Source organism: Myodes glareolus, chromosome 2, assembly GCF_982192425.1.
Source record: "Myodes glareolus chromosome 2, mMyoGla1.1, whole genome shotgun sequence".
Classification (NCBI taxonomy): Eukaryota; Metazoa; Chordata; class Mammalia; order Rodentia; family Cricetidae; genus Myodes; species Myodes glareolus.
In genome coordinates, this window is record NC_142027.1 from 103,927,278 (window position 1) to 103,988,225 (window position 60,948).

The 60,948-nt window shown below is 46.9% G+C and overlaps 1 long non-coding RNA gene across 1 annotated transcript; it reads right to left on the bottom strand.

Annotated features, from left to right (window-relative positions):
- Positions 1 to 16,794: 16,794 nt before the first annotated feature.
- Positions 16,795 to 60,745, bottom strand: LOC125402238 (uncharacterized). The gene is made up of 3 exons (XR_007232575.3): positions 60,590 to 60,745; positions 22,942 to 23,153; positions 16,795 to 18,455 (listed from the first exon to the last, which is right to left on the bottom strand). It is a non-coding gene; the product is annotated as an uncharacterized LOC125402238 (long non-coding RNA).
- Between the last annotated feature and the right edge of the window lie 203 nt (positions 60,746 to 60,948).

Here is a 60,948-nt window from a genome sequence, read left to right on the forward strand (position 1 = left end):
CCAGGTACCTATATGTAACATCACATACACACACATAGACACACACACACATAGACACGTACACACACATAGATACACACACACACACACACACACACACACACATACACACACACAATTCCAGAAAATAAAAGCCCACTATATTCTTCTTTCTTTCTTTCTTTCTTTCTTTCTTTCTTTCTTTCTTTCTTTCTTTCTTTCCTTCCTTCCTTCCTTCCTTCCTTCCTTCCTTCCTTCCTTCTTTCTTTCTTTCTTTCTTTCTTTCTAAACCTTTATTGATTCTTTGTGGATATGATACCAACCATGCATCCAGATCCCACCTATCTCCCCATCCCCTCGCTTCCACCCTCTACCCATGCAACCTCCCCCCACAAACAAAACAGAATTTAAAAGAAAACCCAAAAACTAAACAGAAGGAGGAGGAGGAGGAAGCTCACCATGGAAACTGTGGTGTAGTGTGGCCCATGAGTCACACAGCTTACCCTGTAGCCCACTCATCTTTACCAGCTAATGCACATTGCTACGAGGCATTGCTCTGGTTCTCGGCCATCAATAAGTGGGTTCTCACTGGGGCTCCTCCTGGATATTCTGTTGCTGTCCTGTCATGGAGATCCTGCAGCTTTGGATCTATTGGTTCATCCCCTTCTCCTGTTCTAACAGTTCATAGATGAGGTGGATGTTGGGGTGGACCAACTCGTAGCCCTGGTTCTGGGCCTGGGTGGTAGCTGGGTTGGTCAGTCCACCAGCTCTCTCTCATCACCACCACCCTGGTGAGCTCTCCAGCATTATCTCAGCCAGCTCACCAATGCAGCCTGCAGCAAGGAGCAAGGAGCAAGGCCAGGTCTCCTGTTCTCAGGGCCTCATGTCCAGGTCCCCCACACTCACAACCCCAGGTCCAACTCTACTGTTTTGCCCAGGCAAGGGGCAGGGCCCTCTCTCCCAAATGCTCTAGAGGGCAGATGAAGGGTGGGGTCATCTCTTCTGTTCTCATGCCTTCAGGGTTGGTTCACCTGTACCCTAGACAATGGTCAGCTTTAGTGTGCTGTCCAGGTGGGGCATAGGGCCCCCTCTCCTGTGCACTGCAGCTGGTGAGGAGCAAGGTTAGCTAGCTCTCTCTCCTGCCACACATAGCAAGGGGTGGAGAGGGGAGAGCATCTTTCCCTCATCCATGCAACCACATGGCAGGCAAGGGGGATGGGCAGGGTCTGGTCGCTTGCCCTCAGATCTGCTCACTGGCATCCTTGACAACAGGGTCTGCTTGCTATGCTTCCCAGGTGAGTTGTACGCCCGTGATGAGGAGTGGGGCCATCTTTCCTGAGTGTAGGGGCCAGTTCTCCGCTGAGGAACAGGGTCAGCTCTCCTGCTGTAGTAGCCAATGAAGGGCAGGGCCAGCTATTCCAGAGCCAGTGAAGAGCAGAGCGGGCTCAGGACAGCCCTCGGATTTCCACACATGTGTTTCTGATGACCGCCTATGCTAACACTGACCGTGGACATCATTACAGACACCAGTTGCAACAGGACCATGAACCCAGACGTATGTCTCTAAGCCTTTGACATTGCTTCTCCCCTCCCTGTTGTGTTAATTACTTCACATGTTGCTGTGTCAAATGTACAAGAAAAATAACTTAAGGAAGGAGGGATTTATTTTGGCTCACAGTTTGAGAGTACACAGTTCATCACGGTGGGGAAGGTGAGGTAGCAGGAACATGAGGCAGCTGCTCACGTGGCATCCACAGTCAGAAAGCAGAGAGTTGGTCACTGGTGCTCAGCTCACTTTTTTCTTTTTATTCAATTCAAGGCCCCAGCTGAAGGGACGGTGCTGTCCCCAGTTAAGGTGTGTCTTCCCCCCATCAATAGCCCAATCTATATACTTCCTTATAGGCTCAGTGACTACTCTACTTGAGATAGTCCCTCACAGATATACCCTAAGATCTGTCTCCTAGAGGATTCTAGGCCCTTCAAGTTGATGATGTCAGCCATCACACCTCTGCACATACCCTCTTCTGGTCAGCATCACCTCTATTCATATTTCCACCCATACAGGAAAAGAAATGTCCATTCATTTGCAATCCTGAGCCACCACCCTTTCTATTGGGGAGTAGAAACATGGATACCCAAGCCCTTTGGGGTCTGTGCTTTCAAATGTTACACAAGGCTCTGCCCCGTGCTGGTTCCTCCCTCTTCAGGGACAAAGGAAAGACTGAAGATGCTTGGGTGGCACTGTGAAACCACTAAAAGCAAATACATGGGAGAGAATATCTCCCAGGTTCCAGCGTACCACAGTCGAGGGAAGTATTGTCAAGACAAAGTCCTGCTGGCGACAGACACAGATCTCTCGCCACACATGTCCCAGCTCTCACTGGCAGTTTTTGACTGGCCCCCCATCTGCTTTGAGCCTGTAAAGGAGAGGAGAGGTAAGCTGCCTGGCCTTGGATCTGTTCATCTTCCCAGCCCCAGGCTGGAGCCTACTCACCGCAACCAGTCCTTGCCCCCCTTTGCCTTCGAGTCCCTGCCTTGTTAACACCGGATTCTGCATTTTCTGGCGACACAGAGGTTATGTCTACAGAAATGGGGACTTAGATATCATAGCAATATCACGCTCAATATATATTGATCTCGGATTGTGGTTCATCCTCCTTTTTATAGCTCTCTCTCTCTTCCTCCATCCCTCCCTCTCTCTCCCTCTCCCACTCTGTGTATATGTGTGTATTTATGTAGTTATTAAAATTGGGTGTCACAACCTGTGCCCCAAGTCAAGTGTAGCCGTCTGTCCTCAGTAGGTCAACTTAATAGCAAAAAGTGGAGAATGGAGACTTTTTCCCAATTTGAGAAGAGGGAAAAAGAGAACAGTGAATCTCCCAGATCAGTCTACAGGGCCCTGTAGTTTAAACAGATGTGCACATCTCTTAGACGCCCTGGTGTGGTCCCTCCCACTGCTGACCCACCACTTTCTGGGTCTCAGTCTTATCTCCAGCTGTGAGAAAGGTGTGAGATCTCTTTCCAGAAGACAAGTTTCCCCTCCAGCTGGTGAATTTTTCTTCCTCCCCAGCAGAAGATGAAATTCACAATTTTTAGGGTCCATTGTATCAGAACTCTGGTTATCAGATAAAGAGATACAAGTGTCCTTTCAAAATATCTTCATTTTTGTGAGGCCAGTGTACAAATGCAGGTTTGTGCACCATAGGAGCGCATGTGTGGCAGTCAGAGAACAACCTGGCCAGTTACACTGTGTGTAAATGCAGGTATGTGCACCGTAAAGATACATGTGTGGAGTCACAGAACAACCTAGCCAGTTGCACTATGTGTAAATGCAGGTGTGTGCACAATAGGGTCACATGTGTGGAGTCAAAGGACAACCTTGTGTGTGGCCTCTGCCCTCCAACTTGTTTAAGGTGGGGACCTCCTATTGTTCACCTCTCTGTGTGCCATACTAGCTGGTCCAAGGTTCTGGAGGTTCTTCTGTCTCTACTTCCCATTTTGTCACAGGATTACAGACATGTGCCACCACATCCAACTTCATGTGGGTTCTAGGGATTTGAACCCAGATCCTCACACTTGCTTAGCAAATGCTTTACCTACAGAGCCATCTCTCCAGCCCTAGTGGTTCATTCTTAATTCAGGTGGAAGACGGAGGAGGAATGGAGAGAAGATGTTGAGACAAGTAAGGAGTTAGGGAATCGGCAGATGAGTAGATTCTCAGGGAGCAAGCGTCAAACGTCCAAATGCCAGCCTTTCACAGAGGAATCTTCAAACTGTTTAATTTAAAATGAAACACAAGGGGCTGGTGAGGTGGATTAAGCCTTAAGGGGTGAAATGCTTGGCGTGCAGGCATGAGGACATAAGTTCACATGCTCAGTGCATAAAACCCAAGTGTGGCAGGAAGCATCTACAGCTCCGGTGCTGCTGGGGGCGGGTGGGGGCTTGATCAGTGGCAGAAGATCTTGGGGGCTCTCTGGCCAGCACCTTATCTGAAACAGTGATATATATGTATATGCATATATGTATAATATCATACAAATCACACACACACATATCACTATCAGGAGATATATGAGAGAGACCCTGTCTCACAATATAAGGTGGGGGCATTGGAGAGATGGCCCAGTGTGTAAAGTGCTTGCTGCACCAGCATGGAGGTCTGACTTAAATACTCAGCACCCACACTAAAAAGTCGAGGCTGGCTTTGTATGCTTGAGATCTCTGTGTTCTGGAGGGCAGACGGGAGAAGACTGGCTACCAGCCTGGTTCCATGGTCAGTGAGACACCCTGTTCAAAGGTAAAGAGATAGAAGATGATAGACAGAATGCCTGAATCCTCTTTTGATGTCTGTGTTTGCACAAGGGCATGCATCCCTGCACTCATGTGTTCACATATGCCACACACACAGAAAAGGAGAAAGAGAGAAACGGGGGAGGGGGGGCGGACCATAAGCCAGGCTCACACCAGCAATTCCAGGACATGGAGACAGGCAGATCAAGAATTCAAGGCCATCCTCAACTACATAATGAGTCTGATAACAATCAAAAATAGTACCTACTTTCCAGTCTTAGGTCACCTCTGGCAGATATCACCAGTCAATCAGCATCCTTTGCATTGGGAGCAGAGTGAACCCCAGAGACCGTCTTGACATGGCCCTTCAGAAAACCCCCATCCAGGGGTCCAGAGTGCTGTGCACACAGGGAGGACAGTATCTGGCTTTGGCTGGCATTAGTTGTCTTAGAAGTTTCTCCATATTTGTACCATAGCCACAAAGCTCTTGCATTTGACAGCTGTGTGGCTTTACATGGTGTGTCTACATCATGATTTATTTAACCAAGTGCTTCTTGGAAGCAATTTGGACTGTGTCCAGCTTTTTCTGCAATTACTGTTGCTCTAGATTAATGTTTTCTTCTCCTTACTCCTTTGTATGGACGTGCAGGTGTTTCTGCAAAATACAGCAAACTGGCCTCAGCAGGCTCACGCAACGTGTGCTTTTGTGTTTTTGTAGACGCTGTCCAGTTACAATGCTGCATAGCAAACATGGCTCCAGCTGTGGCTGGGATCCCCACGGCCCAACCTCGCAAGAACAGCAAGATAGCCACCTTTTTACCTTCGTAGTTCTATCAGTCGGTTTTCTGTTACTGTAACAAACACCTGAGAGGATCAGCTCATAAAAAAACAAGGTTTACTTGGTCTTAAGGCTTTCGAGGTTCCGGGCCATGATTGGTTAGCTCTGCTGCTTTCAGCCCATGATTGGGTGAAACTATTCACCGGGAAGTGAAAAAAGAGCAGTTGGAGACCCACTGTCCCCTATAGATCCTTCCTCAATGACCTAAAGTCCTCCCTCTGGGCTCCGTCTCCCTGAGTCTCTGCTCTCCCAATCACCCACGCTGTGGGCGACAGCTATTGACCAGGAGCTTTTGAGAGAAACTCCAGATCTAAAACAGTGCCAGTGTAAGGGCCGTGTCACTGTCACTGTGACTTCCATGCCCAGGCCAGCTCCCTAGGCCTCGTTAGCCAATCATGGCTAACCTGTAAAAGTGCTTCTTCATATTAATTAGGACAATTTGGGAAGAATCAACAACAAAAGAAATGCCTCCACTTTCAGCAATAAAGAATTTCTCTTGTGTGTGTGTTTAGTGTATGTGTGAGGTGTGGGTTTGTATGTATGCACAAATAATTCAGGGGAGTGTGTGTGTGTGTGTGTGTGTGTGTGTGTGTGTGTGTGTTTCTATATAAATGTGAAGGTCAGAGGTCACATCAGGTTCTGGGATTACTAATCCTTGCGTCCTCTTAGATGTGGTTAATTTTCCCTTCCGTGTGAAGTTTTCCTTTCCAAGTTCTCTGTAGAGCAGGGATTGCGCTCTGTAGTTATCTGTGATTACCCACAGGAAGCCTGAACAAGATTGAGTCCGTTAACTACCCTCCATAGAGGCATGAGGGCCTCATCAGGCCCCCCTCCTCCTCAAGGTTTAATAGACAGTCAGCAATTAGCATGAGCCATCCTGTGACCCCAATGATATCTAAACAGTTAACTGCTAAGAAAAACAGAAAGGTGTTTTCCTCAGTGTTGTAGCTGCCCATACACATCTATGCTCTTGTAAATAAACCACGATTAAAATCATTGTTTGACCAAGTAAGACTTGAGTGGCATCGTTTGTTTGATCTGTCCCTGGTGCCCTACCTGGGGTGAATAGATGCTTGTTTATCGACCTAGGGAAGTTCATGTACTACAATCACATAGGGGGATCCTACTTGTGAGAGCACCACTCCCTCATTAGGTCTCAAGTACCACAGAGATCATTTCAGTTTGGAGCTCCAGTGGTTTCCAGGATGTTTAAGGATCAGGTCCTTAAACAGTGATGCTGATGCTCAGGTTTGTGGTCGGAGGTAGAAACATCTCTCAGAGTGCGGGGCACTTGGGAGCCATGTAGGCATGGTGAGTAGGGAGGGTGACTTTGTATGGAACATAGTGTTTGATGTGGCAGAAGAAGCAGCCCAGTGCATCCTGGAGGTCTGGATCCTCAAATGACAGGCGATGCAGAGTGAAGAGGCTACCTTAAACTCTCACTGCCCTTCCGCAACGACTGCACAGCTGAGGTGACCAAGAGAAGTACCACCAGACAGAGTCCTGCATGCACCCTCAGGCTCCTTCTGTCTGTGCCCTGATGAGTCTGAATAAGGGGACCTTCCCCTCTGGCAGTGTGGAGTAGAGTAGGTGGTTCAAGCCTACCTATCACTCACCTAGGAGTGAGCAAGGAGATTGTAGGTTCAAGACCAGTCTGGGCTATTGGTCTAGTTCAAGGCTGTCCTAGATAACTTAGTGAGACTCTGTCTCAGGGGTTGGCATGGTGAAAAGAGAGTTGGGAGTGTAGCTCTGTAGTAGAGCATTTGCCTAGTATCCCTCAGTGAGGGGTTGGGTGTGGCTCAGTGGTAGAGCTCCTGCCTAGAATCCCCCAGTGAGGGGCTGGGGTGTGACTCAGTGGTAGAGCACCTGCCTAGAATCCCCCAGTGAGGGGCTGGGGTGAGGCTCAGTGGTAGAGCCCCTGCCTAGAATTCCCAGTGAGGGACTGGGGTGTGGCTCAGTGGTAGAGCACCTGCCTAGAGTCCCCCAGTGAGGGACTGGGGTGTGGCTCAGTGGTAGAGCACCTGCCTAGAGTCCCCCAGTGAGGGGCTGGGGTGAGGCTCAGTGGTAGAGCACCTGCCTAGAATCCCCCAGTGAGGGACTGGGATGTGACTCAGTGGTAGAGCACCTGCCTAGAATCCCCCAGTGAGGGGCTGGGGTGTGACTCAGTGGTAGAGCACCTGCCTAGAGTCCCCCAGTGAGGGGCTGGAGTGAGGCTCAGTGGTAGAGCCCCTGCCAAGAATCCTCCAGTGAGGAGCTGGGGCATGGCTCAGAGGCAGAGCACCTGCCAATGATTCTGCAGTGAGGGATTCGGACCTCTACTCCAGCCATGTTGCCACCTCCTTACTGGGAGGCTCTTAACTCTTCTGCCGAGCTACATTTTCAATCCACTTTTTACTTTCTATTTTGGGGCAAGGTCTCACCAAATTTCCTAGACTGACCTTCAACTCCCGTAATAGCCCAGGCAGGCTTTGAGCTTCAATCCTCCTGCCTCTTCTTCCCGAGTGCTGGGATGTCGCTCTATATGTCTTCTTTGTCTATAAAATGTCATCCTTAAATTAAGACTCAGCGATCACCTTTTAGGGGCCACAGACGCCCCTCTTCCAGCATCGGGAGATTGTTTATAGCTACTCAGCTTTAGTTTAGATCTTAGCCACTGTTTTCCGATTGCCTTTCCCAGAGCTGGGACTGCTTTGTTGAGTATTTGACGCTATAAAACGAAGCTAAGAGCAACATACCTGGGCATCCACAGAGCCTGCTGGAGAAAATGCAGAGTGCAGGCACTATTTATACAGTGAGGGGGTGTTTTGGCGAGAAGCTTACAACTGGCGTTTAGAATTAATTTAGCGCCTTGTCTGCTCTGAGGACATATGCCATGTGTCTAGAATTCTGACACTGTCAACACCATCTGTGCCTGCTGGATGTGGCGGAGAAGGACCGAGAAGGCCCTGATACAAGGACAGGCAGTTCCGGGTGGCGGCGACAATCACACCTCCTTCCGCGTGTGAACGTCACCGATGGGTATAGGATCCCAGACCTCCAATCAGCAAGCAGATGGTGCATGTCTCAGTCTGTGAAAAAGTGCTAGGAACAGACAATAAATGGTAGGGGTGCAACCTGGGTTCAGACGGAATGTGACCTGCACTGTCTGTTATGCGGATTTGCTGGGAGCAGAAGTCCGGGCGTGGGAGTGACAAGTGTGAGCAGGTCATGTCCTCCAGGGCTGACTGGGGATTAAAACAGTCATTAGTGAGGACACTGAGTCTAGACCCAGGAATCAGAACCACCTGTGGAGTAAATGACCACTCTGGGTGGCTTTTACCTCAGAAGCACTTAAGCTGTCGTTGGTCACAGGTGGTGACACGGAGCTTTGAAGTCCCTCTTAAATACAAACTCCAAGTCTGAGAGCTCAGAGGCAAAACCTTAAATCAGGTCACAACCATGGGCCATGCCCACTAACACTGTTCAGGAAAGGCAGCAGGATATCACCAGCCTTTGGCAATTCATTGTCCCCATAATTGTCCCCATAGTACAAATATTCTAAAAAAAAAATAATATTCCCCGATGGGTTTTCTGTGATGTCAGACCCAGATTCACTGTGCATCTACAAATCTCTCCTCCCACTCTGCATTCTTCTCCTTCTTCTTCCTTTTCCCTCTCCTCCCTCTGCCCACTCTTCCTCTCCCTCCTCTTTCTTCTGTGTTTATTTGGAAAGGGGATGGGGGAATGGGGCTAGAACTTAGGGTGTACATAATAGTCCAGCACTTTACTTCTGAGCCACACCCCAGCCCCTCACTGGGGTATTCTAGGCAGGAGCTCTACCACTGAGCCACACCCCAGCCCCTCACTGGGGGATTCTAGGCAGGTGCTCTACCACTGAGTCACACCCCAACTCCTCACTGGGGGATTCTAGGCAGGGGCTCTACCACTGAGCCACACCCCAGCCCTCACTGGGGGATTCTAGGCAGATGCTCTGCCACTGAGCCATGCACTCTAGCCCTCTTGCTACTTTTTAATCTTCAGACAGAGTCTTATTAAGCTCCCTAGGACGGCCTTGAAATTGCAATTCCTCTGCCTCAGCCCCCAGAGTAGCTGAATGATAGACCTGAGGGTTACTAGGAGCAGCATCCTAGAAATCTTTCTGAGCATTAATGATAGCTTTAGCTACATACACACACACACACACACACACACACACACACACACACACACACACACACACATACACACACAGAGAGAGAGAGAGAGAGAGAGAGAGAGAGAGAGGCAGAAGACAAGAAGACATCCCCACCTCCCCCACCTGCCTATATGGAGTGACTTTTCCCCTTGGAATCACAGCAGGAGACCAGCCAAATGACCAGCTTATCAGTCATGAAGAAAAGTGCTACAGGGAAGGATGAGTGCTCTAAGTTGGATTTGCATGCTAATTTATTTGTGTGTGTGTGTGTGTGTGTTTGTGTATGCCTTTGTGTGCATGTAAAAGTCAGAGGGTATCTTTCAGCTGTCTCCTTCCCTGTTGAAGCCAGGAATTGAACTCAGGTTGTCAGCCTTGACAGCAAGCACCTGTACCATTTGAGCCATCGTACCAGTCCCTAGATTTGCTGAATTAATGTATAGCTGGGAAGGACCTATTGAGAGGTGACCTCTGAGACGGGCAAATCACAAGTTACAGGAAATGCAGAGATCCAGGGTGGGTGTTCAGCGAATCAAGGAGGAGGTTTAAGAGAGCCAGTAAGGGGCTTCGGGGAGCCAGAAGGCAGAGACATGTTGAGGGATCAAGGACATCAGCTACCTGGAGAGGGAGACGGGAGAGACCAAAGGTTCAGAGATGGCCCGTGAGGTCAGGTCCATGTGGCAACAGGAAACATGAACTCAGAGTGCGTGAGAATTTGGGGTTTGACTTGGTGTGCAGTGAGGGACAGTCGAGGAGCCACAAGCAGAGCAGAGGGATCTGAGCCTAATTGAGAAGAACCTCCTAGTCCTCCATGAAGGAGACACTATGTTAGAGCACAGGTTAAAACATTAAAAACGGGCCCAGCGTAGTGACAAACATCTGTAATCCCAGCACTTGGGGTTACAGCTGAGGCAGGAGGATCAAGAACCCAAGGCGGCTTAGGCTCGACAGTGAGTCCTCACCAAAACAAACCTTTGAAGAAAAGGACAGGGATAGCATGTGTGAGGCCCTGGGTGCAGAAGTACTGTACAAAGGAAAAAGTCCAACTCTGAGCAGACAGGGGGAGCACACCTGTCACCCCAGCGTTTAGGAGGCTGTGGAAGAAAGGTCCAGAATTTGAGACATAATCAATTTTGAGGTCATCCTGGGGTGTAGGAGAAAATGACAACAACATGATAAGAAGAAGAAATAAAGAAACAACTTGGTGATTTATTATTACTATATATGATATAATATAAATATAGTGTGATAGAATATAACATAATATAATAATATATAAACATAGCTTAGCAATAAAGAGCTTCCCCTACTGTGCTAAAGGCCCCAGGTTTGAACCCGAGCACTCTAAATTAACAACAACAAAACTAACAACATTTAATAGTCCACCTAAGTGAGTTCTCTACTCTGATTCCCAGCTCCATTTAGGGTTGTGTAGAGGAAGTGATGCTGGCTTGCAAGGAGCTTGTTAGGAGCCAAGTCTTGGTAGCAGTGCCTTCTGCCGGTCAGGATGACCTGTTGTGTTTAAGTATCCTTGAAGCTGTGGTGAGGTTGTCCCGGGTACATCAGAAGATGAGGTACCAGAACTGAGGAAGGGTCAGTACACTCAAGAGACTTGATGTCAGGATAACATCACTTGCATTGTGGTTTTCACACACACACACACACACACACACACACACACACACACACACACACATTTTTATGGGGATCTTGGGAAGAAATGTCATAGAAAGAAGACCCAGAAAAGGTCATTTTTTCCTTGAAATACACCATCTGTGTCAAAAAATGTTTGGTCAAGTTTCTCTGATATCCACAGTGTAGACCCTACTGGCTTGCTCCCAACCTTCGATAGCCCACTCCAAAGAAACACAAAGACACAGCGAAAAATCTGGCAGGAAAGGGTAGGGCTTGCTCACTCTAACACCAAAAGCTCACGTCCCCTGACAAACTATTGAAAGTATTTGCCTAATTTTCTCCATCCATCAGGGAAGACAGTCATGAACTCCCCGTCTCAATGGATTGAAATGAGATTGCAGAAACACGAGCATTACCAATGCATATGCTTAGTTTCTCCAAAAAGAGTTTTGGGGGTGAAGCCAACACTTCCCAGCCTGTGTCCATCACTCAAGCTGGGGGCAAGGTGTGGCATGTGTGCTTGCAGCCAGCAGCAAGCATCTGCCCACTCAAAATAAATGCCTACTGCTTCATTGCTGGTGTCAGGGCACCCCACATCACCCAACACGAGGCAATTTACAGGAACCCATGTGAAGCCTTTGTTGACCCCCTGAAAAGAGTAAGCTGGCTTCTGTTCTCATCACAGAACGCTCCCCTTGAAAGAAACCAGCCTAAATGCCCCCACTCCCTGCAGCTAGCAATTTGCAAGAAATTGCTTTTCTCTTTTTCATTTAATAATCACCAAATCCATCCTCCGGTTGTACAAACTGAAAATCAGCTCATGAGCTGAGAATAACCTTGCCACCCATGGAACAAAAGAAAATGTTTAATTGGGCTTGCATGGAGTAAACTTTTAAATATCACAAGAGGGGGCATATATGGCAAGAGAAAGTTACCACCCTCTCCTGACCTCTGACCTCCTCCTCAGATACCTAGAGACTGTTGACAATACTTGTGCATCCTCCTAAGAGTGATTTCTATACCTGTACTGCTGTTATACACATGATGCATACGTGTGTGTGTGTGTGTGTGTGTGCGTGCATGGTATTAATATTAGATATCTCCTTCCATCTCTCTCTGCCTTATTTTTTATGGTAGATATGACAATTCGTCTTCATTACCAACTTGTCATCATCTGGGATCACCAGAGTGAAGAAGGCTCGAGATGAGGGATTGTCTAGATCAAGTTGGCCTGTGGGTATGTCTGTAAGGGGCTGCCTTAACTGATGTGGGACACGCAGCCCGCTGTGCATGATGCCATTCCCTTGGTTTGGCTTCTAAACTGTATGAGTATAGAGAGGGGTGGAGCACAAGCAAACATGCGTGCAATTAATTCCTCATCTGCTGCTCCTAACTGTGGATGTAATGTGACTTAGCTGCTTCAAGTTCCAGACTGATTTCCACCACCGAAGAACTGTGAGCTGAGCAAGCCCTCTCCCCTCTAAGACCTTATTGTCGCCTTTATCACAGCAACAGAGAAGAAATACGGACACAGGGTATTGTGGTTTGAAGGTGCTATGTCCCCCATAACCTTATGGGTTTGAACACTTGGTCCTCAGATGGTGGGACTGTTTGGGAAGGTTGTAGAACTATTTGAAAATGGAGCTTCACTAGAGGAAGGGGTCACAGGGAAGTGGGGTCTCTATGTTTCCTCACTACATATGCATTATATCCAATCACCTCCTGCCACCATGGTCAGTGTAGTGGTTTGGATGAGCAATGTCCCCACAGGTATGTGAACACCTGATACCCAATTGGTGGTGCTGTTTGGGAGTTTGTGGACCCTTTAGGAGGTGGAATTAGGGCAATGGGGATAACTCTGAGAATTTACAGCCTTTCCCCACTTTCGGTTCACTCTGCTTTCTGTTTGCAGTTGAATATGTGATCTTTTTTGGGTTTGTTTTTTGTTTTTGTTTTTATTTTTCAAGACAGGGTTTCTCTGTAGCTTTGGCACCTTTCATGGAACTAGCTCTTGTCAACCAGACTGGCCTTGAACTCACAGAGATCCACGTGCCTCTGCCTCCTGAGTGCTGGGATTAAAGGCGTGTGACTCAACTGCCTGGCTGAATATGTGATCTTTCAAGCTTCCTGCTCCAACCATCTGCTGCCACGCCTCCTCCCCGTCACCATGGACTCCCTCTGGAATGATAAGCCAAATCAACTCTTCCTCCTATAAATTGCCCTGGTCATGGTGCTTTAGCACAGGAACAGAAGAATAACCAACATGGTCTATAGCTGCCTAGAACTGTGGGCCACAGTCTGCCCTTCCTTTCTTTCTTTCTTTTTTTTTTTTAAATCTTAGTTCTTTTTTTTAATATTTATTTATTTATTATGTATACATAATTCTGTCTGTGTATATTCCTGAAGGCCAGAAGAGGGCACCAGACCTCATTACAGATGGTTGTGAGCCACCATGTGGTTGCTGGGAATTGAACTCAGGACCTCTGGAAGAGCAGGCAATGCTCTTAACCACTGAGCCATCTCTCCAGCCCCCTTCCTTTCTTAAAATGCTTCCTCTCAGATATTTTTTTATCACAGCAATGAGAAGTTAAACTAGCACCAGGGGCCTCTCACTGAACCTGGTTTTCATTGAGTTAGTTAGCCTGGCCGGTCAGCAAGCACCTAGGTCCTCCAGTCACGACCTGCCCGGCGCTAGGTTTAGGGGTGACCACAGTCACACCTGGCCTTTTACATGGGTGCTGGGGATCTGAACTCAGTCCCTCATGCTTGTATTGCAAGCACTTTACCAACTGAGCCATCTCCCCCAGCCCTTGTCTTTGGTATTGTTGAGACCGAGTCTCACTAGTAGCCCACGTTATAATACCAGGGTACTTGCGGTGGCCATCAGTAGTCGGAATCACAGATGTACGTTTCCTTGAAGCTTAGATTCCAAAGTCCTGCAAAGTCAAAAATTCTCAGAGAGTCAATATTATGCTTGAGAAGGACCTTTCGAAGCTTAAAGCCAACCATCGATTTTTCTCATCTGTCTTTGCTTTTGGACCAAGATTTCCCAGCAGTGGTGGCACGTGGGGTTTTGATGCCACCTCTTTCCCGCCCGTGGGTATGTGTTAGGATGTGAGCCTGCTACTTCTGCACTTAGGAGAGATGCTCCAATCAGGAAAAGTTCACGGGCACCTGAGTTCTACTTCATCCCGGCTGCTCCTCAAGCAGGAACTTACACGAGAGGTGCGCTCACACAGTGTGACTACAGAAACTCAGAAGAGGTGCGCTCACACAGTGTGACTACAGAAACTCAGAAGAGGAAAAGCAAGCCAAATCAGCACACGGTCAGAACTCCGCCTCTAACCGCACAGGTCTGGCTTCCTCTCTCCCACTTGAGCATTATTTTTCTTCCTTGCCATGGAGCTCACAAGAGAACAAATATGAAATTGTCAATTGCTCCGGGTGTCAGGCTCAGCCTACAGTGTCCCTTGCTGTGGTTTGCGAGCAAGATAAATGGCCCCTTCCTAGGTGACAGTGACCCCAGGGGCATTACAGGATGGCCCTGACCCTCCCCACAGCCTCTCCAGTCCCTTTTGCTTTGTCTGTCAATGTGGACAGGAAGTCCTCCTGTAGACCATTTGCCCCCTTGATGAAGCATGTGTGGGTCCTGAACCCTGATAGCCAGGGGCAACCGAGAGCACTGAGCTGCTGGACCCTTCCTGGTGTCCGTCCTCACGTCATCTAGACAGATGATGACTGTGAATTGGGCAAGTATTAACGCAGGAAACACCAGCCCCTTCTTGGGGGGAGGGTGCTGACAGAGATGTAGAACAACCCTGGGTCCCACTGATGAAATGCATAATGGACGGGATCGGAGGAAGGATGTGTGTTCTAGGAGTTTCCGCATCTACTCCAACCTATTATCCCATCCCATCATGAGGCACCTCAGTGTTTTGCCCCTTTTAAATGCTATTTAAAGACCAGCCTTGGTAGAGGAGAGGGTGGGGCAAGGTGGGAGCGGGGAGGGCTGGGTAAAATGTCAGTTTAAGCGGAGCAAAGAAAACAGGTTGTTCCCAATTCCTAATTTACGGACTGCGGTCTCCCAGCCAGTTTCCCACCGGGAGCAGCAGGAGGCTGAGAAGCAGCAGCGAAACAGATGGGAAGCTTAGCGAAAATCTTCCAGAGGACACCCCTGAAAGTTGAGTGTCAGTCTGTGAATACATGGCTCCCTCCCTGATTAAAAAATCCCTGAGCAAAATTTACAGCTGGGTGTTCACTGTTAATCCGAACCCCGCGACTCTATCAGGGCTCATAGGCAGCTTGTGATGGATGTTCTGAGGTGAAGAATTCTGTTTGTTGGTCACAAGTTTCCAATTAGGATTTCAAAGGGGCAACCTGAGAAAGGTCCAGGAGTCAGAATGACAAGCAAAAGACCTTCCCAGGACTCCCAGGGAGGACGGAAGAGAGGAGCATGGAGCACAGAGTGAGTCCTCCTCCAGTCTGGCCTAGGAGGAGAATATGAATGTATACTCAGGGGAGTCTGGGGGCAAAAGTTGAGATGCAAGGTAAGAAAATAGGAGACTTGGGGCTCTGTGCCAATGTCAGGACCTGAGTTCAAGTCCAAAAACCAAAGTAAAAGGCTAAACGCAGTGACAAGTACTTGTAATCCTAGGGATGGCAAGATGACAGGCGGACAGTGGGTCCCTGGCGTTTGCTGGCCAGTGGCCTAGCCTGCTTGGTGAAGTTTAGGGCCCATGAAAGACCCAAAACAAGGTCAATAAGGAAGGCACCTAAGGAATGACACTCAAGGTTGTCCTCTGAAAGCAAGCATGTGCATACATGCACACATATATACACAATCACACATGTGCACACACACATACACACAAGCAAACACATCCATACACAGACACACATATGCATACATGCATACACACATAAGCACATGCACATGATTGCACAAGCATAAGCACACACGTGCATGTATGCAAACACATACACATGCACACATCTATACAGGCAAACGTGCACACACAGATGCACATATGCATGCATGTATACACACATAAACACATATACATGCTTGCACACACAGACATGTGCATGTACGTGCACATACACACAGGCATGTGTGTGGAGGCATGCAAGCACACACACAGTCATAGATAAACAAAACAAGAGATACCCTTTCATAGTAGATAGTGCAGTTTTATTTTTTTGAGTGCTGTCAGGGGTTGGGGAGATGGCTCCATGGGTAGGGTTGCTTACTCTGTAGCATGAGGATGAGCGTTTAATCTCCAGCACCCTCATCAAAAGCCAGACATGGTTGTGTGTGCCTGTAACCCCATCACTGAAAGACGGATACAGACAGATCTGAACAGCTCATTGGCTGGCCAGCCTAGCTGAAATGGTAGCGTCCGGTTCAGTGAAAAACTCTGAATTGGGCTATGAAGAGCAGAAATAAACCTGAGATCCTGCTCGAGCATTTATTTGCATGTGTGTGTTCATGTGTGGACAGTAGTCTTATGTGTAACCAGATGTGTGTACATGTGTGTACAGGCCAGAGGCCCCTATCTCTTCTCCTTCTTCAGAATACTACCTACCGTGATTGTTGAGACAGTGGCTTAGAACTCACCAAGTAGGCTACAGGCTGGCCGGTGAGGCCCAGGTCTCCTCCAGTCTCTGCCTTCCACCACGTGTGGCTTTTTAACATGGGTGCCGGGGACTGAACTCATGTCCCCACATATGTAACACGAGCCGTGTATCCAGTGAGCTGTCTCCTCACGGCGCTTTCCTCTTCTAAGCTATTTTCTCAGGTATTTCTGTCACAGTGATGAAAACCTGACACACAATTTCATCTTCTTCAGTGTTTTAAGGGTAACAAAACCCAGCACTGAAATAACTTGCCATAAGTATGGTTTAATGGATTATTTGTGACAGCGTGCCTGTGTAGGGATGGGGCACCGTGAGGGATGTGTTGTGGGGATACCCTAGGATTCTGCACAGGTGGGCTGTGCCCAGCAATGCTCCTGGGCAGAGAACAAGTTTCATTGTGACCTCTTGGGTCTGGACCTGGAAGTTCAAGGTCAAGGGGTCACTGAGTTCTTCTTGCCAAGTTGTAAGTTCATTATAGAGAGAACACAAACACAGAAACTTTAGTCTTGGGGAAAGCGGCCATCGGGTGCAGATGTGTTTTGAGTCTTAGAGCTTGATGAGTTGTATAAATAAAGGGAGCTTTTAAGAGTTTTAAGCTTTTAAGAGTTGCAGAGTTGGTAAAGCACTTGCCTTGTAAGCATGAGGAGCCAGATTTGATCCTCGGAACCCATATTAAACAAGAAAAGGGCTGGATATGGTAGCACAGGCTTATAGCGGAAGCAGACACTAGAGGATCTCGGAGGGCTCACTGACCAATCAGATCAGCCCAATCAGTGAGTTCTAGGCAAGTGAGAGGCTCTGTCTCAAAAACTCCAAGGTTATCAGCATCTAAGGAATGACAACTGAGGTTGTCCTTGGCCTCCACACACGTGCACACAGATCCATGGATGTTCATGTATCCACATGCACAGGCACACACAAGCATAGACACAAAACCTCTTCTTAAAATATCTATGGCCAAGGACGTATCTCAGTTGGCAGGATGCTCATCTAGTATGCACAAAAACCTGGGTTCCATCCCTAGCAGTGCATAACCCAGAGTGTGGTGGCACACGCTTGTAACCCCAGCCCTTGGGAGAAGGAGGCAGGAGCATCAGAAGTTCAAGGTTATCCTTAGTTACATAGTGAGTTCAAGACTAGCATCAGAAGTTCAAGGTTATCCTTAGTTACATAGTGAGTTCAAGACTAGCCTGGACTGCACAAGATCCCATTGGAACATGAGGAAAGGTTTGCATTTGGAACTACATTGATTTTTCTCCACCTGATCCCCACAGTGTGTGTTTTGTTTTGTTCTGTTTTGCTTTGTTTTATTTTAATTAGAGATCTTTTCCGAGACTAGCAGCCCACTATCAGATTTGTTCAAGCCCTCTGCTCACATCTAAAGGAACGTAAAAGTTTTGCCTCCTTACATCCCATTCCTTAGCCATTTAAATGTACAGGATGCTAAATTCCGGGATGACACAGAGACCTCCAAAAGGAATAGCCCAATGTCTCCTCTTTCCACAGCATCTCACAACAAAGGCGGCTCATAGAAAGCATCGGGATCACCAAACAGCTGGTCTCTTGGGGAGGCAGGACTGGTCACAGCGAGAAAGCCATAGAGCTCTGCTCTGGAAGAATTTGTAATCCAGTGGTGACCTCACAAGGTGGAAAGGTAATCCCAGGCACTCAGCTGAGACGAGACAGGAGGACCGTGAGTTCAAGGTCAGCTCAGTTCCTATATTTACACTCACGTGTCAGTTTGTCAGGATAGAGTGCCCCGTTGTGGATCTCCCAGGTCCCCTGAGCCCTTGCTCTGTGGTTTGAAAGGGATCCTTGCCCTCTGCCTCAGGCATGTGTTTGAACACTTGGTCTCCAGATGGTGGCGCTGTCTGAGGAGGCTGCAGACTCTTTCGGCTGCAGGGCCTGGCAGGTTTGAAAAAAAAAAGGTTAAAATACTTAAAAGAAAAAAGAAAGAAAGAGAGTAGTTGGGTGTGGTGGTATACACCTTTAATCCTAACACTTGGGAGACAGAGGTAGACTGACCTCTGTGACTTCAAGGTGTGGTAGCACATGCCTTTAATCCCAGCACTGGCGAGGCAGAGACAGGCAGATCTCTGTGAGTTCAAGGACAGCCTGGTTTACAGAGGGAGTTCCAGGACAAAGATACACAGAGAACCTGTCTCAAAAAGCCAAAAGTTAAAAGTAAAAATAAAAGAAATAGAAGTTAAAATAAAGTCATGTAAAGATGAAAAATACACAGAGAATCTTGATACTGTATGTTATTAAGTTCTCTTTAAATTGTTTGAACGCTGAGGAAGGAGCAACAGCTGCTAAAAGATATTTGCTTATAAATGCTGCTAAATTAATCCAAAATACGTATTTTGAAAATACCTTGACTTCAAAATTGAAGTCAAAAGGTATGTTACTTTGGAGAAGAAATTTTACTTTTGTTTCCATAGGAAATGAGAGGCTGTGGATTCATTCTGAGTTAAGAAAAATCAGGTTTGATCAAGGAAGACTTGCTGAGAAATTTCTGGTAGAAACAGATGGCCCGAGTGTCTGAGTTCTACATCCAGAACGGATTCAACACTGCTGCCTGAGATGATCAAGACTCACAGGATACTCCAGTCAGGACTTGATCATAATTCTAAATTTTCTTTAGGTCCCCATAAGATTATCAGCGCCCCCAACCAGCAGAAAGTAGCCTGAAAAACTATGCCCACATTCCATAAAAAAAAAAAATGGACTATGGATATTTTTCTTTGTTTTTAAAAAAACACTTCGACTCTCTTTTCAGGCTGTTCTGGGTTGTGTTAAGTAGACAAAGCGAGCTATCACATTCATCTAGTGTTTCCCAAACTGCGTGATGAACGACTGTTCACAGCGTCTGAGCTTTGGGGTCATTTGTTGAGCGGCGATTCCTTCAGCAGCAGGTACCTGCTACGCTTCTTCCCACCGATGTACAGGGTTCCCGCTCCACATACTTGGCTCGCTCGCACCTCTCAGCACACCCGCCTTGGTAGCTTCTCTGCATGCCGTCCCAGTATTGGCTTCCTAAGCCCCTGCAGCACCGCCATTGATTTCCCAGTCCATCAATTTCCCTTCTATTGACATTTCCATCTCCCTTGAGCCTTTCTCCAGCTTGTAGCACCTCTCATGTCTGGCTCTGGCCATCCAGCCCTCACCCCATCTCACCCCTGCATTTGGCTTTCCTCTCTCTCTCTTCCTCCTCTCCCCGCCTCTCCCCTCCTCGTAGCGTGAACTGGCGCTTGCTCCTCCGACTGTGTCCCAACTCTCTCTGGCAGGAAGGAATTCAGCATCACTCTGAGAAAACATTATTCACACATGAGACACTGTCACCGTTGACGGGGTAGGTGGGTCCCACAGCGGGACTCGGTGACCTCCAATGCCAAGACCTCCTGGCAGAGGAAGCCAGGCTTGTGTACGACAGACTCAACCTTGTCTGGCAGCAGGCAGTCTCTGCCAGCGGCGGAGTCTGTGGACTGCGACTGCTATTTGACAGCATTTGTTAACATATTAATGACAAGAAAAGGCGTCTTGGCATAAATATCTCGTCCTTCAGTCTTCCACTCTGAAACAAAGGACTGGGTCCGTGAGGGAAGGTAAAAACAGGCCCAGGAGAGCCAATTCCTCCTGAAGAGGACCCCTAATTTCAATATTACTTTCAAGTGTGGGCTTTGAGGGGTCCTTGCTTCCTGTGCCTCAAGCCCCAGGTCACATGTCTGATTGCAAAGGGCAGTAACCTGCAGATCTAATGAAAGGGGCACCTCTGTCAGGACACACCAGGAAAGACGGCGTGCTAAGCTCAAGATAATTGAAGGTGGGCTGGAAAAGGGAAGCTGCTTAGAAAGAAAGAGAAGGGGCTAAAGATGTAGTTCATTTGGTAGAGTGCTTACTTCATACACATGAAGCCCTGGGTTTAATAACCAGCACTGCATAAACCACGTGTGGTGTCTCACACCTGTCATGTTCTATGTCATTCCACATAGAACGTGGAATCAGACATTCTCCTTGGCCACACGGAGAGTTCAGTGCCAATCTGGGCTATGTGAGACCCTGCTGCAAATTTCTATGTCAGACAAGAAGGCTGCCAGGAATCCACATTAGGAATACAACAGACCGTGGCTGGTGCAGCAGGACCGCCTCCAAAGAAAGACCCAATTCTGAAAGGAGGATGTCCCACAGATACGGCTACTTTGAGATGCTCTTAGGTGCTTTGGAGGGACACAACTGTCCCCGCAGGACCGTACAAGGAAGGAGGTAGGGAAACTCACACCCTTGTTGTCTATCTTTCTGGACTGGACCCTGTCTAGAGGTTCTTGACCCACACAAGCAGCAGAAAACAGGGTAGTTCATTCCTGAGATATGAAAAGTGCATCTGGGTATTAACGTGTCAAAAATACACCCAAGCAGCTGTCCAGGGCTGAGCATTGCATTCTTCTGGATGCCTTTGCGCCATCTCCACCTCAACAGCACTCAGTACCCCTTATCCCTGATGTATCAAGTAAACGAACTGGGGAGATGCTCAGCCAATAGAGTACTTGCCTTGCAAGTGTAAGGACCTGAGTTTAATCCCTACAACCCACATAAAAAGGCCTAGCATGGTGGCCTGTGCTGGTCATTCTAGTGCTGGGGAGGTAGAGACAGGAAGATCCCTGATGTACACTGACCATCTAGCCAACTTGATAAGCTCCAGAGCGATGAGAGACCCTGTCTCAAAGGAGGTGAACAGCCTCTGATGAATGACACCCAAAGTTGTTCTCTGACCTCCTCAGGAGCATACACACACACACGCACACACACACACACACACACACACACACACACACGCCATAGTTGTATTGTATGTCATAGAAACGATCAACTGATCAACATGTCCTGGATAAGAGACCGTAGACAAATGTATACATATCACACCTCTCCTTACTAACCTCAAGGCTCGTTGCAGAAGAGGGAGCAGAAAGATTGTCAGAACTAGAGGCAGCAGATACCATCACGGGGACAGTGTTTTCTGAACACAACAGGACAATGGCACAAATGAACTCCCAGGAATTGCAACAGCAATGCCTAGGAATGGTGCGAGCTCAATTCAGACAAAATTCCAGCATGACGGGGAGGTAGGTACTGAACCCCACCTCTAGCTGAGGAGCTATTGGCGTTTGAGAGCTGCTGAGAGAGAAAGAATCGGTTTTCTTTAATTGTGTGACCCCTCGTAGACTGACCCCACAGGCCAGGGTGCCCTACACAAACTAGACTCAATAGGGTGGGGAATAAAACTTAAAACTGGATGAGGAGGAATGTAATGGTGGATAGGGTGGAGGTGGGAGGAGTTGGAGGGGGTTGAACATGATCAAAGTGCATCATATGAGATCCTCTAAAAATTAGTAAGAATACTTTCAAATAGTGTCAAGTAAGTCCCGTATCTATGCTTGAATTAAAAAAAAAAATCTAATTGAACCACCTTAAATCTTGCAACCAAATTCCAGGATAGAAGAAAATGCTTGTGAGCCTTCAGGTTGCTTGGACAACCACCCCTAGGGCATACATCCCTCCATGGGTATCTTAGAATGACATAGGTTTGTTTGGTCACTCATTGTCTTTGTGTGAATTTCTGTGGAACAAACATTGAAGACACAATGTGAATGCAGGGTCTTCCTTGGGTGGCGACTCTGGGAAGCTTGGATAGAGGGTGAGACACTGAGGCCAGAGAGGGAACTCAGTAAAGACAACAGTTAGTAACTGTGGAAACTGAGCCTCAACTGCACAGCACAATAAGCCTCCAAGCTGAGCTGTTTCAGACTGGCTGGCGCTGAGTACAATGTTTATAGTTATGCTTATATTGTATTTTGTAATATGTATTTATATTAAATATAGTATGCTGAATATATCAAATAAGCATGTGTCTATATATGCCAGTCATTGACTGAGAGCTACTGAATGCATAGGCTCATTACTTCTCAGATGTTTGGGAGCTGGTGAGAGGGCTCAGTGGGTAACAGCAGCTTACTGCTAAGCCTGGTTGACCTGAGTTTGGTGCCCAGAACCTACGTGAGGGATGGAGCATACTGACTTCCGCCAGTTGTCCTCTGACGTCCACATGCTGTGGCACGCACATATACAAGCACATGTGCACACACACAAAAAAAAACACATGTGTTTATATGTCTATACAAACCGTGAGCAATGCACTTTAGATGCTTTTGGCTCCAGGCCAGCGCATCCTTAGGCAGTGCTCAGTATTGTCTCTCTTGCTCAGGACTTGTTTAATCAGGTGTAGTAAGACACGGGGATAGACACAACTGACAAGAAGAAAAGAATCCAGGCATGGTAGTACATACCGGTCACCCCAGTCCCCAGGAAACAGAATTGAGAGGAACAAAAGGCTAACCTGGACCACGTGGAGACCCCTGTCTGTTGTAGAACTCCATCCTTCAATGATAACAGCCATTACCATCTCCATGACAGCATCCGTGACACTCAACGTCAGGGTTATTGACAGTTCTTCATAGAAGGAGGTCATGGGACGGGTCATGAGATCCTCATCTGAGAGTCGGCCCTCTCCCAAGTGTATGTAGTTCTGCCCCAGCGGTTCTGTGTTCTCTGATGGGATAGAGTATACAAAGTGGAGAGAGTCAACCGAAGGGTGGCAGACTCGTCTATGCAGCTGTGGGTAAGTCATTTTCACCTATACAGGAAGTGAGAATTTTCAGTGATCTAGCTGTTTAGGGGTTACACATACTTCTATAAATAAACCCCACCCGTACTCTGTAACCCCTGACCCATGCTCTGTAAGTAATCCCCCACTCATGCTCTGTAACCCTCCACCTGTGCTCTGTAAGAAACCCCCCCCCACACCCAGTCAGTCAAGTTGGACTCTGACAGAATTGTTGGTGCCCAATCCTGGGTAAGTAGATGTTTTATTATGATGCCTTCCCAGAAAAATATCGTATTTTTTAATTTGTGTACGTTTGAACATATGTGTGTGCATGTGCACTGAGGAGTTGACCAATACCCCTCACTGGGGGATTCTAGGCAGGGGCGCTACCACTGAGTCACACCCCAGCCCCTCACTGGGGGATTCTAGGCAGGGGTGCTACCACTGAGTCACACCCCAGCCCCTCACTGGGGGATTCTAGGCAGGTGCTCTACCACTGAGTCACATCCAAGTCTCTCACTGGGGGATTATAGGCAGGTGCCCTACCACTGAGTCACACCCCAGCCCCTCACTGGGGGTTCTAGGCAGGTGCTCTACCACTGAGTCACACCCCAGCCCCTCACTGGGGATTCTAGGCAGGTGTTCTATCACTGAGCCCCACCCCAGCCCCTCACTGGGGGATTCTAGGCAGGTGCTCTACCACTGAGCCACACCCAGCCCCTCACTGGGGATTCTAGGCAGGTGCTCTACCACTGAGTCACATCCAAGTCTCTCACTGGGGGCTGGGGGATTATAGGCAGGTGCTCTACCACTGACATGTATTTCCCTGGGCAAAGGCAGGAGAATTACAGTATGTACTGGGTCCGTGTCCTCACCACCTGTGGGACATGGTCAGAGGCTTTGGCTAGGGCAGGTACAGTGGGCATCTCCAAATAAGCAGCAGCATGTATTCCAGGAAGACCAGGAAAGTATTCCTCGTTGAGTCTGGTTGTTGCCAGGCGTGGGCACCAGGGACTCCCCTCTTGTAGCCAATTCTCCAAGCAGCTGGGCACACGCTGTCTTTCCCAGTGCCAGGGCTGGCCTGGAAGATGCTACCCACTGGCTTTTCAGGACGTGCTGTCTTCTGCCAAATAAAAGCCACATGTTCTGCTTTCTCTGAAGCCATTTGGGGAACTTGTGGGTCTCCAGGTAGGGGTAAATAGAAAGGGGTGTGTAAAGGACCCCAATGGTGAAGAGTGGGGTGAGCAGCACAGGGTAGGGACTTGGGAGCAAGCACAGTCATCTAGATGGGGGTGCTCTCATATCAGCAGCAGCTTCCTCCTCACCCCTCCTTCTCCCCACCACCCCACCTCTTCTTTCCCCACCCTGCTCCTCTTCCTCCCCTCCTCCCCTTCTTCCTCCTCCCTCCTTCCTTTTTTCCTCCTTCCCTCCTCTGTTGTCTCTTCCTCCTCCTCCACCTCCTTCTCCCCCTTTTCCTCCTTCTCCCCTGTCCCTTCTCGCTTTCCTCCTCTCCCTCCTTCATCTTTTTATTTACAGTGCTGCTGATGGAAGCCAGAGCCTTGCACACGGCAGGCCAACACACTACCACCGAACTATGCCGATACCCCTGCTGGCTGCCCTATCGGCTTCTACACACCCCCTCTCTCTCACACACGTGCACACATAATCCATTCTGAAAGATGGGTTCCTATAGAGGTTTCCAACACAAAAATTCTTCAAACAAGACAATTAATTTTTTTTTCCTCCCAAATCCCATCTTCCCAAAGCCACAAGTTTTCTATTGCTAAACTCTGACCGTGGATGTAGCTGGAAATGCTCAACCACAGTAAACAGGAGAAAGCGCCTCCCAGAAGGGAGAGCTCGCAACTTCTGGGGGGAGGCGTGGGAAAGGGGTCTGTTTCTAGAATGCCAAATAACGTGGAATTATTGCAGAGCTTTATTTATTTACTTGTTTAGCTTCCGTATGTGCGTGGCGGTGTGCCTCATGTAGGAATGGTCACACATGTATATGCACATGTACGGGGAAGCCAGAGGTTCAAGTCAGGTGTCTTCCTCCATTGCTCTACACTCTATTTGCTGAGGCAGGGTCTCTCACAGAACGGGAAGCTTGCTAATTCAGGGAGTCTAGTGAACTACCTTGCCCCAGGGATCCTTTGTCTCCATCCCATAAGCATTGAGATTACAGGTGGGCCACAGTGACCAGCTGGCTCTTGTGGGGGTGCTGGGGTTCTGAACTCCAGTTCCCACACTTGCAGAGCAAGCTCTTTCCCGGTGAGCCATCACCCCAGCCTGATTAGCAGGCTGATTGGTTGGTTGGTTTATTGATTGACAGAGTCTGCTTATAAAGCCCAGCTGGTGGGTGGGTTGATTTTCTTATTTTTTTTTTCAGTACTGAGAACTGAACCCACCACTTTATCCAGGCTGATCTTGAACATGCCATGTAGCCCAGGCTAGCCTGAACTTTCCAATCCTCCTTCCCCAGCCTGCTGAGTGCCAAGATCACAGATCTACACCACACCCTGTCTCAGGAGCATCTCTGAAAGACCCTTTGTCACTTCCTCATCCCTGGATGGATCCCTTTCTGGGACCCTGCTCCCATAACTTCTAGAAATGAGACCCAGCCAGGCTCCTAAGTTCTCACTTCCTGAGTAACCAGTCAGGTCTCTGTTTCGAGAGAGCTGGCAAAGAAGATTTTTGGCTCTGCCACCCCCGCCTCCAGCGCAGCATTGCGCAGAAATGCATAAAGCCCAGGACAGTTGCAAATGCCTCTCTTCATTATGATTTTTTTCCTAGAGCTTGCTAATTAAATCATTAAAATTTTATCTTCACTTAACCATGGATAAAGAGCATTTGAAACATTTAATTAGTATGCTGCAAGAGAGCCGCGGAGAAGCTAGGATTCCTTGCAAGTTGGACCCTTTTGGAAAGGGAAGTGGATGAGGTGGGGGAGGGAGAGAAGCGGGGGGGGGCAGGATGGTGTCTTTGCAAAGGAATCTATAACTGCTTTCTTGTTTTTTTATAAGAGCTGGGAATCAGATCCGAAGGTGTGTGTGTGCGCGCACGTGAGCGCAAGTGTGAAAGAGACAGGTGTTTTTGTGAGAGAGAGATAGACAGAATGACAGGGAGACAGAGAGAGAGAGAGGCAGGGAGGGAATGCAGAGAGCAAAGAGCAGAGTGCTTTGGAGTTTCAGTGCTCTTGGCTCAGCTTTTAAATAGCATTTCCGATTCTGCATAAAATTACATGTACCTCTCTGCATTCTCTGGCTCTCTCCCAGGCATGACCGGCAAAATAAAATAGCGTAGAATAAAGCTGAAGTGGTTCAATACCAAGGCTGGGATAGTAGTCAACAGGTCAGGGGAAGAAACCCCAGCAGCCCCCTTGCTCTGCCCCCATGCCTAAAATCTCCCTAAGCCAGCCTTCCTTCCTTCCTTCCTTCCTTCCTTCCTTCCTTCCTTCCTTCCTTCCTTCCTTTCTTCCTTTCTCTCTCTCTGTCTCTTTCTTTTTCTTTCTTCTTTTTTTCTTTTTTTTTCTAACAAGACAGTTTGCAAACTTAACTAGTTTGAACTCACAGTCTTTCTGTCTCAGCCTCTCTGCAGCCCAGGCTAGCCTCAAACTGACAAGTCTACCTTCATCTCTGGGTGCTAAGATTACAGGTATGAGCTGCCACACCCAGCTCTCACTAAACATTTTCAATGACCCCACACAAGCTCATGACGACCTCACAGGTAGCCATCAGCGTTTCTCTGTCAAGGAGCGGTCTTTGATACTATTAGTCTTCCAAGACTGCAGTTACACAGTGGAGCATTCAGAGGCTTAGGACCCTAGACATTTGTTTCCTTGAAGTTCCAGAGGCCAGGACTGTGATCCAGCAGCATCCTCCCACAGGCCCGTGCTGGCTTCTTCTAGTTCCCAGCAGTCCCTGGCTTTCTGGTTTGTGTCTGAATCATTCCAGTGCCCCTCATATACACTGTCTTCTTCGCTTCTGTCTCTGTGTCCACCTCCACACAAATGCAGTCATACTGAACCAAAACTGGCCATCCTCCTGACCCTACCTCAAGTTAACTGCCTCTGCAAAGCCCCATTTCTTCCAATACAATTGAATCCCCAGGTGCTGGAGGGCCATCTCCAATACACCTCCTCAGGGGATATCAGTCACCTAGAACAACAGCCCTGCGAGATTCGGAAGGTTGTCCGAGGTCACACAGCTGGTGTTATGAGTCATACTTCTTGTTGCTACACTCTAGGAGGCCAGTTAGGGAGAGAGAGGAGGCTGGGAAAGGGTAGAGGCTGGGGTGGCTAGCCGGAGCCAGGCACCCAGCTTTGCTCCTTAGCATTTGGTTAAGCATCTGGCAGCCTTGGTACAGAGGCATGGGCTTCTGATGGCCATTGTGTGTGTGCTTGGTAGAAATATAGGAATCAGATGGCCCAGGGGATACAGGCCGGCGAAGGGGAGGTGGCAAGCTGAGATGCTCAAGTGGAGAGATGAGACGCTCCAAGCTAGGATGGGCCACATACAGAGAGTTCAAGGTCAACCTTGGAAACTCAGTGGGACCCTGTTTCAAACTGTAAAAGGAGGGGCTGGGCAGATGGCTCAGAAGTTAAGGGAACTTGCAGCTCTTTCAGAGGACCCAAGTTTAGTTCCCAGTTCCCACATCTGGTAGCTCCAGGGAACTAATGACATTGTTTTCTGGGCTCCATGAGCACCTGCACACATGTAGTACACACACACACACACACACACACACACACACACACACTCACGAACAAATAAATAAATAAATTACTCTTTATTGATGTAAAAAGAGGCTAGGGTATGGTTCAGTGGTAGAGCACCTGCCTAGAATCCTCCAGTGAGGGGCTGGGGTGTGGCTCAGTGGTAGAGCACCTGCCTAGAATCCCCCATTGAGGGGCTGGGGTGTGGCTCGGTGGAAGAGCACCTGCCTAGAATCCCCCAGTATGGAGGTGGTGTGTGGCTCAACAATCAAATGCCCACCCACGATTTGCAAAGGCCTTTGGGTTCCACCCTCAGTACTGAAAAGTTAAAGAACAAATGAGTTTGCAGCCCCATGGTGAGAGTCGGACACCCTTGGGCACTCTGGAACATTCACCAACTTTTCTGCAGGAAGAGATTAGACAAGGGAAGGATTCCCCCATTAAACACAGTAATTATTCAAATCCTTTGAGGCAACCTGCAGGAACGAGTGTGTAAAACATTAAAGGAAAACTTCTGGTAGGAGCCACTATTATGCTGTCAAGTTGTGGCAAACACGTGGATGTCAGCACTCAGAGCACCATGATAGGAGACTGCACGGAAAGCAGTGGTGACAGCTATTAACCCCATCTGTTTGTTAGGAGATAATGAGAGCGTGCAGTTCTTTGATTCCCGCTAACTGCTTTGGGAGCTTAACTCTTTCCTGGGAACCACCAGGGCATGCTGGAAGGTGCCATCTGATGACGCACCTCCCCACAAGCTCCCCTGTGTGAACCGAGTAGGAATTTGGATGCTTTGAGAATGGCAGACTCAAATCTAATAGTAGCAGGGTTTGAATGGGTGGCTTACTAGGTGTTTTCAGGAGCATGAGCTGAAAGGGGAAGGAGGTGTTCGGCTGCTGCAAGTAATAGGGAGCAAGCCCCACCCCTCCATCACCACCACAAGTGTGCCATGTGGTCCTATTTGATGGAGGGGGATGCGGGAAAAGGCTTTTCCACCCTCTCAGGGCCAAGGAAAGCTTGAGGAGTCACAGAGGTGATTGTGCCCAACTGCCCTGAGCTCCACATCTTTGCATACACCATGCAGGGTGGTCCATGCTAGCAACCCCAGCACTTCAGAGGTGGTGGCAGAAGGATCGGGAGTTCAAAAGTCATCCCTGGCTACCTATTGATTTTAATGCCTGCCTAAGCTACAGGAGACCCTGTATGAAAACAGGGGACTGGTGAGATGGCTCAGTATGCAAAGGCATTTGCTACTAAGCTCGACAACCATTCCCTCAGATATTTTTGTGTGCCCGTGTGCACATTTACGTGTTCACTATGGCATATATTTGTTTGTGTGTGTGTGTATGTGCATAGCGTATATGAATGCATGTGCATGTGCACATGGAGGCTAGAGATCAGCCTGAGAGTCTCCCCCAATCACTGTCCATCTTACTTTTTGAGACAGGGTGCCACACTGACCCAGGAACTCTCTGATCTATCTAGACTGGATGGCCAGTGAGTATCAGGGATTCTCCTTTCTTTACCTCCCCAGTGCCGGAGTTACAGGCATACACACAGCGCCTGTCTTATGTGTGTACTTGGGATTCAAACTCATGTCCTCATGCTTGCAAACTGGACACTTTACCAACTGAACCATCTAGGCTGCCCCCTGATAAGGTGTCTATTAATAAGCTCTACTAGATCAACTTCCAGATCTCTTTGGAAAGAAAGAATCCAGGGATAGCAAAGTGAACTCGGGGGAGACACCAAATCATTATTATCTTGGGGAGTCTTGCTTATCAACCCATCTTGTAGATGCATACACCCAGGACTGTCTTAACCCCACAGTATCTCAATCACTGTGCTATACTGCCCCCTAGCATTAGGTGGTAGCAATGACCTTCTAGAGATAGATTTCTATGTGAGAAATCAAGCAGAAGTATTGGAAATAATAGGAAGAGTCCTGAACTCCACCAACATAACTCTCATCTAGCTTTAAAAATATTTCTAACTCATAGTCAGTATTTTGTTTTGTGTTTCCTCTATCTATGCTAGAGAAGCCTTGGAGAAGCAAATATTGGGCATTCCATCACTTGATCTGAAGGCATCTTTCCCAAACTAAGCACAATCCACCATTAAAGTTAAAACTAGTCACAGCTCCTGACTGTCATCAAAGATAGTTGTCCTATGTGATACTGGGGATGGAGCCCAGGGTCTTGACATGCTAGGTCCCTCACTGGAGGATTCTAGGCAGGTGCTCTACCTCTGAGCCACACCCAACCCTTCACTGGGGGATTTTAGGTAGGTGCTCTACAGCTGAGATGCATCTCCAACCTTCTCCATCTTTAAGGATGCTGAGTTGTTTTGTATGAACTAACTCTGCAAACATTAGAATCATCAGTAGGTTCCGCTTACCAAACTTCAGGCTGTGAGACAGACTCCTCTTTTCCTACCTGGTCATCCAACATGTTCAGATGTTGATGCAGGATGCACAGGTAAGTCACAGATAGAAAGGTTCTAGAACTCAGTCAGGTGAGAAATGGCTGGAACCTCTCCCAGTTCAAGACTTAGATCTCAGACTCAGTTTCCTGTGGTGGAAACATCCCTGATTTGGTGATGATTGATTCAGGTGCTGTTTCAAAGCCTTAAAATGCACACACATAACACCCATGCACACAATCATATGTGCACATAACCACTGACAACCAGGAAAATTAATTTCTAGGCACTTGACCTACCTGTGTCGTTCATCATCAGCCCGTCTGTCCAGATTGATGGACGAGATTCTATAATGGACTGAGAAAGAAGTCAGAGACATATCACCCTTCACAATAGCCACAAATAGCATAGAATATCTCGGAGTAACTCTAACCAAACAAGTGGAAGACTCGTATAACAAGAACTTTAAATCTTTGAAGAAAGAAATTGAAGAAGACACCAGAAAGGGGAAAGGTGTCCCATGCTCTCAGGTAGGTAGAATTAACAATATAAAGATGTCAGTCTTACCAAAAGAAATCTACAGATTCAATGCAATGCCCAGCAAAATTCTTCACAGACCTTGAAAGAACAATATTCAACTTCATATGGAAAAGCAAAAAAAAAAAAACAAAAACAAAAACCCAGGATAGCCAAAACAATCCTGTACAATATGAGAACTTCTGGAGGCATCACAATCCCTGACTTCAAACTCTACTACAGAGCAACTGTACCAAAAACAGCCTGGTATTGGCATAAAGCAGGAGGAACAATGGAACCAAATCAAAGACCCGAATATTAATCCACACACCAATGAATGCCTGATTTTTGACAAAGAAGCAAAAAGTATCAAATGGGAAAAAAGCATATTTGACAAATGGTGCTGGCATAACTGGATATCAACATGTAGAAGAATGAAAACAAATCCATATCTATTACTATGCACAAAACTCAAGTCCAAATGGATCAAAAACTTCAACATAAAGCCAGCCACACTAAACCTCATAGAAGAGAAAGTGGGAAGTACAATAGAAAGCATTGGCACAAGAGACCACTTCCTAAATATAACCCTAGTAGCACAGACACTAAGAGAAACAATTAATAAATGGAACCTCCTGAAACTGAAAAGCTTCTGTAAAGCAAAGGACATGGTCAACAAGACAAAATGACTACATAATGGGAAAATATTTTCACCAACCCCACATCAGACAGAGGTCTGATCTCCAAATTATACAAAGACATCAATAAATTGGACACCAAAAGAATAAATAACCCAATAAAAAATGGAGTACAGCCCTAAACAGAGAACTCTCAACAGAGGACTGTAAAATGGCTGAAAGACACTTAAGGAAATGCTCAACTTCCTTAGCCATCAGAGAAATGCAAGTCAAGACAACTCTGAGATTTCATCCTACACCTGTAAGAATGGCCAAGATCAAAAACACTGATGACAACTTATGCTGGAGAGGTTGTGGGGTAAAGGGAACACTCCTGCATTGCTGGTGGGAATGTAAGCTGGTACAGCCCCTTTGGACCTCAGTATGACAATTTCTCAGAAAACTAGGAAACAACCTTCCTCAAGACCCAGCAATACCACTTTTGAGTATATATCCAAAAAATGTTCAATCGTACCACAAAGACATGTGCTCAACTACGTTCATATCCGCGTTGTTTGTCATAGCAGAACCTGGAAACAACCTAAATGCCCCTCGACTGAAGAATGGATAAGGAAAATGTGGTACATTTACACAATGGAGTACTACACAGCAGAGAAAAACAATGGCATCTTGAATTTTGCAGGCAAATGGATGGATCTTGAAAACATCATATTGAATGAGGTAACCCAGGCCCAGAAAGACAATTATCACATGTACTCATTCATAAATGGTTTTCAAACATAAAGCAAAGAAAACCAACCTACAAATCACAATCCCAGAGAACCTAGACAACAATGAGGACACTAAGAGAGACAATATAGACCTGATCTACATGGGAAGTAGAAAAAGACAAAATCTCCTGAGTAAATTGGGAGCATGGAAACCATGGGAGAGGGTTGAAAGGGAGGGGAGAGGCAGGGAGGAGTAGAGCAAAATGTCAATAAAATCCGTTTTAAAAAGACCAATTAGAAAAAGAAATTTTTGAATTCATATGTATCTGTGTGTGAGGTGTGTTTTGCACACAAGTGTGCGTGTACCTATGTATTCACTTGTCACTATGTACACAAGTAGAGGCCACAGGTTGATGTCATATGTCTCTATTGCTCTCCATATTGTTTTTAGAGAAGGGTCTCTCACTGAGCATGACACCTACCTGCCACTACAAGCTAAACTGGCCTGCCAGGAAGCCCCAGGAATCCTTCTGTCTCTACCTCCCCCAGAACTGAGATCATAGACATATGCCTCCATGCCTGGCTTTTGTATGTGGATCCTGGGAATCCGAACTCAGGCCCTTAGGCTTGTGCAACAAGCACTTCCTCACTGAGTGTTCCCTCAGCTCCATGGATGGTGCTTTCTAAAGCAGAGATGTGTAACTGATTGTAGCTGTTTTTGTTTTGTTCCAACCGCATCTCAGAACATAGTGAGTTCTGTGGCTGAGCAGAAAAGCCTTGGGGTGGCAAGCACATGTCTAGGTTGGCGGGGGGGGGGTTCATAACACCATTTCCAGGGCCTATAGCAACCCACCATATCATGTTCATTTGTTCAACCTCTGTTCAGGACTAGCTATCAAAGGGGAATTATTAATCTCAAAAAGAAAGAAGAAAAGGGAGAGAAATAGAGAGCAAGCAAAAACAAAAAATCCAATCACTTCTGTATGGCTGTTTTTCAGGTTTCTGCCAGTCTTGATAAAAAGAAATAATAATAATAATAAAAATAAAAATAAATACGGAAAAGTTCGTTTCTGTTCTGCCCCTGGGGGACGGTGTTATTGATTTATTTAAAATGGTTATACCAGATTACAACATTAAGATAGACACATGCATTAGCGTGAGTGATGGCAAGGGAGAAGTGCACGGAGTTGGTTTCGGAGCAGAAAGTTGAGACGGCTGTGCCTACAAACATCCAGTGCCTCGTGTTCCCCTAATGACAGGCACCTGCGGATGAATGGCTCTCTGGTGAGACTTGGCATTTCAGTTCATTTCTGCCAATGTGTCCTGCTTGCGAGGGAAGTGCAGACGGACGCACAAGAGCTGTAGGGACTTCCCATTTTCTTTCTAAAACTCTAGCAGAGAAATCTAGAATGATTTCTAGATGGCAAGTTGGGCCTTCCACCCGACAGAGCAGTGGCTTTCTCGACCCAAGGGCAGGGCCCACCTGGAAACCGGTTAGCATGATTTCTTAAAATGACTGTGGCATCAGAAAGTCCTTGTAGTCCCAGTGGTGGGAAGGTGAAGCAGGGGGGATCAGGAGTTCAAGTCCAGCCTTGACCACATAAGTTCAAAGTCAGACTGGATTCCACGACACTTGTCTCAAAACTCAGTCAAGCAAAGAAAACTTCCACGACACTCCGCAGGGGTGGGGCTGCGGAGACGACTTGATAGGTAGAATACTTGCTACACCAACATGAGGACATGCATTTCAATTCCCCAAATACATGTCAGAACCAGAAGTGATGGTGTGTGCTTTAATCCCGGCGCTGGTACATGGAGACAGGTGGATACCCAGGCTCCCTGCACAGCCACCCCAGCCCACTTGCTGAGTTGAGCTCTGTCTCAGAAAATAAGATAGAAGGCATCTAAGGAATGACACCTAAGCTTGATCTCTGGGTTCCACATTCCCCCAGATAAGTGCACACACACTCACACGTACATACACATGTACACACACACACACACACACACACAAGACACAAGAGGTTTCAGGGACTAAAGTCACACTTTTTGGGTTCTATTCATGCCCTGCCACTTTGGTGCTTGTGACCTGGGGTAGATTGGTTAGACCCTCTGAATATCGAGATAGAGATGAACAATTGCTCCCATTCCATTGAACCATAGAGCATGTCCCGTCCCTGTGCTCGGTCCATGCAACTCCACATTATTCACCACATCAGATCATTAGATGCTACTGACCCTAATCCCACCCCTGGCAATCACCCTTCCCCATTTCAGTCCCCATGTTGGCTTTTATGTGCGTGTCTGGGAGGGGTCCACAAGCAAAGGCATATGCCGCCTTCGGAAGCCAAACACCAACCACAGATGTCATTCTTCAGAACACCATCCACATGTCTTCCTAAGTGTTCTCCCACTGGCCTGCCAGCTCCAGGGACCCTCCTGTCTCTTCTTCTCCCGTGCTGGGGCACAGCCACCATGCCTGGCTTTTATAACATGTCCTCTGGGATTGATATCTGGTCCTCTGGAAGAGCAGCAAGTGCTCTTGACCACTGAGCCATCTCCCCACCTCGATCTTAGTTCCTGGTGATTGTTGTAGCCTATTTTAATTCTCATTGCTGCTGGTTCCTCACTACATCCTCCAGCCCATAATATCCTTCTCATTTCTTTCATCTTAATATGAACCTTTTCTTCCCAAGATTACTGTATGGAACACATACACATGCACGCATGCACGCACGCACACACAGAAAATCCTAAGCCAATAGTTCCCAACCTGTAGGACATGACACCCACAAGGGTTGCATATCATATATTCACATTGTGATTCATAACAAAAGCAAATTTAATTTATGAAGTAGCAGTGAAATAACTGTATGGTTGGGGGTCACCCCAACGTGAGGAACTGTATCAAAGGGTTGCAGCATTAGGAAGGTTGAGAATCAGAACCACAGCCTTACACATTCACCCCATATTTGGCATTCAATATGTTGTAATCATAATGACTTTTAAACTTCTTACTGTTTGAGACAGATTCTTGCTACGCATCCCATACTCCTTGAACTCAGTGTCTTTCCACCTCTACCTCTCAGGTATTGGAATTATAGGCATACTCACTGCTCTCCTAGACACAGAAGTCTTTGATGTGTGTTGTCTTGTTAAATGATCATGAGTCTTGCTATAGTTTCCCATTTCATGGATGGGAAAAATAGAGAGTTTGGGTGGGAGCATACCAAAAGGTAAGCGGACAGTTCACAGAGGAGAAAATCAAATCCAAATCGCCTTGCCAGCGGTGGGAGGGGGTGGGGGGTAGGGCGGGGCGGGGAGAAGAGTTCAGTCATGCTAAGCAGCCATGGAAGTGGATTGTGGGCTACCATCTTTCATTGTTAGATTAGCACGTGATTGTATGGGCTAATAGTTTCTGATGCCGGCCAGACCGTGGGAAGCCAGGTTCTCCATCACCTAGTTCTTGAGTGTGAATGGCTGTGACCTTTAACCAAATTAGCCTTTAAAATAGCCACTGAAATTTTAAATGTGTATCCTCTGAACACACTCTCTGTACCAGTAAAACGAAGAATGCCCAGCAGGCTTGTGGGAGGGAGGGAGATGTTTATTGTGTCCCATTGCTACCATCTGTTGGTTTAGGAGAAAGGGGTTCCTACAGCCCTGCAACAAGCAATGTGACTGAAAAAATAGAAAAACTTCAAGGATATCTGAGGGTTGTTTGTAAGGGGGGTAGGGAATAGAGAGAAACAAAACTTTTCTCAGGAGACTAAGGGGCCAGATTCATTCTGACTCAATCATTGATACATTTTGATTCATTCATGCCGTTTAAAGGAATGGAGTAACGTTCTGCAGTTCAGAGACAAATCAATGAACCACGCCCCTGAAACACCTCACAAAGCAAAGTTTTAGAGTCTGGGAAACTATTTCCCATCTTCGTTGTGGTAGTAGAGTTCTATAGATTCAACTGGGGGCCAAGTGCATGGCATGCTAGACAGGTGCTCTACCACTGAGCCACTCCCCAGTTCCTCCTGGGGGATTCTAGGCAGGGGCTCTACCACTGAGCCACTCCCCAGTTCCTCCTGGGGGATTCTAGGCAGGGGCTCTACCACTGAGCCACATCCCCAAAGCCCTCACTGTCAGTTTCTTAGCAGATATTCTAGCATTGAGCTATATCTCCAGTCCTCAATATTTCAAGACAGAATATTCCTCTGAAGCCAAGGCTGGCCTAGAAATCATGATCGTCCTGCCTCTGCCTCCTGAATCTATACTGCACCTTTTAAACTGGAAGATACAATCCTGTTTCCCAGCTCACTCAAAATCCCCAACAATTTCCTAAAATTACTAAAACTCTCTCAACATCCATCTCCCAACCCATGAAGTATTTCTCTTTTGCATAACAGAGCGTTTAAAACACCAATAACCTAATTATTTAACACTTAATGAACCCACTAGAGGAAGTGTGTGTACACACTCCATGTAATGTCTTCCTCCTCTACAGCAATTAGCATACCCTGCAATAAAAGCAAATGGGAAACGGTATGCTAAAGACAGGGAATGAGTGGGGAAAAGACGGTTGCACTGAGGGAAAGGAAACAAGGGATGCTTCAATAATGACAGTCTGAACTGAAGCTGCCTATTATTGAGGGAGGAGGTGGGCAGTGGTGAGCAACAGGTGTCCCCCAATGGCCCTCCCTGAGGATCTTGCTGCCTCAGCTGGGGGTGGTACAATGGGTAAGAAGCCTTCACCTCGTCTCCTGTAAAGACAACATCACCCTTGTGCGGGGTGACTGAGAAATGTTCCCTAGAGGCTCATGTGTTTGGCCACTTGGTCCTAGTTGGCAGTGCTGTTTGGAGAGGTTTTTGGAGCCTTTAGGAGGTGCATGCAGCCTTGCTGGAGGAACTGGACTTTGGGAGCTCATCATCTCGCTCTCAGCTTTCTGTGTGACAGAACGCAGTGTGTGACAGAACGCGGTGTGTGACAGAGTGCAGTGTGTGACACAGTGCTGTGTGTGACGGAACGCAGTGTGTGACAGAACGCAGTGTGTGACAGAACGCAGTGTGTGACACAGTGCAGTGTGTGACACAGTGCTGTGTGTGACGGAACGCAGTGTGTGACAGAACGCAGTGTGTTACAGAGTGCAGTGTGTGACAGAGTGCAGTGTGTGACAGAGTGCAGTGTGTGACAGAACGCAGTGTGTGACAGAACACAGTGTGTGACAGAACGCGGTGTGTGACAGAACGTGGTGTGTGACAGAACGCGGTGTGTGACGGAACGCGGTGTGTGACGGAGTGCAGTGTGTGACGGAGTGCAGTGTGTGACAGAACGCGGTGTGTGACAGAACGCGGTGTGTGACAGAACGCGGTGTGTGACAGAATGCAGTGTGTGACAGAACGCGGTGTGTGACAGAACGCAGTGTGTGACAGAGTGCGGTGTGTGACCCAACGCAGTGTGTGACAGAACGCGGTGTGTGACAGAACGCAGTGTGTGACGGAACGCAGTGTGTGACAGAATGCAGTCTCTCAACTCCCTGCTCTGGCCACCTACTACTGTACCTCCCCTGCCACTACAGATTCCCCCTCTGGAACCGTGAGCCCAAATAAACCTTTTCTTCCTTAAGCCTCTTTAGGTCATGCTGTGCTGTTATAGTAACAGAAATTAACTAATACACCCAGAGTCCACACCCCTTCCCAGACAGTTGTCACCCAGCAACCATTTGATGGAGATGAATCCTTGGCTTCCTGATCAAATTCATAGTATAAAGCTCCAAACAGATCCTGTTGTATCTACACCAATGGCAATCTATATATTCTTAAAGCCTTTCTTCTTACAAAGAACATGTATGTGTGTATACATGTGTATATGTGTGTATCTGTATATCTGTATATTTGTATATATGTATATTTGTGTGTATGTATATTTCTGTGTGTATTTGTGTGATTATGTATATTTGTGTGTATATTTGTGTGTTTGCATGTGTGTATATGTATATCTGTGTGTGTATATGTGTGTATGTGTATATATTTTTGTGTATATGTGTATTTGTGTGTGTATATGTGTGCATGTATTTGTGTGTGTGTGTGCTGGGATGGGATGGGATGGGATTTTTGGTGATGCAGCTGCCTCTGATTTCTCCATGATCTTGTATATATAGTCCCAGAAAACTCACTGGTCCACCATACTGGACCTGGTTGAACAGTTTCTAGGGTCTGTGGTCAGTCCCTCTCTGGGATGAACAGACATTTGCTTGTGTCTCTCAGAAGAGGTCACACAGCACCTTCACCTCCAGGACCAACTCCAGACAAAACGGGGCAGTTTCAAGGACCCAGGGCATACTGGAATCATTCAAACAAGCCAGCCCCAAGAGCTACAGATGTGGTTCATGTGCATATCCTGATGGCTCTGAGTTTGATTTCCAGCACCGAAAAAAAATCCAAACCAAACAAAAATTCAAACAGCCAATGCTAAAGCTGTTTGCCCAGCCTTACCCATCCATTTCTTAAAGCCACACCGAAGGCCCTCCTGACCAGCGTGAGTGCTTCCCAGCATGCCCTGCAGCGTTCCCTGCCTCCCCATCCTGGGGATTTGTGAGTATAATCTTCCTCTGGGGCAATCATTTCTGTGAAAGCATGTCTCGCCATCTGCGACAAAAACAAATTCTAAGTGCAATGAAAACAGCAGGCTTGCCAGGTGGAGCGCTGGCCCAGGGGACACAAGGAGATGTGTGTTGTCCTCTCTGGGGTCCACACCACAGTGACCAGAAGGGAGGAAGTACGATGCCATGACATGTGTCTACAGGCTTCACCGGGAGACCTAGAGACGCTCAGCCAATGGGCTGCATGGGACAGAGAGGGCTGGAAGGGCTCCTCAGGAGAGAAGCTCAAGGGCAGCCTGGGGGACAAGCTTGCATCTGTGGATGCTCGCACGAGAGAAAGCCCGTGCAGGAGGGGCTGAGGCTGGAAGCTGCTGGTCTTGAAAGAATTAGGGGTTGGAAGAAATAAGGCTTCGATGGTGATGGAGATCCTAGTGAGGCAGGCAAGCGTAGAGGCAGCTTAGCAGCCTGGAACCCAGCTTGGCTTCAACAGCCTTTTTCCAAAGATGTGTGGGAACCCCACCTTCATCAAGTCCCACGCATATCCCTCTCTCTATAGGAGTCTATACTCACTCCAAACCCCAGTTCCTTAGATAGTCCCCCTCTGTGACTAAACACATCTTGAAGTGTATTTTGGACTTAGGAGCAGTGAGTGGACCAGCACCATTTGGACTGATTTGAGATCCATATACAGCAAGGCAACCTAGCCTCTGGGTGAACTTTTAGGGAAAACTCCCTAATTTGCCATCTTATTCATAACTGGTTGTACTGATTAAAATCAGATGCATTTATGGGAAAGGTCATGCACAGTAAACAAAGTCCTACATGAACCCCAGCATGTCAATCAAAGCAGAAAACCACCCTCACTCCAAGCATAGCAATCAGTCCCTCAGGAACCCAGGAAGTCGCCAGGTGCCCCTGAACTGCAAGCTTGCCCAGAGCTCTCCGCTCCCTTACAGCACTGTCTATCCTGTGCCTCCACTTCGACTCTGAACGCAATCCCGCTCTGCTTCGCCCTGTATGCACACTTCTTCAGATGCCAAGTTCCTGAAAACACCCTGTTACACAGACGGCCAGTAACACTAGTAAAAACGGCTGGGAACTTTGGCCTCTGTTAGACAACCCCGAATGAGAAGGGCTATGCTGAGATGGGGCTGGACTTAGATGGATGGCCATGGGGGTGAGGAGTCTGTGCATTGCTCAGAGTTATGATTTGACTGTGAAACGCCCGCCGTAGGTTCACATGTTTGATTCTACTTATTGAGGGGTTTAACAAACCATTAGAAGGAGGGGCCTAGCTGGGAGGTGTGGGTCCACGGTTTTGATTGGTTTATACCTCGGCCCCCATTTCTGCCAAGCGCTTTGTTTCCTGGTCTGAAGAAGGAAACAAAGCACTGAAAGAAGCAGGGCCTGCGTCTTCTGTAACCTGCACTCTCTGTGGCTCCTGCGGCCCCAGACACAGCCAGTCCCAGCTGCCACACCTCCTCTGCCATGACAGACGGACGATATCCCCTTTAACTGCGAGCCCAAATAAACCCTCCCTCCCGGACCTGCTTCTGTCGGTCTTTTGTCAAAGTGAGGGCGAGGAGAAACGTAACTAACACTAACTCAGCTCCGCGAGCAGATGGAGGGAGCAGCTGCTGCAGGCAGAGACTTCGGAGAGGACACAGTCTGGAGTCGTTAGGGATGTGGCTTCAGGTCGGTGACTGAAATATGTGTGTTTTGGCTAACAGTGGGACAAACAAGGCCAGTCTGAGAGTCCCTCGACTCTAATGGGGAAACTGGGAGGTGCCGGGTCACGCAGCCAGAGCAAGGGCAAGGGCAGCTCTGAACTGGGAAGTAGATCCTAACCGGAGCAAAGTGCTCCTTGAACACAAACCTGGTGGGGGAAGGGTGGGGCAGGGGTCATGTTAGAAGTCATGTGTTCTTGCCAGCGTGGACTGTAAACCTTGATTCCCATCCTCCAGGGACCCACTTCCTCAAGGATCACAAGGCATCTCTATCATCTGGGGACCCAGTGTTCCAACAAATGAGTCTACAGGGAACAGGTCACACTGTGACCATCACTACAGGGAGCAGGCCACACTGTGACCATCACTGTGGGGAACAGTCACACTGTGACCATCACAGAGAGCTTGCTTCCTTCTCTTCCTCATCATTTTTCTCCTCCTCTTCCTCCCTTCTGTCCACTCTATGCTGTGTTTTGAGCGTTAGCCTATGCAGACCTCAGGAAACCATGACAGCGATTATCTTGTGATATAACAAGAAACACCCAGCTTTACCTCTGTTATTCTTTAAAGGCATGGTCTCCTGTAGCCCAGGCTGGCCTTGATCTCACTACATAGCTGAAGATGACCTTGAGTCTCTGGTCTTCCTGCCTCCACTTCCCAAGTGCTGGGATTACAGATGTGTGCCGCCACGCCCAGTCTTAGCTAGACTCCTGCTTAATGCACAAAAGCAAACACTTTACCAACTGAGTTAAATCATCAGTCCCCTTAAAATGTAGAGACAAGGCTATCCTCCTGTCTCAGTCTCCCAAATGCACCACCGTACCTGGTCTCCACCTATCCAGTGTGGTACCAGAAACCGAACTAAAGTCCTATGCAAGAGCAGTATACACTCTTAATAGCCAAACCATCTCTCCAGCCCCACCTTATTTATAACACACAACTTCTCATTGAACTTGAACCTTGCCTGTTGGATAGAATGGCTGGCCTATCAACCCCAGGGTTCCGCCCATCTCTGCATCTCTGGCAGAGGGGTTACAGATGCATGTTATCACGCGCAGCTTTTTATGTGGGTGCTGGGGATCGAACTCAGGTCTTCATCCTTGCTCAGCAAACACTTTACCATTGCCCCCCCCCACCCCACGTCCAGTCTTATTTTGATGCCTAGAAGCAACGAGCCTTCTGCCATTGTCCTTGGAGGTGTTAAACATCCCCTCCTCATCATCTCTCATACTCTCTCCCAAGTGTGCCTCATGTCTCTGCTCTCTCCTGGTGGGTAAGAGTCATGACCCCTGCCCTCAAGTGGATTTTCCTAGCCCCATTCTTCTTCCCCAGTTCACACCGATTTCCTCCCTAAGTGATTACCACACAGAATGGGATCCTTCCTATGAGAATTACCCTTGGAATAAATTGCAGCCATATTTTTCCCTTCTCATTTTTCTCCCCCAATGGTGCATGCTTCATCATCTTAAAGATCCCTTTGTTTGACAGTTAAGTGCATTAGCGTAGACCGGAGTGATATTTCTTCTCTATTGTAATAATTATTTCCTCTTGTAATTTCTGAGTTGTATCCGAGCTTTGAGCATTGCTCCCCTAGCCCTCGAACATAAAGGTTTCTACTGTCCTTGGATAGCGTGTCAAACACACACAAAAGGAAAGACATCGGCGAAACTGAACAGACGTCTATAGAACTCTTAGAAGAATAAAGCAGAGAGCACTGATTATCTAAGCAGGGAGGGGAAAATGGGCCCTGGAAGAGAAACACCGGCAAATTCAGTTATCAGGAGCGCCAAGCAAAGCCAGCACCGCCATCAAGGTTTAGTGCAGCTCCTATCATCTCTAATAATAAAATAATTCTCTGAGGAAGTAGCCCAATTAGGAAGCTCAAATGTTTGTTCATCAAAGAGTCCGAGAGGTCACCCAGAAGGTATCCGGGGACAGCTCAACATCACCACTGAGGTCCCGTAGCTCCGCAATGTAGAAAGGAAATGAAGGTACATAAGAGACTAGCTCGGGCTGGGGGGGGGTCCAGTGGGTAAGGTGCCTGATGCACAAACACGAAGGGCAGAGTTCAAGACCCATAACCCCTGTCCCTGTTAGACACTGAGTATGGTGGGGCATGCCTGTTACCCTAGCACTGGGGAGGTGGAGACAGGAGGATACCCTGAAGCTCACTAGCCAGACAGCACAGGTGAAATGATGAGCTCCAGGTTCAGTGAAGTACCTTGTTTCAGGAAAGAAGAAAGGCGGAAGAGCTGGAGAAATGGGTCAGCATATCGAGGACATGCTGCTCTTGCATGGACCCGAGTTTGGTTCCCAGCACCCATATCGGGTGGCTCAGAAATGCCTATAAATCTAGCTCCCGGGGAATCTAATTCCCTCTCCAAGCCTTTGTGGGTACCTACACTATCATATGTATATTCCCCCCCCCACACACACGCACACATATAATTAACAATTATATGTTTAAAATTATTATTAAAATTATTTTTAAAAATTAAGATGGAAAGTGATTGGATGGAGAGTAATTGAGAAAGATACTCCATGGTTTTCATATATATGCAAACCAACACAGAGACATGCACAAGCACACACACTAATACACTCATGCAAGCATACACATGCACATATGAATGCACCCATGCAAGCCCACACACACTCACAGGCATGTATGCACGCATACAAGGAAACAATCAGATGTATATTCACACATTCATGCGCACATGCACAAACACACACATACACCACGTCTGGGTCCAAAGCTTCAGTTTCTCTCACCCTAAGACATCAATGTGTACTTCCTTCTGGGTCATGAGACTGTTAGTAAACTGCCCATTTTGTAGGCTGAACTAGGAAATTATTGACAGTCAAAGTGGACAAGGGACAGTGAAGTTGGAGCTACTCAGTGTAATCCCCATAACAACCACCCGGGTGTCACCTGGTTTGTTATGAAGGTGTGTGTACTTAATCTACCCTAGACCTGCGGCATAAGAATCCACATAGGCTAAAATGCACCAGCGGCCATAGTGCTGATTTGAGACGTCGCTTCCAGAAGACAGCTTCGTGAAGATGAAACCTAGGCAACTGGAATGCCAAGCAGTGATCATGGCCTAGTCTCGGCAAATCACATCTGCAAAGATCCTATTTCCAAGCAAAGTCACATCCTAAGGTCACAGATGGGTATTATTTTGGGGGAACACTTCCACCCAGCATGGAGGGGATGGACTACTAGGAACTCAGACATGCATCAGGAGGTCTGCATTTTGGCTTTTGTCTGAGACTGTCTGTATATCTGTAAAATATTCCTTTTTAGTATTTGTTTTTATTTTTAACTTATGTGCACCAGGTGAGGTAAGTACATGTGAGCACAGCTGCCCACAGAAGCTTAAAGAGGGTGCTGGATCCTCTAGGGCTGGAGCTAGAGGCTGTTGTGAGCCACCCTACGTGGGTGCATATGTTCCTAATTGCAAAAACTTTTCTCCAGTTCCTAAAGCTTCTTACTGAAACATAGTTTCTGAGCTGGGGAAGATGGCTCAATCATCAAAGTGCTTTCTTTGCAAAGGTGAGAAGCCGAGTTTAGATTCCCCAGAACACATATAAGAAAGAAGGAGGTGGGGGGAGGGGAGGAAAGGAACAGGGACAGTGGTCCACACTTAGAATCCCAGAGCTGCAGGAGAGGAGGCAGGCAGGGAGATCTCTGGAAACTGGACAGCCAGCTAGCCTGGCCTATGCAGTGAAGTAAACAACATGTATGCTGCATACATGTGAGGCCAGACATGAGCCCTGGCGTCTCCTTGGTTGCTTTTCCACCTTGTGTTTTGAGGCAGGATCTCTGACTGGCCCCAGGCTCAGCAATTGAGCTAGACTAGCTAGCCCAGAACCCCAGGAGCCTCCTTTCTCTACCTGCCTAGTACTAGGATTCCAAATCTGCACAAGCACACCTGGTTTTCACACAGGTTCTGGGGACCTGTGGATTCAAGTCCTCACACTTGTACAAAAAGCACAGAACCCGCCCTCCCCCTCCCCAACACACACACACACACACACACACACACACACACACACACACACGCCATGAAATCTGTTTCGGTGTCTGTTCTAAGGTGGTAGGAGGCAAGTCACCAGAGGCTAGATGTGGGGACAGCGGAGGAGGGAAGGAGCTGATGATCCTGTCTTTGAGCACCAGATTCAGGAGCATGGGTATGAGGTTTGATAGTATACTGGCTAATTTCTTGTCATCTTAATACAACCTAGAGTCATCTGAGAGGAGGGCATCTCAACTGAGAAAATGTCTCTATAGGATCCCACTGTATTCAAACAAGCTTGGAGGGCATCTTCTTAATTAGTAATTGATGGAGAAGGGACCAGCCCATTGTGGGTGGTGCCATCCCTAGGCCAATGGCCCGTGGTTCTATAAGAAAGCAGGCTGAATCAGCCAGGAGAAGCAAAGCCAGTAAGTAGCTCCTGTCCATGGTCTCTGCATCAGCTCCTGCCTCCAGGTTCCTGCCCTGCTTGAGTTCCTGTCCTGACTTCCTTGGTGAGGGACTATGGTGCGGATGCAGAAGCCAAATAAACCCTTTCCTCCCCAACCTGCTTTGGTCATGGTGTTTATCACAGCAATGATAACCCTAAGACAGGTGCTGTCTGGAAGTCAGCTCCCAGACTCCTCAGGTGGGTGCTTTGCCTCTGTGTCCCCCTCCTGGCACCCAACACAGAGTCTGTGCACCGGGTCTCCCTGGCAGGATTCTGGGGACGACTCAGTATTTAAAATAAAATGATTCTCAGCCATGCTGTCTCAGGAATACTAACTAGGATGTAACCTATGAAGCTTCCCCAGCTTCTAAATCTGGCAATGAGAGAACAGGAGTGGGGAGGCAGGGAGGAAAAGAAGGAGCTATTTTTAATTCCTGGCCACAAAAATTTTAAATCCACACTAATATTATGAGTTCAGCTTGTTCGAACAATGAATTCTGTTTCCATAATTGTCCTGTCCACAGTTAATGCTGGGAGAGGGACCAGAGAGTGGCAGTGGTTTCTAGTCGAAATCCGTTCCATTTCCCAGTGGGGGAGTGGAGGTGGGGTTTCTTTCAGAGTCCCAGGAGAACCCCTGAAGGAAGGAGATGGTGACCTCTCCCAGGGTCGAGCCATACGACTCATAATTAATATTTAACACTGCTTTTAAAACTAAGTGACAGGCCCCTTAATCAGCACATACATTATTTGGGGTCAGGAGCTGAAGAAAGGCGTGTATTGATTGAATTGCATTTTACCCCTCGCCCCCATTCACACGCCTCTGTGGCTATGGTGATCAATAAGGTCCACAGTGTCCAGATATTTTTTTTTATTTATTTTTCCATTCAAGAATTTACACTTCCTCCCCTCCTCCCATTCCTCTCCTACTCCCCCACTCACCCTCCTCCCCCCCCCCCTAAGAGGCCTAGGAAGCTTTGCATCCAAATAGATTAGGGTCCCAAAAAGCCGGTAAGTGCAGTAGAAACAAGTCCCAGTGCCTTTATTAATGGTTAAGGTCTCTCGGGCATGGCTGTTAAGTGGAGCCTACTCTTTCCCCGTGCATGGGCTTCCCTGCTGGGGTAAAGCGTGTTGGTCAGAAAGACACTTGTCTATGGAGAGCAATTTTGTCTCCTTTAGCTGTCAAACCTGCCTTGAAACAGTACACTGCCTTCTCAAGAAGAGAACCACATGGATGCAGGATGCAGTTTCTCATTGGCTGTTATATATTAGGAATGTTTAAAAACACAGAAAGTACAGAGAAAAACAGAATACATTCCAGACACTAGAAACCGACTAAACCAGATTTTCACTCTGAGGTTGGTTTTTTGTTTGTTGTTTGTTTGTTTTGTTGTGTTTAATATAAAATAGATAGGGTTGGCAAGATGGTGCAGGCACAGGCCTGTAATTCCACCATTTAAGAGCCTGAGGCAAGAGGATTGAAAGTTCAAGGTTAGAGGTTGAACAGAGAGCTCAGAGAGCCCAGTGCTGGTGTCGAGGATCTGAGGCTGTGGATTTGATCCCTAGGAACAAAAAGGAAAGAAAAGAAAGCCTGGGCTAGCTTGGGCTACAGAGTGAGTTACAGGCCAATCTGGGCTACAATGAGTTGAATGACAGCATCAGCTACATAGTGAGTTCTAGGTCAACTTGGAATACAGAGTGAGACCCTGTCTCAAACCCACCTGACACCAAAACTAAACTCTACAGAGCATCCCCTTCTGCAGGGACATTCCCTCCATACACTCTAGTGAATGGGGAATGTGTCCGTGTCACCCTTGAACAGCCTATAATAATATGGTTGAACTGCATGGGTTCCTAGAATTTGCTCCCCACTCCACCTCTTGATGTTATATTTTGGTGATTAACCATATTGGTGCTTGCTGTTCTTGTTTATATGATCCAGCTGTCAGACTTCTCCAGCTGCGTCCCTCTTTCTCTTGGTGATGAACATTTATATTCTTGTCTACAGAGTAAGTTAGAGGCTACCTGGGGCTCTGTCTCAGAAAAAGAAAAAATATAGGGGTGGGGAGAAAGGTTCAAAGAGAGGGACAAAAGGAAAGAAGAAAGAAAAGGAGAAAGAGAGAGAGAGAGAGAGAGCGCAAAGGAAGACAGACAGGATTTGGGGGTGTGAGCTAGAGAGTTCACTGTGGAAATTTGCAGGGAGGGTCTTCAAAAACAGAAACTGCAACTATTATAGCCCAGCTGTGCCACCCCAGGTGTGTACTAAAGTCAGCACACCACAGCAATGCCTGAACACCCATGTTTTATTTTCTGGAGTTTTGGGGCAGAATCTCACTCTTAGCCCAGGCCATGCTGGAACTCACTGTGTCGCCCAGAAAGCCTCAAACTCCTGATAGTCATTCTTCCCAATGTTAGGGTCGTAGACATGAGCCACTGTGGCCAGCAGTCATGTTTAGTACCGCATTGTTCACAACAGCCAAGATTTAGGGTCCGCTTACACGACTGTTGGCAGATGCATGGGTAAAGAAAATGTGGCATCCACGCACAATGGGAGTTTATTCAGCTGCAAAGAAAAACAAAACCAGGTCTTTTGCAGGAGAATTGATAGAACTGTAGCTCATCGTGTTAGAAGATAAGTCAGGCTCCAAATGATAAATATCTTGTCCTCTGTGCGCACACATGGGCGTGAAAGGAGAAGGGGCCTACATGGAAGGAGGAAGGGAAGCATCATATGGGGAAGGGGAGACAGGAGAAGGCACTGCAGGGTGTATTAGAGCAAAGTACAGCAACTTGTACACCTGGAAATAGCATGATGGACCAGCCTTGTGTGGCAGGTCTGTCATCCTGGCTATTTTAGAGGTTAAGGTGGGAGAATATCGAATTCCAGGCACCCTGCACTACAGAAGGAGCTCAAGGAAAGCCTGGGAAAATAGGTGATGCATCATTTCAAAATAAAGTTAAGAAAGCACAGAGGATGGAGCTGAGTGGTAGAGCCCCTGCCTAGAATCCCCCAGTGAGGGACTGGGGTGTGGCTCAGTGGTAGAGCATTTGCCTACAATCCCCCAGTGAGGGGCTCGGGCGTAGTTCAGAGGTAGAGCACCTGCCTAGAATCCCCCAGTGAGGGGCTGGGGTGTGGCTCAGTGGTAGAGTACCTGCCTAGAATCCCCCAGTGAGGGGCTGGGGTGTGGCTCAGTGGTAGAGCCCCTGCCTAGAATCCCCCAGTGAGGGGTTGGGGTGTGGCTCAGTGGTAGAGCCCCTGCCTAGAATCCCCCAGTGAGGGGTTGGGGTGTGGCTCAGTGGTAGAGCCCCTGCCTAGAATCCCCCAGTGAGGGGCTGGGGTGTGGCTCAGTGATAGAGCCCCTGCCTAGAATCCCCCAGTGAGGGGCTGGGTGTGGCTCAATGGTAGAACACCAGTCTAGTATTCCCCAGTAAGGGGTATGGGTCATAAAAAGGATATTTGCTTAGCATGGCTGAGACCCTGGATTCAATCCCTAACCCTGAAGGAAAGAAAAAAAAAAAGTGTAACGTCATGTAAAAGGCCTAGGAGCATCCAGACATGTGGTAATGGCCCAATAAATATTCCTAACAGGAAATTCTAGTAAACAGAGCTTCCCCGTGGTTCGAGCAAAATTTGCTCAGGACCCTTGACCAAGAGCTGCACAACAGCACAGAGTTCGCAGCATAGTGCGGTCATGTCTGAAGTCTTCCAGGCACAGAGAGCTTCATTCTCCTGAACGTAGACTTTAGCAGTGTGGTGAAAGCAGAGCTGAGCTGTGATGTGTGCCCCAGAGGGCCCAGCTCCATCCAGCCTGCCTGGCTCTGCACCCGAGGAACGTCTGGCCTCCCAAGGCTTGTGAAAACCCCAGGCAGAAAGAAGAAAGGAGGCTTCTGACAGGACAGAGGCAAGCTGCCTGCAGACGCTGCCCCCACGCATGGGTCCAGGAAGAAAGGAGATTGGACTGCCTCTGTGGGAGAGAGAGCAGCAGGAGGTGACACCAGCTCTCCCCTCTTCTGAGACTTCCCCTGCCAGCATTCCGAATGATAAGGAATCATTCATTTCTGACATGGTTTCGTTTTCAAAGTGTTTCTATAAGAAATATCCAGTCGTCTCATTTCAAACATAGTTCAAATGGCGGGGGGTGGGGGCAACTATCACACTATGTTTATTATTAATTAAAAGAAGATTTTCAAAAATCAACTTGATAGACACGGTCAGAGGGGAAGCAGGCATCTCTTTGCACCCTGCCCACCAGACCTTTAAGGAAGGGGCTTCCAGGCGAGTTTCCCTGCATAGTAAATTCAGATACCTATCCATGTTGTCGGCCTTCCGAGGCCCGAGCAAGACGCTCCATGAGTGTGGATGTTGGGACATTTATGATTTCATGCGCCCTGGATTGACATTTGTGTGTAAGGACAAATGACTAGGGTCTTGCTGGTCATTTGAACAGGTATAAAGTAAAGATTACTGAACACTGTCTTTAGATTCTGTTTTTAGCTATTGTCTATAGATTCTCTGTAAAGTGAGAAATAAAATCTATGGAGATGATCCAGGTGCAGAAAAGAAATAAACGATCAACATAGAAAGAAGTGGGTACTGTGTCCTGGTTGGCTGGGAGCAGACTTTTCCTTTTATGATCTTGTTACCATTGCAAATTTATGAATTCTAAAAAATTTAAAAACTATGTGAAATATTTAAATGCATTTTAAAGACTGTGCATAGATGATGGAACTATAACCCCAGAGCATCCAAAGTGGTTTCACAAGCTGAAGGTTGGCTCTGGAGGACTTGGCCTATCCTGGCCTGAACTATATCTGTGTGATGCGGGGATGTGGGTGGGTGCCAGCACACAGCAATTCAAGCATAGAGTGCCATCCAAAGGAGTGGGGAAACAGGAAAAGAGAGATGCCTCATTGTGATTGGTTTTGTTTGAGGCAGGGTCTAACCATGTAGTCCTGGCAACCTGGAAGTTCTGATCCTTTGTCTCTGCTTCTCTGGTACTGAGGTTATGGACTTGATATCCAGGATCTTACCATCATACCCTCACTGAAGGATTCGAGATGGGTGCTCTACCACTGAACCAAGCCCCAGCCCCTCACTTGGGGATTCTAGGCAAGTGCTCTACCACTGAGCCACACCCCAGCCCCTCACTGGGGGATTCTAGGCAGGGGCTCTACCACTGAACCACGCCCGAGCCCCTCACTGGGGGATTCTAGGCAGGGGCTCTGCCACTGAGCCACACCCCAGCCCCTCACTGGGGGATTCTAGGCAGGGGCTCTACCACTGAGCCACACTCCAGTCCCTCACTGGGGGATTCTAGGCAGGCGCTCTACCAACTTAGCTGTATGCCAAGCATCTGTAGAAAACATTGAGACAAAAATAAAAACCAGTAACAGTCAATTTGGTTCTTTATTATTACCATGTGCCAACCAATCCGCCTAATGCCAGCAATGCTGTCTGTCTCTCCCCCAAATCTTTTCATGATTCTAAGTTCTACACAGTGTAGCAGTTACAGTTGAGTGTAACTACACAGCCTCCAATTAGCACATGGCGCGATCTGTTCTCTCAGTAAACAATGCGTTGGTGATGGGGGATAATTTGGAGAAGTCCCAGGTACACAGTTGGAGCTCCATACATGGGGGCTCAGCTGTGAATTGTTCGTGTGAAATGGCGCTTGCCAAGATTCTGGGTTGCTGGGCTCGCTTCTGTATAGGGTACAGGTCTTCAACTGTCATGCGTAACATATTTCTGTGCTTAAACAGTAGATTCAACATAAACAATCACACAATGACTCCCAAGACAAAGAAAGAGAAGTTGAATGATTTTAATTCTGCCTTTCTTTGTCACCAACCAGTGCTTTGGTTTGTTTAACATGTGAAACATCAGAACAGGACCAGAGAGATGGCTCAGGCAGTAAAGACACCTGCTGCCACACCTGAAGACCTGAGCTGGATCCTTGGGACACATGTGGTGGAGAAAACCAACTCCCACAGGTTGTCCTCTGGTCTTCTACACATACACATACATGCACACACACACATACATACATACACATGCACATACACACATGCACATACGCACATACATACACACATATGCACATGCACATGCGCGCACACATACATACACATGCATACACATACATACACGTACATATACACACCACACCATAAACTCTTAAAAATATTCTTAAATAAGAAAAAAGAACCGAGGAGGGTCATATTTTTGTGGGATGTGTGCCAATTTCAGTGTGCACAAACAATACCCCCACTGAATTCAAGTAATGTGTATACATGAAGAAAATAATCTTGTCTTACAGAACTATTTCTATAAAAATGAACAGACTAAAAAATAACATACAGGTGCCTGCGTACTTAGCAAATGACAGGCCAGCACACTGGCAGCACTCTACACTGCTTGGTACATGTGGTCTCAAGTTCAAGCCTTTAATTGTCTGCCCAGGTCGGGTCCTAAAGACTACATAGACCTCTGTCTACACTTAATCTCAGAATAACCTGCGTAACTACATGTTACAGTCACTATGAGAATTGTGTCGGACATCCTTGTCTTGTCTATTGGGTTATGACTGGACAGTGATGTGTTTGTATGTCAACTTGACAAGGGGTCAATTGTGCTAATTGGCTTTTGTCTATTTGCCACAAACCTAGACATGTCTGAGAAGAGAGAACACTAACTGAGAGGATGCCGCCAAAACGTTTGCCCTATAGGCAAATCTGCCGTACATTTTCTTAACTAACAATTGATGTAGGAGGGCCTAGTTCACTGGAGGCAGAGCCAGGCCTGGGCAGGTAGCCGTGGGTGATATAAAAGCAAGCTAAGAAATCCATCATAGGGAGTAAGCCAGTGAACACCACCCCGTCATGGTCTCTGCTTCAGCTCTTAAAATTACAGGTGAGCCACCAAACCTACTCAGAATTTATGTGGGGTCTAGGGATCTGAACTCTAGTTCTCGCATTTGTGGATTAAACACTTTGACTACTGAAGCACCTTCTGAGCCTCACACCTCACATAAAGTCTCTCACTGAACATGGGGCTCACTGATTCTGCCAGTCTGACTAACCAATCAGTTTCAGAGACACCCGCCTCCCTACCCTCCCATGGTGCTAGAACTAGAGACAACACCTCATCTAGTCTTTACATACGTTCTGGATATCTGAACGCGGGTCCTCATTTTTACATGGCAAGTACTTTACCCACGAATCCATACCCCTAGACCCCAAGAGGACCTCTCATCGCCTTCCTAAGCTCAATTCTTGTCCACTTTGATGGCTTAATTCAGTAGTTTTGTTGTTAAGTCTTTTGCTAAGGAACACAGAGTTGTGTTAGGTCTCCGTCACTTGCATCCAGAAAGTTCTGACAAACACATAAGCTGCTTCGACAAGACTTGCTACTTCCTACAACAAGAAGCGCACTCTTCCTTCCTCTGATGATGAAGCACCGTTAATCTGTATGCAAATGAGACAGTGGCCTCTCCCTTATCAGCTGGACTTGATTTCGTTTTTACAAAACAGAAACACACATTCCACTTTGTACAAATGTACAATACAGGGTTGCAGCCCGAAGCAAATATCTTCCTCTTTTTTTCTCTTCCAATTGCTAAGCAAGACCTGGCTTGCTATGTAAAGGCTTTTGTAACCTTTGACACGGTTGCTTCAGATCTTTCCTCCCGGAGTGAAACTTTAGGCAGAAAGGGCTGGGTCAGGAGCACTCATGCGAAAGCAAATCACCCACAGCCCACGTGATCAAAATGCAGAGTGTGTCTGGCTCTGCCTGCTGGCATTCTAGAATGAGCAATTGAGAGGAGATGAGTGTGTATCTATGCCAGGTCTTGGTCAGCACATCAGTACTGGGAGGGAATGACCCTAGATTCCTGTCACAGAAGAACACAGGCTGTGAAAGCCCTGACAAGATGAAAGAGAAAGAAGGATCTTTTGGAGATGCATTGGAGCCACATGTGTAAACTTAAGTACCACAGTAATGCTCCCAGTGATAGTGAGCCACAGATGTAAGCTTGGGTACCACAGTGATGCTCCCAGTGATAGTGAGCCACAGATGTAAGCTTGGGTACCACAGTGATGCTCCCAGTGATGATGAGTCACATTTGTAAGCTTGGGTGCCACAGTGATACTCCCAGTGATAGTGAGCCACAGATGTAAGCTTGGGTACCACAGTGATGCTGCCAGTGATGGTGAGCCATGGGTGTGAGCTTGGGTACCACAGTGATGTTCCCAGTGACGATGACCCACAGGTGTAAGCTTGGGTACCACAGTGATGCTGCCAGTGATGGTGAGCCATGGGTGTGAGCTTAGGTACCAAAGTGATATTCCCACTGATGGTGAACCATGGGTGTAAGCATGGCTTCCACAGTGATGCTCCTATTGATGGTGAGCCTAACTTTTAAAATAGTCATAATCTAGAAATATTTCTTCCTTTAAATCTGTGTTCCCTTCTTTTAGAGCCTAGCAAACTCTAGAGACAACAACAGATGTTTCTATTTTCTTCTGTGTTTGTGTTATATATGTGTGGTGTATGCACATGTTTTTGTGTGTATGTGTGTGTGTGAGTGAGGGTGAATGTGCATGTGTGAAAGCCAGATGCCAATGTCAGGTGACCCCCAATCACTCTCCACCTTGTATTTTTGAGACAGAGTCATTCACTGAACCTGGAGCTCAGATTTGACCAGACTGGCTGACCAGTGAACTCCAGGGGTCCTTCTGTCTCCATGCATACAACCCAGCACTGGGATTAGAGACACACACCCTGTACCTAGCTTTTTACCTGGGTTCTAGGGATCCGATTCAGGTGCTTGTGGTTATGTGGCAAGTGCTTTACTGATAGAGCTCGCTCGCTCCCCAGACTTGGGACCTCGCTTCTAAAACAGTTCAGAAATCTTTGTTCCTTCAGATCTCTCCTCATCATTTAGGAGTTTTATTTGATTTTATTTGTGTTTGTGTGTGCATGTGCATGTGCGCACGTGTGCGTGGTCCAAGCATATGTGCAGGCACACACATGCATAGACCCACATGTGGAGGCCAGAGTAGAACATTGGTGCCTTTATTTCTAATGCTTTCTACCAAATTGCCTTGAGACACTGTTTCTCGCTGTACTGGAAGCTTGCTATGTGGGTTGATCTTGCTGGCTAGCAAGCTCTTGGGATCTCCCTGTATCCTTCATCCCACCCTGCCAACATGTGCATGTACACGTATGTGTGTGTACATGTGCATGCACTCATACACATTTTCAGAGTTTAGTATATTGCGAGAAAAGCAGCAACATCTTCTATATTTTCAGTGGCTACATTCATATCCCTCCAATACACAAGACCTAACTAACATGTGAGTCACTTACTGTCATGCAGAATCCTGGGACTAAAAGCAGCTCAGAGTGCCTCATGGGTTCATGGCTAGTCATCAGTGAGGACTGTGTTACACATTGCATGTGAAGTGTGCCCCACAAGCTCATATGTTTCAAAACCTAGTCCTCAGTAGGAGCAGAGAAAGAAGTAAATGGTGGAGGGCAGGCTTTGAAGGTCAGTCACAGGCTGACCTTGCTTCTGCCTTAATACTCTGCTTCCTGATGGCTGACCAGTTGTGCCTAGCTCCCTCCCAGCAACACTGCCACAAGTGTGAGCCAACCCCACTACCATGACAGACTGAACCCTTTCAAACTGTGAGCCCCAAACAACAACAGCAACAAATCCTCCCCCCTCCCCACTTGAGTTGCCCTAATTGACTGTTTGTTTACAAGAAGAAGACCAATAGAGACTGCTGCTGGTGGGTGGTACCTGGAAACAGGCAGGGCACTGAAGGCTCTACAGAACGTTTGCAGATTCTTTCCACCATCAAATGAAGAACTCAGGGATGAGACAAAGACAGGAGTTGGGAGGTTCATTACAAGAATATGCCACACCCTAGGGCAGCTGTGCTCAACCTGGGGGTCATGACCCCTTTGGGGGTCATATATCAGATATATTGTAAATATCAGATATTTACATTATAATTCATAGTTGTTACAAAATTGCAGTTATAAAGCAGCAATGAAATAGTTTTACGGTTGGGTTCAGCACAGCATGCAGAACTGTATTAAAGGGTTGCAGCATTAGGAAATTTGGGAACCATTGCTCTAGGGCAAGCAGGCTTCTGAAGGGAGGGTCTCTTTGGTGGGATTTGGGGTGGCTCATTTTATGGGAGAACCTGAATGAAGAAAAGATTTCTCCTGAAGTGGTGAAGAAAGGGAATTCGAGGAACATGATGGAATTTTCTTGAAACAGGGTTCACTTTCTTTTCTACTCTTTATGCAGACTTGAGTATTGCCCCTTGGAAAACATTAATCTTACTGTCCAGTGCCCTAGAGAGTACCTGTATCCACCTTCCCAAAACATATCTTTTACATGGGTGCTGGGGAATGAACCCAGGTCCTCATGTGTGTGCAGCAAGTATTTCACCCATTAAGCCCCCTTCTTGTAAGCAAAGACTGCACTTTCACTTCCTGGCCACCCAGACCTGAATAATTACACAGAAACTTTATTAATTACGACACTGTTTGGCCTATTAGCTCAGCTTCTTAAAACTAACTCTTCCATCTGAAATTAATCCATCTCTATTAGTGTATGTATCACCACGAGACTGTGGCCTACCAGTAAGGTTCCGGTGAGTTCTTCTTTGGAAGCTACATGGCATCTCCCTAACGATGCCTACTCTCTCTATATGTCTCTGTTTGGGTTTACCGCCTGGCTTTACTCTGTTAAACCATTGGCTGAAACAGTTTTATTCATCAACCAATAAAAGCAACATATATACAGAAGGACATCCCGCATCATGTCCCTTTTTCTGTCTATTTAAAAAGAAAGGTTTTAACTTTAACATAGCAAAATTACATACAACAAAACAAGTATCAAGCTGGAATTACACTTACAATATTTCTTTGTGAGTCTAAAGTTTCCTATCTAATTTATCTTTTATTATATATAACTAAGGAAAACTATAACTATAACTATTTATCTTCAACTCTTCAAAGACCCCAGAAGGATATAGTATTGAGCAAGTAAACAGGAAGTGCATTTCCAAATGTGTAAGTAATTTCCAAAGTTCTATAATTGATAGAGACATCTTGCTGCCTGGGTAATCACCCAAAGTTCTTCTGTAATGTTATGGCATCCATCTCCAGCTTACAGACACATAGTATCCAGCAGACTTTTCCATGAAGCAAGAAATTTGAAAGACTGTTTTGCCTAAAATGGCAGTTTGTCAGTCACTTTCTCCTGTGTCCTGCAGAGTGCCTGACAGTTTCTTCTATGAAGCAGGAACCTTAAGGATCATCCTGTCTTTTGGAAAGTTTACTTTTCTGTGGGTCCTGCATGTCCAGTTAATACAGCATACCATAAAGCAGTCCAGGCAAGAGGAGTTTCTTGCCCAAATGTCTAGCTTTGTCACATTGAAGGCAAATACCATAATGAGTTTTTTCAATACCCATCAAACTCTCTAAAGTAATTGGTGCTGTCAGAAACAGACATGTCTCACTGTTGATGAAAGTATAAGTTCTTATAACATTTATTTTAAATGTAATATTCTGTAGATCTTTGAAAGGTTTAAAGAATATTTATCCATATGAAATATATCCCTGTACATCTAGAAAACCTAACTAACATGATTACAAGTTTGAATATTATAGATGATATCTATAAATTATATATTTTAAAATGAATTGTATAATCATAATACTTTAACCAAGAGTAGAAATATACATATAACAAAATTGACCTTAAATTTGTGTCAATAAATCAAAACCCATACCAATGCAAAGTATTCACCTCTATATCATATCCCCCTTTAAATAAAACAAGCCTTTATAAATAATCAGTTTGGGCATTGTTTTCTCCAAACTGCTTTCTGCTGTTTATTGGGTGAAGTATTTTTATGGTTAACGGAGACCTTTTGGGGGATCTTGTACCATCAAACCACATTAGCCTGGAAAGAATCCACAGATTCTCATCTTCTGTGGAAACAAAAGCAGAACTCTTTTCCAAAGCAACATATCCTTAGACCTAAATTTTGAAGTCAAGATACCTTTAAAATATATTTATTGGTTTAGCTTAGCAGCCCCAGAATCAAATGTCTCTCTGCAGTCAAAACATTAAAAAAAAAACCACAATATACATAATCCAGACTCTCTGTGTATATTCCATCTTTGCTCCTTTAATCTGTGACTGTCTGCACTCTTTTATATTACCTTTACTGTCTCTTTAAAGACTTTGTTTTGTTTTTAAAACTATTTGCTTCTTTTTATAACTGTCTATACTCTTTTTTTCTCTCTCTACCAAGCCTATGAACATTTTTAAGAATGCACTGTGACCCATTCAAAGGTTTATTCTTTTGTCTGAATCTGTCTTTATTGCCTATCTGTAATCATTTTCTGACAAGGAGTTTCTTTTATTTTTTTAATGCTAAGCAGGCATGGATAGAACCAACTCTGTGACCCTGCCTATTGGTTCTACCCCAACCAACATGGCAGAGGTATGTTCACTGCCTCTGCGAGCCACGCTCATTGCCCCAGCTCCAGGGATACAGTGGGTCTATGACACCATTAAACAGATAGTAGCATGATGCTCACAAGCTCGTTCAAGTGCTCACCCTTCTGAAAGAGTCACACCTGTTTGTACTGCCAGTATGAACCAGGAAGCTGTCTCTTAAAGGAGCCACACCTCTGCTCACCACTAGCAAACAGAGCCTACCTGAAAAAAAATATGGGTACCAAACAGCTATGCTTGGCTCCCATTTTTATGGGTCTAGAAGCCCATTTTTTTTCCTTAAGCTTTCTTAAGTCGTATGTGGATACATGCCCCAGACAGTGGGCACCATTCTGTAAATGGAGACTGAGCGTTCGCTTCCCGGCTGCTCAAACCTAAACAATCATGCAGAAACTATATTAATTACAACACTGTTTGGCCTATTAGCTCCTACTTCTTATTAACCAATGCTTACATCTTAAATTAACCCATTTTTATTAATCTACGTATCGCCATGAAGCTGTTGCCTACCAGTAAGGTTGCAGCGGGTCCTTCTTCTTTACAGCGTCTCCCTGACTCTGTCTACTCTCTCTGTAATTTCTGCTCAGATTTGCCTCCTGGATTTACTCTGCTAAGCTATTGGCTGAAACAGCTTCATTCATCAACAATAATAACAATACATGTGCAGAAGGACATCCCACATCACCTCCTCATCCCAGTTTTTGTTTCTTGAGATAACATCTCACTCATAGCCCAAACTGGCCTTAAGCTGATGTCCTCTTGCCTCAGCCTCCCAAGTTCCTCTCAAGGCCTTGCCCTGTCATGCCCACTTCCTCTTGGGGAAGTAGTCTTATTACATATAATTATTTGTTTGGGAGGCCCATCATGGTTCACATGTAGAGGTCAGAGGACAGCTTTCTGAAGTGGGTTCACTCGGGTAGCCAGGCTTGGTGGGCTGAGTCACCTTGCAGGCCCTCCACCTGGGGAATTTTAAAATGACAAATGCTGGTCTATGGGGTGGCTTAGTCACTAGAGTGCTTGCCAGACATGTATGAGGACCTGAGTTCACATCCCCATCACCTATGTTAAAAGACAGCAATGCTGGGTGTTTATAATCCCAGCACTGAGGAGGTGAAGAACAGGCAGGTCCCTGGGGTCTATTGGCTAGGCAGCATAACCAATGGTGAGCTCTGAGTTCAGTGAGACTTTACTTCAAAAATAAGATGGGAAATGCTTGAGGAAGACACCCAACTTCAACCTCTGACCTACACACCTGTGTATACTAACTTACCTGTGGACACGCATACATACACACTGATCAAACCTGGGTTTTATCCCCCGAAGTTGTCAGTTGACCCTTGGACCACATGTTCTTGTGCTCGAGAGAAATGACTCAAACACCAGGTAGGGAAAATGCTTCTGGACCCTCCCCCTTTGCAAGCATCTCTCAGAGATGCTCAGTGAGATGAGCAGTGATCCAAGACAGAGACCTCAAGCTTTAAGACATTCCGTGAGGATGCATGAGCCTCCATCCTAACTCAGGTACTCAGTGCTCAGAGACGGGAGCTGTGCATGGCCGACAGGAAGCCACACAGTGACAATTATATTGACTTTCACTCAGGGAAAGGAACAGCATCTCCCCACATCTGGGCCTTGGTGACACTTTGAACAGTTCAGGGACACTTGGAGGCTAATGCGTATACTCCAGAAATCTCTCATTCTACATGAGGAGGTTTTGTTTGTTTCCCTCTGCAGACAATAGCCACTAGTCCCCACAGCGGCACTTCGGAAGCATGAGGAAAGCATCCTCTTGCTAGGCAGACTAGCACACTCCTATAGTCCAAGCACTTTGGAAACCGAGGCAGGAGGTGACTTCACCCCGGGTTACATAGTGAGTTCCAGGTCATCCTGGTCTACATACAGTGAGGGCATCTTATTTTGGAGGGTGGAGTGCAGCAAGGAAGCTGAAAACTTGGTGTAGTCAGTAAAGCACTAACCACATAAACATAAGGGCCTAAGTTCAATCCCCAGAACCCACTTAAAAGGCCAAGTGTGGGGACCAGGAGAGATGTCTTAGTGATTAAGATGATTTTCTGGTCCTTCCAGGAGACCCTGGTTTGGTTCCCAACATCCGTATGCTGGTTCACAACCTCCCATAGCTCTAGTTTCAGGTGATCTGTGCCCTCTTCTAGCCTTCACAGAAACTGTATGCATGTGGTACACAGACATGCAGTCAAAACACTCATATACATCAAAGAAAAATAATTATCGTTAAAAGTCAAGCATGGGCCAATAACCTTAGGACAAGGCCTAGCAAGCTGAATTCAGTCCCTGGAACCCACAGGCAGAAAGAGAATTAGCTCTGGATGTCCACATGTCTCCATATGCACACAATCAACTAACAGTTATGAAAACACCAAGCGTGGTTGTCGTCATCAACATCACTTACGCCCCGGTAATGTTCAAGCATGCGCGAACAGCCTGTTTATAGCGGTTCTCCAGTTGGTCCTATCCTGGGCAGTCCTGGATGTTTGTGCTATTGTCTTACTCAAGGTCCCACAGTCTTCCATTGTGCTGTCTATCCAGCACCTTTTAGGCCTTCCTCTTTGCCTTGGTACACACTTGTAATTCCAGTGTCGGGAAATGGACACAGGAAACTCGCTGGGGTTCACTTATGGTCAACCCATTCTACTTGGTAAGTTTCACGTCAGTGAGAGACCCCGTCTCAGAAACAACACGGTAGATAGGAACAACACCTGAAGTTCACATCAGTCTTCCACATATGTGAGAACATACAAACACTCACACAACACGCATGCTTCCCTTTTGGCAAAGACACGAGTCACACAACATGGCAGAGAGCTTGGTCTCATTGCTGGGGGCGGGGACAGGTAGAAGAGCAAGGAGCAGAGGGGTTAAAGTGCTTATGGAAGCTGCTCACCAGACTTAAAAGATGGTAACTGCCTCACTCAAGTTGAGGACAGGGGCTCATGAGAAGGAAGACACAAGAGTGGGTGGACAGGCAAGATCTCCAGACAGGACTCGAGTCTTGGAAGTCACCCTCTTACCTGGAGGCTCTGTACCACCTCTGCATTGATCACCCGAACGGATGCTGCAGTACCCCGTTCACCCGATGATTAGCAAGCAATGCAACAGCCTCTCTCCCTTTCCTCTTGCCCTTGCTCTCCGTCTGACTGACAGCTTGGATTCATCAGAGGAAGAACTCACAAACTGCATCTGTCATTATTAAACAGAAATCGATACAGTGCGTTCTGTGGTGGAAGCGCGGGTTTGTGTAACAAAGCAGTGTTTCCTCTAAACTCTCAGGTCTGTGCCTGCTCCCCAGCTCCAGGGTATTGAGAAGCCCTGTTGGAACTGAGCCCTGGAAATGCATGCATCAACCTTGGATATTAATACTTTGTGTGTT